Source organism: Xenopus laevis, chromosome 2S (genome assembly GCF_017654675.1).
Source record: "Xenopus laevis strain J_2021 chromosome 2S, Xenopus_laevis_v10.1, whole genome shotgun sequence".
NCBI lineage: Eukaryota > Metazoa > Chordata > Amphibia > Anura > Pipidae > Xenopus > Xenopus laevis.
Genome location: NC_054374.1, coordinates 101,661,967 through 101,730,636, shown reverse-complemented (window position 1 = coordinate 101,730,636; position 68,670 = coordinate 101,661,967). Strand labels below are relative to the sequence as shown.

Here is a 68,670-nt window from a genome sequence, read left to right as displayed (position 1 = left end):
TACCTTATCGTAAAAAAGCAATCATATTTGTCTGACATGACCTATCCTTCATAAAGCCATGCTGATTGCTGCTCATAATGCCATTCACTAGGACAAAAATTTGAATGTGATCCCTTAAAGGAGAAGGAAATTCCCTGGGCGCAAAAACCCTCCCCTGTGTTGCCCCCCCTCCCTCCTGGCCTACCTGTCCCCCCGGGCAAATGCCCCTAACTTGTTACTCACCCCTCTGTGCAGGTCCTGTCCACGGAGCTCACAGGCACCATCTTCTCCCAAGCGGTCTTCTTCCTGCTTTGATTGGCGTTTTTGGCGCAAGGAGCATTTACTGGTACAGATCTACTGCGCATGCATCACAAGTCACAAAGTTTTCAGATTTCACTTCGTGACATTTGGCACATGCACAGTAGATCTGTACCGGTAAATGCTCCTACTGCGCATGCGCCAGAAGATGTCGATTAATCCAGGAAGAAGAAGACCGCTTGGGAGAAGATGGCGCCTGTGAACTCCGTGGACAGGACCTGCGCAGAGAGGTGAGTAACAAGTTAGGGGCATTTGCCCGGGGGGACAGGTAGGCCAGGGTGGAGGAGGGAGGGGGGCAACACAGGGGAGGGATTTTTGCGCCCAGGGGGTTTCCTTCTCCTTTAACAAGCCTTCAAATAATTTGACCACCACAGATGTCAAACTTACTGGCCTATAATTGCCAGGCTGAGATCAGAATCCCTTTTTTAATATTGGAATAACATCAGCTTTTCTCCAATCCATAGGCACCATACCAGATGAAAGCGAATCTGAGAAAATCAGAAATAGGGGCTTCTGTTTCTTAACATATTAGCCTAACCCAAATTAGTAAATATATATTTCTTTATTTTCATATTCTTCCATAGTTTGATAGATTTATACAACAGATTGGAAAACAACCTAGTCATTTGAGACTAGTTGGAACACAATGCTCCATGGAAGCCTGTCATTAAATATCACTGCATGGCAGTATATTACCTACATGATTAATGGGAATGATCTCAGTTTAGACCCTAGGCCTACTGCCACAAAGCCATAATAATAGAGAATCACTTCTATAAATGGTATAGCATAGTGAGCAAGGGTTGACCTGTTGTTTGGCAAAAAGCCCAGAAGCTGGTAAGAATATTAAAGACGTTCAAAGCAATGACAAAATGCTGGGGTTTAACCTGCACCTGACTGCATGTGGATTAGCATAGTTACAGTATTCTGCATCAAAAATTAGATCAAGATCACCAACAATTAGTTTGGTTACTTGTCCGTAGAGATGATCCTATACCAGATCTCAATACAAAATACAGTATTCCCTGAACAGAGATACAATAATTATTTTCTGTTGTATAAAGACCGGTGATCAATCCTCTCTACGGTAATAAACATTGCTTTGAACAAAACTATACGAATATAGTTAAATCACAAGAGTCAATCCACTTTTTATCCACATATAAATATTCCAACCGGGTCACACTCGCTTTAGTAAAACTTAGCATTTATTGAAAACGCAATAAAAGTCATACAAATAGTTCAAAACATTGAACAGCAGACTTATCTGTACAGAGTCAATTATGGTAGCGACGTTTCGGGAACATCTTGTTCCCTTTATCAAGCTCGCCTCTGTCCCAGTGTATCGCTCATTCACTTGTCCATTTCCAGGATCATGTTTGTAAGTAAAGATGGAAGTGACGTATCCGGTCCCCAGTTTTATACGCATCATAAAGAATCACGTACACATATAAAAGGACACACCTACAGGCATCCTAGTAACTATCGAATTTTTACATATCAAGGGTCAAGTTAAATATGCTTAGAAATTAGTATAAGTTTAAACAATACAAATCACATTGATTATACATATAAATTGAGTTACAAAAGCATGGATATATATATATATAACTAGGTAGTAATAAAGCATTTACCTCCATATTTCATTTTAAATGGCCACAGTTTGAGTTTAGATTTAGCAGGGCCATATCTTTAGGTACAGGAGGGCCTGTGCCTAGTACCGTAGCTTTATGGAGAAGGCTCTCTTGTGCCTATATAGTAGATTTTTTTAAAAGTAAAATTAAATCTCTCTACAGCCACCGCCAGAGTCTATCTTTGTAATTCAGGGGATGGAGCTGGCGGGTGAGGGGTATTGTGATGTTTATACAAATTGCCTGTAGATGTCACTGTGCTCAAGACTTATACTGTGCATACTTCCTGGACAGCTTAAAAGTGAAAGTTACTGTTGTGTAATGCCTGCATGAGCCTACTAATAAAGCACTGTTATACTCTCCTCATCCTCGGCTACCCAAAACATAACAGGTATTGTGCACAGCTGTGACGTCACATGTAACAGGAAGTGACATCATATGTACAGGTGTGCTTGACGCCACCTCTGTAACTTTCGGCTGGTGTCTATGGTGGCACTGAACACCGACACCTGACCTTAATACAACACTGCCACTTAAGGAGAAATTGCTATTGTAAATGATTAAAACTGTTTGACAATCCATAATGGGTTGAACAATAAAATATTTAGATGTAATCATGTTATTTTTAAGTGTCCTGATTATCTATTTCCCTCTTTATTTTTAAACTGTAGTCAGTTCTGTAGAGGAAGTGTGAGATGGCTGTTTGACAGATGTTACAAAGGGACGCATCACGTTTTGCATGTTAACCTGAATATTGCCTCTTTTGTTCTACAGGAAGAATATTTCTACCATGTCTGGGCTGACTCAAATTTCTTTGGCACACAGATCTGTAAGAAATTGGATTAGGTTTCTATGAATTGATGCAGCTTCAAGGGAAAAGCAAAGCTGAAGATTAATTTGCAAAGACGACACATACTTAACACACAAGACTTTTCAGACAAACGAGTCTTAAATCATAACACATATTGCATTCCATTCAGGCACTATGGAAGCAGAATTAATATAGTTTGCAGGACATTAATAATGATGTACTGTTAGCAAGTTGTGTATAGGAATTATTATGCAAATTCTTCTCATTGTAAATATAAATTCTTTTTTGTGCTTTTTTCTCTGATTGCAGTTTCTTTCTTTCTTTCTTTCTTTCTTTCTTTCCTACTTTCTTTAATTCTTTTAGTCTAATGGAAGGTCTGACTATATATTTATGCCTCTGTTAATGTACTTTCATTGCATTCATAAACATATTCTATCTGTGCTTACCTTGCATGCAGATGTGCATGTAACAATGTCTTGGGAGTGCAATTTGGTGGGTGGGAATATGGCACAAGGTAATTACTATCATAGCCAGATTATAATGAACTGAAATTGACAGAAGGGGGCATAGCAAAATTTGCCGCAAATTCGCGCCTGGTGAATAAATTCGCCCATCACTAGTCATATAGGTATTCAAACAAAGGGGTATATTTATCGAAGAGTGACGTTAGAGATCACCGCAGTCCACTAGATTGAAATAACTCCTCTCTCTATTCATTTCTATGGGATTTTTAAAGGTGTAATTATCAAAGGATGAAAGTGAAAGTTGACCATTTGATAAATACGCCTTTAAAAATCCCGTAGAAATGAATGGAGAGAGGCAGCATTTCACACTAGCAGACTGTGGTGATCTCTAACACTACTCTTTGATGAAATACACCCAAAGTTGTTATAAATTAGGGACAGGTCTTTTAAGCAATAGAGAACACATTAACGGCATCAATGGCATCAGTGGGGCTAAAGCAAAAGGAATGGCAGCAGGCAAAGCAGATGTGTGGCATTAGTGATGAAGCTGGAGATAAAAAGTGTGTAAGATAGTTTGATGGAGCTGCTGCTGTTCACTGGTACCAGTTGTAGGATCTGTGCAAACAAAAACATTTTATGCATACAAATGTTTACAGAAAATGTGCAAAAGCTATTTCAGTGAACTGATGAATGATTTTATTTGTAAAATGATATTTGTACACTAATATATTCAGCAAGGCAGAAGCAAACTTCCACGTTTAATTTATTCTTTTTTATGTGCCCTTTAACCTCTCAAAACACAATTATTGGTTAATGAAACCAGACATTTTGGACAGAAAACAAAAATTAATTTGCAGATGTCAAACGCTAAATATCCTTACAAGAGAATGACACTGATCCTCTTTTGAACATTTGAATGATGGCCCGCTTAGATTTAAAAGATTGAAAACTTTATTCACACGTATTGTCTATCTCTTTTCATGGAGCTGTAAAGGGCTGGATTAATCCCTTGTATACTGTACACAAAGGAGGTTTCAATGCATCATTGATAATCACAGTGGCCCTTCATTCTGCCTAGGAGTTAGCTGAATTCAAAACCTTTCATAAGTACAAATCCTCGTTTTCATCTTTTCTGCCTTCTCTTACTCTAGTTCAAATTCAAATTCCCATCACTTACGCTGGAACCTGCTCATTGTCTTTATTGAGAAGCAGCATTCCTTTTCTTCACCTTGCTACTTCAGCTACATGGCCCTTAAATATTATGCAACCACAATCCATAATTTACATGCCTGATGCAATACATTAATCCTATAAGTAATAAAAACATAAAAATGCAGATTTGGAAGTAGGCTTGATTAAACGGAATATCTATCTAGTCATACTTTAGAAATGTTAGAAAATGGGTTTATTTAGAGACACCTTGGATGCAAGTGCAAGGGACAAAGTGGCAAGTGCTTAGGGGCAAATTTACTTACCTCTGAAATTGCACCAGCGACGGCTTCGCTGACATTGCAACACTTCGGCAGGCGTAGATTCGCCAGGACAACACTAATTCACGAAAATCTGAATATGCGTCCAGGGTTCCGAGCACTTGCGAAGTTGCACCAGCGATAATACGATAAGCAGTTCGAAGTTATGCTATCGATGCCTAATTAGCATATGGCGTGAAGTTGAAGTACAATGGACGTATATGTTGCAGTAACTACATTACACTACACAAGGCCAGGGAACCTAAATAAAATAAAAAAGAGGTGTTATATTGCCCTACACATGGTGCCATATGTTAGGAAATGTAGGGGGGAAGGAGAGAACCCCAAAAATATGTACAATCTTTTTCAGCCTATCACCCTGTAAAAAGTAAAAGACACTAGCGTTTTCTTAAAAAAATGTTAAACTTTTTTTTGAGGAACTCCTATCGACACTTCGCCTGGTCTGAGGGCAAGTCTGGCGCAAGAGGTAACGTTCAGTAAAATCCGCATCTTAGTGAATTTGCGTAGTTACGTCCATTTGCCAGAGCGAAAATTTTCCTGGCATTAGAGTGTGAAGTAGCACTAGAGTCTATCTCCTTCGCTAGCGAATTTACGGCAGCGCCCGCTAGTAAATCGACGAATTTACGAAACAACATCACGAATTTTAGCCAGCGTTAGTCACTTTGCCCTTTAATAAATTTGTCCCTAATGTTAATTTTAAAAGTGCCAGTGGGAGTAAGAATGCCTTGTACTTACAACCTGCCATATGGCAGGCAGCAATCAAAGGGCCCCTGCAGCCTGAACCACCAGCACTCCCTTACTTGTGCATTTGAATGATGTACAAATTAAGGGATGGAGGAGCTACATGCCCCCTCTGCCTGTCCCGTATAAATACAGCACTGACGAACACAGGCAGTGCTGTATTCGTGGGGTAAATTTAGGGGGTCCATTTACTTAGCTCGAGTGAAGGAATAGAATAAAAAAAACTTTGATTTTTCGAATTTTTTTTAGGCTACTTCGACCTTCAACTAGGTCTTCGACTCAAACGATTCGAACTAAAAATCGTTCGAATATTCGACCATTCGATAATCGAAGTACTGTCTCTTTAAAAAAAAATCGACCCCCTAGTTCGCCACCTTAAACCTACCAAAGTGCCATGTTAGCCTATGGGGAAGATCCCCCCAATTTTTAGGTCAAAGAAAAATCGTTCGATCGGTGGATTAAAATCCTTCGAATCGAACAATTTGAAAGATTTAATGGTTCGATCGAACGTTTTTTCGTTCGATCGTTCGATCATACTATTTGCGGTAAATCCTTCGACTTCGATATTCGAAGTCGAAGGATTTACATTCGGCAGTCGAATATCGAGGGTTAATGTAAATTTGCCCCTAGGTCTCTGTGATTCGTTTTGGAGCACATAGACGTGCAGCAATTTTTCTTTGTACAGGACAGAGTAAAAAGTACAAAACCATGTTGAATTGCACCATTTCATTCATCTCAGTGGACTTCCCTGCCTAAAGCTGGGCATAGAAGCAAAGATCCGATCGTACGAATCAAAATTATACCACATGAGATTAAGGTCAAGGGGATCAATGTTCATGCTCCCACCTACTGTATGTCACACAATGGGCCACAGCAAACAGGATCCTTTGTCTGGCACCATTATCAATGCCGCTATGTATGAAAGTTGGCAAATTAAGTGCATTATATACTTTTTAAATGAGATTCTTTTAAGTTTTGGTCTCAACAAAATGTACCTTAAAATTTTTATTTCCTGTCATAAGTAAATCTCTCTAGTATTAGCAGCAATGGTGAACTCCCCTGAGAGTCACAATTCAGGGAATATATATTACACCTAAAAACATATTTATAGAGTTCTGTTGGGAAATCACAAATATAATCCAGGAGTACAATAATTGGGAGTGCATATAAACAGTACTCCAGCCTATATGGATAGTGCCACCCCAAACTTAGTGTGAGTGGCAGAACGAGTTGGGTGGCTTAGCGGCATTGCTATAAAACTATTATATTACTTAGACGTTTTTCCACTCAAAATATATGATGTAAGTAACAGAAGATTGAGGAAGATCTATGCACTCCAGTGTACTTTGCCTGGTCTGAGCTGGTGAAGGCAAGTCTGTTCAGTAAAATCCACACTTTAGTGAATTTGCAGGGTAACATCCATTCGCCAGAGCGAAAAGTTGCCTGGCGTTAGAGTGCGAATCTCCACTAGCGTCTATCTCCTTTGTTAGCGAAGTGACGCCTGCTCCTGTTAGTAAATCAGCGAAGTCCCTTAAATCTGTAACGCTGGCGAATCGTCACCCAGAAAAAGAAATCCCCGCCCCTCCCAATGCACTCTCTTACTCTCGTCCAATGTGAGTGGACGCGGGTAGCGGGGGAACACAAGCAATCTGGTGAGTAGAGGGAAGGCAGGTGGGGGCTTTATATGTGTCTGTGTGTTGGGCCGCTGCTGCAGCATGTGGAATTTGCTACGAGAGGGCCAAACACGCTGGATCAGGTTTACGCAAACATTTCCAGTGCATACCGAGCAGAGCCCAGTCCACACTTTGGATACTCAGACCACATCTCTGTTATGCTAATTCCAGCATACAGACCACTCGTCAGGCACTCTAAACCAGTTCTGAAGCAGGTGAAAACATGGCCAGCAGGAGCCATGACTGCTCTTCAGAACTGTTTTGAGTGCACTGACTGGAACTTGTTTAGGGAGGCTGCAACCTAGAGCGACTACATCAACTTGGATGAGTATACGTCACCTGTAATCAGCTACATAACAAAGTGCATTGATGATGTCACTGTCTCCAAGTGCATCACTACACGCCTCAACCAGAAGCCGTGGTTCACTTAAGAAGTACATGTGTTACTGAGGGCCCGAGACTCTGCTTTCAGGGAAGGTGACAAAGTCGCCCTGAGAACAGCGAGAGCCAAACTTTCTTGTGCCATTAGAGTAGCTAAGCGCGCATACACTCAAAGAATGCACAGCTTCTTCCAGGAGAATGGTGATACATGGCACATGTGGCAGGGCATCCAGGCTATCACAAACTACAGGTCAACACCATCTGCCTGTGACAGTGACGCCTCTGTTGCAGATGCGCTGACCGACTTCTATGCATGGGAAGACCATCACTCTGCCTAGTGACCAGGCACTGCGTCTGATGGTGGCTGACGTGAGGATGACTCTAGAAAGAGTAAACCCACGGAAGGCTGCAGGACGAGACAATATCCCTGGCAGCGTGCTAAGAGAATGTGCAGATCAGCTGGCAGATATTTTCATTGACATCTTTAACATCTCCCTGATCACCTTCACTGTCCCAAAGTGCTTCAAAACCACAGCCATTGTCCCTGTGCCAAAGAAGTCATCAGTGTCCTGCCTCAACGACTACTGTCCTGTGGCACTCACCCCCATCATCATGAAGTGTTTTGAGAAGCTTGTCAAGAAACACATCAAAACCCTGCTGCCACCAGCACTGGACCCCCTACAGTTCGCATACTGTCAAAATCACTCAACAGATGATGCAATAGCCACCACCCTCCATCTAGCCCTCTCTCATCTGGACAAAAAAGACACCTACATTCGAATGCTGTTCATAGACTTCAGTTCAACATTCAACACTATCATTCCTCAGCATCTGATAGAAAAACTGAGCCTGCTTGGACTGAACACCTCCCTCTGCAGTTGGATTCTGGACTTCCTGACCGACAGACCTCAGTCAGTCAGGATTGGAAACCTCATCTCCAAAACCACCACACTAAGCACTGGAGCCCCTCAAGGCTGTGTGCTTAGTCCTCTACTGTTCACTCTGTTGACGCATTACTGTGCAGCCACGCACAAACCACATCATAAAGTTCGCTGATGACACGACCGTGGAGAGTCTCATCAGGAATAATGACGAGTCACCATACAGAGAGGAGGTGCAGTGGTTAACAGACTGGTGCAGAGCCAACAACCTGTCTCTTAATGTAGACAAAACAAAGGAGATGGTTGTTGACTTTAGGAAGACTAGGAGTGACCACCTGCACTGTACATTGACGGCTCTAATGTGAAGATCGTCAAAAGCACCAAATTCCTTGGTGTCCACCTGGCGGAGAACCTCACCTGGTCCCACAACACCAGCTACTTAGCCAAGAAAGCCCAACAGCGCCTCTACTTCATGCACAAGCTGAGGAAATCCCATCTCCCACCATCCATACTCAAAACCTTCTACAGAGGGACAATCGAGATCATCCTGAGCAGCTGTATCACTGTCTGGGCTGGGAATTGCACTGTCATGGAGTGCAAGACCCTACAGAGGATAGTGAAGACAGCAGAGGAGATCATAGGTGTCTCTCTTCCTTCCATCGCGGACATTTACACCACTCGCTGCACCAGCATTGTGGCTGATCCAACACACCCCTCACACTCACTGTTCACACTCCTGCCATCTGGAAAAAGGTACCGAACAGGGGTGCTTCGCCAATGAGGCGAGTTGAGGCTGTCGCCTCAGGCGGCAGCGCCCCACCAGGTACCAGGGGCAGCAAAAATGCTGCTTCTGGTACTTTAAGAGTGAATTTCCGAGGGGAGGGGGGGCAGCAGCAACTGCTGCTGCCTCAGGCGTCGGAGGGGTCAGGATCACCCCTGGTACCGAAGCATTCGGGCCCTCACTACCAGACTGTGTTACAGTTTCTTCCCCCAAGCCATAAGGCTCCTGAATACTCAAGGACCGGACAGATCTCTCTCACACACACACACTCTATCTCACCTTACTATATACCACAACATTACACAGCCACTGTACGCCATTGTATAAATAAATAGCCATTAGATACAATTGTTCTCTATGATCATTCTTACTACTATCATATCACAATGATACACGCATCATGTCTGACGTTTAGCATTATTTACTTATCATATTACATCTGCAGTGTGCACTGTCTTGTTCTGTCCCTACACTATGCTGTCCTGTCTTGCAGGATTTGCATATTTTTGCACTTGTACTTTTTGTCTGTTGTCCGGTGCATCTATGTTGTGTGTAGCACCATGGTCCTAGAGTAACCTTGTTTCGTTTCACTGTGTACTGTACAAACGTATATGGATGAAATTACAATAAACTCTTGACTATTTTATAAAAGTGTTTCTTTACCAGAAGTAAATAGGACCACCATAAATAGTTTACTTTGACACATTATGGTGGCTTGCCTGTTTTTAAAAAAGTATGCATTTGCATAGATTACTAAATTACTAGTGAAACAGGAGACCAAGGAATGTGTATTGATCAATCCCCTCTCTTTAGCATACTTCTCACAATAGATTAAAATATTCACTTTTGCATCTCCTTTAATATTTCCATAACAAAAATTGAATATGAAGATGAAGATTATAAAGGGAGGTAGTATGTAATATGTTGCACAATAAAAACATTTAAACAAGCATTTTTTGTTCCTTTAAGCCAAACATCCTGCAGCTCTTAAATGCATAATCTATAAATAATGATCTGTCCTTTGAAAAACATGAATCTGGTAATGAAATGCAAAAATAAACCATTTTACAAAACCACCCCAGCATGTCCTGTTTTTCTAATGAGGGTTTTACAGCAGATTTTGAAGTTTAGAAAGGGCATACTTCTATGTGCCTCTAAAACAATCCAACTGTAGGCAATGAGTGATGGAAACCATAACATCTTGGTAACATTCAACAAGCAGAGGTCTTAGTGTTCATCTGGAGGGATAGTGCCTAGTGAGAGTGGTAACTATCTCCTAAGTCTATTATTGCTGTTACTTTGATATATTGGATATTAGCTCACCTGGAGCACCTTGTACCCCCTGGAGGGAATATTGCTGTTTGAAGCTATCCTATTATGCCTGTGAACATCTAAGTACCTGTGAACTACTCCATTGCAACAGTTCTCTGTTAATAAACAAGTTTATGTTACTGCAAAGAAACTTGTCTGGCTGATTATCCTGCTGCATTGATCTACACCAGGTACCGGGAGTTGCAGGGAGTTGTATATATATATATATATATATGTATATATATATGCAGTTCTCTATGCTTTTTCTTCAAGGATATCTGCTTATTTTAGCCTGAGAATTTGCACTTTTAGATGGCATATTTTTTTTTATACTATATATGGATTCACCAAGACTTGCCCCAAGTTATCAAGTAGTAAATTAAACCTATTACACAGCCACCAATACACCAAACATTTACAGCAAAAGGGCAGTGGTGTAACTATAAAGGAAGCAGATCCATTGTCACATGGGGGCCAGGACAGTGGGGTAGGCTTTCTTGTTAGCATTAAAATCCCCCCCCCCCAGGGCTGGAGCAGATATGTGGGTGGATTTGGGGAGGCCCGGCACATTCTTGTTATGGCACTGACAAAAGTCCACAATGTTAATATTGTTAAAAAACAGTGCCAGAAACAACGCCTTACAATTTATTAATATTATACAATAATATTTATATTAATGTATATAAATATTGTATCTAAAAGCAATCTGCGGATTACAATAATCGTGGTTTTCAGTCAATTCAGTTTTTGGATTTCTAATCTGAAAAACTCTCAAATCACATCTTTTCCCGCACCAGATTTTTTTTCAAGTTAATTTATTGATAAATACGGTAAAAATATGGGAGTTTGGTCAAAGTGGTTTTAAGAAAATAGTGAGACATTTTCAGATTTTAGTATATAACCCCCTTCTTAAAGGAACAGGTAAACCAAAAAATGAAAATGTGGGTGTGTTTATGGGTGACCCATTTTCCTACTGCTTTTCTATAAAGACTTTCTCAGCTGCAGTAAGTTTAGTGGCACATGGAGTGTTTTGATAGCTGAAGTGCACTTAGGGAGAACTGTGGCAGTCAAAACACCCTTAATCACCCTTCATCGCTTCCCATATAAAAACATGGGAAACAGTCTGTCTATGGCAGACACTGGCAGTGACGGAAAACACTGCCCATTTTTACTGTGGGCCATAGAGTTCAGCCTTGCCTAGGCTCCCGTTGTCAGGCTAGATGGCCACATACGTTGACGTAATTGAGGGATGTTTGGAGTTGTAACCTTTGGTCAGGCAGGCCCACATTACTGCATAACAAGTTGCAACTATATGATGTATCAGTCAGTCAGCTATTGTTCAAAATATATAGAGCAGCAAATAAATGTTTAATCCCAAATCTGGAAAAACTGACCTTTAGGCTAGACTTTCAGAGTATAGTAAATGTAGAAAGTTGAAATCAGTCGGCTACAAAAGGATCTGAGAGCAGTTGGTAATCTAATCAACAGGCAAACAGATGTTTCTGCTCTTCCTTTCCGTCTTTTTTTACTATCTAATATGAAATCTGAACCTTGAATGTTTCACTAATCCTGGGGTTTGAAATGCTGCTGCATTTGACAAGCTATTAACTCATTGGGCCTACATAGGCCAAAGAAACCATATATATATATATCTATGTGCATATACAGTATAAACACATTTATAGAAATCATTGAAACATATTAATGGATAAAAGTGCATGAAAAGTAACAAGCTTTTACCCTTCCAGCATTATTTGTTGGACAATTTGTTCCAGTAGAAACAACATCTCATCTGTACCACCTATCTTTCTACATGACATGCTTATATATCTGCAGTGATGGGTGTATAAATTCGCCCGTCATGGCTTGGGTGTGAATTTCTGTGTTTCACCGCCTGCAAATTTTCTCGCGAAACTGAGTAAAAAATTCACCGGCAGAAAAACCTGCCACGACAAAAAAATTATTGTGCGTCAAAACTGATGCAAGCATAAAAATGGACTTTAATGCATTTGGACAAAATTGTCATGAGTATAAAAATTGATTGCATCATATATTTCACACGTAAAAATCATTTTGACACCCATTGACTTCAAATTGGAAGAAGACTTTTCATTCTTTATACGAAGTTGGAACTAGTTTCCATCAATCACTGGTTGTGCATGATTGGGACCTTTACTTTACAATAATATGTAATTCTTAATATAGACATATTTTTGATCTGCAGGCTGCTGCAATTTAATTTGGAAGCAGAAGCCATGTGAGTTCTTGATAACTATATATATATATATATATATATATATATATATATATATATATATATGTACACCTCCCTCAATCATACTGATCAAGCTGCTATGCTATCAAATATAACATCAAAATGAAAACTGAAAACAAAAGCTATTGACAATATTTACTTTACTAGAGCCCCCCACACACACACTATTCCCTTGTAAACCATACAAAGTGGGTGTAATATATAGTGAATAAAGTACCCCCTCTTGTAAAATATAAGGATATTATAAGTTACCGAGGAGTTTCATGACCATATAAAAACACGAGCCCGAAGGCCGAGTGTTTTTATACAGGTCATGGAACTCCGAGGTAACTTCTAATATCCTCATATTTTGCAACTGGGGGTACTTTATTAATTATAATACACAAATTTCAATGAGTCATGTGACAGAAATGACATCAGAACTCACCATTTATAACTGATGACATCAGAACTCACCGTTTATAAGGATATAATTTACAGGATATTCATGGCTTTTGTGTATTATACTGTACTGTATACACACACACACACACTTCCATTTAGCGAAAGCCAGCCTTGGACAATAGAAACATAATGTTCATTTTTATAACATGTTTGCAAGAAGCAAGAACAAGTACTAGCAGTGTATAGTATCTAGTAGAATTAAATCAAAGGCAACTGGACATTTAGAGTTTTTCTTGAAAACGTTTCACCACTCATTTGAGTGGCTTCTTCAGTTCAACGTTGAAGGATACTGCATGATTGATATCCTCACATTACAACCCCTCCCTGGCTTCTTAAATGGTAACTTAACCCAAACTTTTTAAGACACACACATTTGATTTGTCACAATGGGTGATTTGATTATTTTATAACATATTATACTATATGCACTTTTTATTTCGTTGTTGATATTTGAAGAGATTGTATCTGGACCGGCAGGAAGAGAAAGACTGAAGGTTTAGCAATACAGGTATAATCATTTTCTCTTTGTGACTCTTTACTGCTGCACTGGAAGTTGCAGTGGTATCACTCCCTCTCCCCAGCAGCCCATCAGCAGAACAATGGGAAGGTAACCAGATAGCAGCTCCCTAATACAAGATAACAGCTCCCTGGTAGATATAAGAACGTCATTCAATAGTAAAATCCATGTCCCACTGCGACACCTCCAGTAACTTTGAGTAGACGAAACAGCAGCCTGCCAGTGCTGACTCTTTCTGAAAACACATGACCAGGCAAAATGACCTGAGATGGCTGCCTACACACCAATATTACAACTAAAAAAATACACTTGTTGGATTAGGAATACAATTTTACATGGTAGAGTGAATTATCTGCAGTGTAAACATTATAATTTAGAAATAAAAACAACACCATAAAAAATCATGACAGAATCCCTTTAAGAACCATGGTGGTTAACGTGAAAGTCAACCCCAAAATAAACATTTGTTTAAAAGAAAACATAATTCTAAGAAAATTTATATTTATTTGTTAATATTAAAATATAACTTTTAAGCAAGCATTTGCATAGTAGATACTTGTTAAACAATGTTGCAAAATCTTAGTTCCCCAATCCCCAGCAAAGACAAGTCTGTTAATCAGCTGCCTTGTCAGCTGACATTCCCTTCAAGGTATGTCATTTCTATGATATATTTAATCAAATTGGATCTCTTTTTTTTTTTAAATCATTTACATAACCAGTTTAGGATAAACAAAATCTTAGCAAACTTTATTCAGTTGCAGACTCTATGCCACCTGCCAGTAAATTATGTGACCAAGGGACTAAATGCCAAAGTATTTTTTCAATGGGCCACTAGATTCTGAAAAGAACACTGATATGGCTAAAATATGCAAGAATTATTATGCTATTCAAAGAATTGTTGTTATGACTACTGCCTTAAAAAATGTGTTTATGTTTTTTCAGTGCAGACATTTAAAATGTGTTTACCTAATGAGAAAATAAATATTTTTTTCAGTCCCTTTGATTATTAAAATTAATATGAATCATCTTCTGGTCATACATGCCGCCCCTTCATGGTTTCCAACAACTGACCAAATGGTTTCATATGTTAGAGTAAAGGCAGCATGGTGACAAAAAGTGACAACATGTAAATAAATTATGACTTTAAAAGGTACAGGGTGAGATCAGGCCCGGATTTGTGGCGAGGCCACCAAGGCCCCGGGCCTAGGGCAGCAAAATTTTAGGGAGCAGCATGCTGCCCAATCACACCCACATTGGTTCAGAAACACTGGGAATGAGCAAATCTCCTGTGTGCCAATGCCTAGGGGTGCCCTCTATGTAAATCCAGCCCTGGGTGAGATATTAAGATCACTGGGTTAAAAGAGTTTATTGCATTTCTCACTTACCCTTTTGCAACCATGAGTAATTTTGTATTTATTAAAAGAAAGGAAATATTAGATTATTGCTAATTATTGCTAATTTCCAAGAACTCGCTTCCCAGACAAAAGGAGGTATAGATTACTCAATTAAGATTAGCTTTAAAGAAGCAAAAGAATAGTAAACCCCCACTCTCCAACCAACAATTCTTAATCTCTACCTACTGACAAAGTGCTCTGTGCCATAAAGGATAAGGTGCTGAATTAATACTACGTCATCAATGGTGTAAATTCATTAATGTTGTAATTAATTGATGGCATTGTTCAATAAAAATCAATTACATAAAGTGCCTGTGCTGATTTAAAGGGCACCTGTTGGGTAAAAATGTTATGCCCAACCAAAGAAGCGGGCTAATAGAGCCCGCATTCACGTTGGGGATAACAGTATTTTTTTTTTTTTTTTTTAAATGCCCCGCCAGCGCTACGCTACCCGCACCGGGAGGAAGATCCCGCCAGCGAGCAGCCATGTCCGGTCACTAGCATGTGCATAATTAAAATCTGCCCCGAATGACTCATTATGCACATGCGCGTGACGTCACATGTGCGTTATGAGCATGTGAGTGATCGGACATGGCTGCTCGCACCGGGAGCTCCCTCTTGGTGCAGATAGCGTAGCCCTGGCTGGGGACATTTTTTTTAAAAAAAACTACTGTTATCCCCAACCGAAATGCAGGCTCTATTAGCCCGCACCTTTGTCTGGGGATAACATTTTTACCCACAGGTGCCCTTTAATTCGTGTTATGTCAATATCAATATTTCTAGGCCCTTGAACCCCACACGGGGAGAAAGTAGGATGCTGGGGACTGTGGTCACTGTTGTTACCTTTCTATCTGATAAGGAGAACTATTTAACCCTATAAGACCACAAATCCCTCAGTGTCATAGAGTGAAACAAGAAATGGAGAAGGTTTAAATGTGGTAAAGGAAAAACTGATAATATCCAGTATCTACAAATGGATTAAAAAATTCTATAAACCAAAAAAAGCAAAGATTCTGCCAACTCGCGTTTCGCTGATGCTTTATCAAGGAAAGTTACTTTGTATTAACACTGAACAATGGTTCAGCTGCTGTCTACATACTGCTAGGGACCTCTAGTGGAAAATGAAAAACTATTTGAGAAGAAAGATTTCAACCATAATTTGTGTAGATTGATGTATGTTGTGAAATACAGCCCCCATCAACAGGTATGATGGAAGTGTTAGCAATGAAAAAAAATAATTTGCCTATTTATCAGCCAGTGATATTTTCGGAGAAATGCAAATTACAAGGATACGGATTGCCATTAGCATGAGATTCATGATTTGACTTTCAAAATAAATTTACAGGTTTGTTAGGCTTTCCTTCAGTTGGCAGAGACTCACTCTCTGGGTTGCATCCTCTGCAATACCCCATATTCCACCTACAGGTCAATAATCCTGATTAGACTATTGATTTATATGCAGCAGCTGGTTTACCCTTTGCAAACTCCATTTCCTAGACAAAACTGAAACCATAAAGTAAAGCCCTAAATTCCCTCATTCTTCTTGACATACAGTATGTTATATGTTTATATATATATCTTTTAGATAGGAAAAAGAGGTCATCCTCTTCATATTTTTGACATTTGTTTTACATGTGATATTATTTATTTCACCCAGCATGGAAACGACTGAGAATAACCCAAATTAAGAGAGACTTTTTCCCCACTTCCCAGTGGGTTGTAAATTACCCTTTTTGTCTGTAAGACTGACTATTAGGCGGAGCATTTTGAACAAGCAGTACATTACATTTTTTTTATGATTATGGAGACTTATGAGGACGATGACTGATAAAAGAGGAATGATAATTCTGTTTTGGAAAGTCTGAGTCCAGGAAACTTTGAAGCGACCTCTGATGATCTAATGGCGGTATAATTTGTTTTCTTTTAGATAAGAAAGACTAAGATAGATGGAATCATTATAGAATGATTAAAATTAATGTGATGTCATAGCCCAAAACATTTTTTTAATTCCCTAGTAGGTCGGTGCAGATGCAAACAGAGGTCAAGGTTAAATCATTATGAACCACTGAACCTTACAATTGTCTTAGGAAACTGCACATAGTACAGAGCAACTACATTGCTGGCATAGTGTTATAGTACCTCTCTGTATAGGCTATGGGAAAACTTGTTGCTGCTAATGCAATGCCTTGACTGTTTGATTACTTGGCATAAACCTTAAGTTTCTAGATTGTGACCTGTCTTACTATGGGATTGCAACATACTAAGAGTTAATAATGAAGGTTGGACAGCCTGAGGTAAGCAACATTACCTGTCCAGGTCAAAAAATCTTCCCATATGGTGGGTCAATCAGATACTGTATGAAAATGGCCCTCTGTCCAGCGATCAGATCAGCATCTAAATCAGTGAAATACCATTGGTCATAGACTGCACAAACAGCTCAATGTGGTCTGTGACAGGACTTTCTTTCTCAACCTGGAGGTAAGAATAATTGTACATTCACCTTTTATTGTTTTGAATAGCCAGCAGCCACATATGAGTAGAATAATGAGTAGATCTTGCTTACCTTACATTCTCTTATGATACAGCCGAATTTTACATGTAAAGTGTGATTGCAGATGGATAAGGAAGGTAAGTCATGGATTGCATAGGGATCTTTGACTTAAGTGGCATAGGGCTGTTGGCACCAGGAAATGTCAAAGTGGCCTTGTGTCATAGAATTACTTAAATCATATTTATCCAAGGCTTTCTTGCCCATTACCTTACCACCTTGTCTTAATTGAAAAGAGGAAATAATGAACTGCCTTTAGGTTAGGGCAATGACACATGTAGCGATCCATCGCGGCGAGTCTCTGTGACTTTTTGAAAACCCACGATCCCAGTGACTGATAGTGGCGACATAGCAGCCGTAGACCATGACAAATTGTGGGCTGATTGCATTAGGATAATCAGCTGCCGCAATTTGTTTCAAAAGTCACCGCGTCTCGTCGTTACAAATCGCTACACCTGTCTTTGCTCTAATAGTGAAAATACAAACAGAACATTGTGCATGAACCAATTGCTCATGATTAATGAGCTATAAGAACATAAAGCAAGCTGGTCTTTGCAAGGAGTTTGGCACACAAATTGCTTTTCACCTTGAGAATAATCACAAGCCCTATGAACATATGTGTGTTGATGATCCAATATACTAATTTGAGAGTTGACTTTATATAAATAGGTCTGTAGATTACTCAAGCCTTAAAATTCCTTGGTGTGCCACAATGGCTTCTGACACTGGCCATAGCTTGCGTGTTTACACTAGTTAGTGTTATAGGGATATTCGATTAAAAGGGCGGTTCCCTTTAAGTTAACTTTTGGTATGTTAAAGAAGCTAATTCTAAGCAACTTCTCAGCTGGTCTTCATTATATATATTTTTCATACTTTTGTGATTATTTGCCTTCTTCTTCTGACCCTTTCCAGCTTTCAAATGGGGGTCACTGACACTGACATCTAAAACACTAATGATCTCTAAGGCTATGAATTTATTGTTATTGCTACTTTTTATTACTGATGTTTTTAGTCAGACCCTTCCATATTCATATTCCTGTCTCTTATTCAAATCAATGAATGGTTGTTGGGGGTCATTTGGAACTTAGCAACCAGACTGCTAATAAAGTGCAAACTCTTAAAGCTGCTGAAGAAAGAGCTAAATAACTAAAAACCACAAATAATAAAAAATGAAAACCAATTGCAAATTGGCTCAGAATATCACCCTCTACATCAGTGATCCCCAACCAGTGGCTCGTGAGCAACATGTTTTTCTCCTTGGATGTTGCTCCCAGTGACCCCAAAGCTGGTGCTTCTTTTTGAATTCTTGACTTAAGGGCAAGCTTTAATTGCATAAAATGTGTACTGCCAAACAGAGTCTCCTGTAGGCTTCAAGTCCACATAGGGGATATCTGTAACCAATCACAGCCTATATTTTGCACCTCCAGGAAATAGTAGCATGTTTATGTTGCTCTTTTTTACATTTGAATGTGGTTCACAGGTAAAAAAAAAAGTTTGGGGACCCCTGCTCTACATCATACTAAAAGTTAACTCAAAGGCAAACAATTTCTAGGTACTAAGCACCTCAATTGAATGAACCCAGATTAGAAAAAAACTAAACAAAGAGACCTTTTGATACATCCATTCACATAGCTGCAACCCAAATTCCAGCTACCCCATACCTTCATAAAACTGAAAGTGACATCAGTGTAAAGCTAAAAATGAAGTTATCTATCTATCTATCTATCGGTAAAGTCTTGCCATCCATGACCAGCTGATCATTCAGCCTATATTCCTATTGCTTTGCCTACCCACAACACACACAATACCCGCAGCAGGATGTATAAAGGTAATTGAATAAAACTATGCTAAAAATGTAAGTGTAATAAAGATATCTACACCTAGAATAAGTGCTTTGGCTAGTTAGATAATATATGGAGAACCACAAGTGCAGGAATCAAAATAATGAAAAAAGGCTTACGCCTTGATTGGAGTTATAAATAATTTAGAAAGCTCCAAAGGAATACACTTCCCATGTAATAAACCACTTGATTTTTTATTGATGCAGATTTTTTTTTACAATCTGTGGTTTCATTGTTACTAAATTTGGCTTCTGTAATGGAAAGCTTGACTCGAGTGTTTCAGTGCATGCTGGGTATGCACTCTCTGTCGCCTATGAATAACTAGCTCTGGTTATTGAATCTTAAATAAGTGTGATGTATGCTGGGATGAAAGAACAGATTGCACACATTTTTCCGAGAAGCAATTTATAGAAAGGAGCAGGTGCCTGTGCCTGGCCATGGAGAGAATATAGTGTATCATCATGTTCTTGGTTCTGCTTCTGTCAGAAGGAGCCGTAAAACTTTTCTCTTCTTTCATACAGGAAAAATGTTTAGCCCCCTCTACCTCTTCAACTGAATGTGCTACCCTTCTGCAGGTTCTAAATGATCTCAAGATAACATATCCCTAACAGGTAGCCTTCATCACCAAGCATCTCACTGAAATGTATTCAGCACTGGCCATGTGCAATTGGTGTCAGTACCCTGGGTGCCCTCAGCAGCTAGAAAAATGGAGAAAATAATATAAACTACAGGGCACTACTTGGTAAGCAGTCATATAAAAACTATTCATGAATATTAAATGGACTTAATTTGGAAAAAAATATACATAAATATGTATAAATACAGGTATAAAATCTAGATTCAAAATGCTTGAGATCTAAGGTTTTCCGGATAAGGGATATTTTTGTTATGTGAATCATTATAACTTAAAGGGTTTGTTCACCTTTGAGTTAACTTTTACTATGATTTAGAGAGTGACATTCTGAGACCCTTTGCAATTGGTTTTAATTTTTTATTATTTGTTGTTTAACTTTTTATCATGTGTGGTTTCTGAGTTGTTTAACTTTTTTATTCAGCAGCTCTCCAGTTTGCAATTTCCGCAATCTGGTTGCTAGGGTCCAAATTACTAAAATGGCCGTGTGAATTTTGTTTGCTTAATTAGCTTAGTTAGGATCAAGTACAAACTCTACTCCGACCAAATCCACATGGGTTATTTGTCCTTATTTATCAAAACATGTTCCCGAAAATTTCCTGTGCAGGAAAAACTCGAAAAAATAGTGCAAATGGTATGAAAATTCGAATAGTACAAATTTTTCGGATTTTCCACCCGAAAATTCAAATTTTTTTGGGGATTTTTGCCCGAAAACCACAAAATCTTCAGATTATTGCATGAAACCCAGCACAGATCAGGATATCTTCAGGACTTCCTCCATTGACTTATATACAACCTTTCAGGTCTGAGATGCCGGATTTCAGATTCAGAGTTTTTCCATCCTCTGGGTATAAGAATAAAAATTCAGATTTCATAGTAAAAAAAAACAGAATGGCAGTTTTCCTGAACCTAGGATTTGTTTTTCCTTCTAGAATGTCATGTGCTTGTTGAGAAAACAATGGCAGACAGACTGACTAAATGGAACCTTTAGAAATCAAAGCAATGTTCAGTGATGAAAATTTAGCAGGGTTTAAAAAAAAAAAAAAAAAAAAAAGCAGTGGATACTGTTTCTATATAAGATGAACATGAAGGACTTACACATCTGAGGGGGCCACAATCTCCCCTGTTACTACTACTATATATTATTGTATCACAATTTTTGGCAGTTACCTCTTTCTGTGGGCAAATGCACTCCTAATTAGCACTAAGTCAGTTGTGCCATCATTAGGGGTGTTGCATATGGTATTTTTATTTATTAGCCAACTCTGTTTTTAGGGCATTTTTAAAAAAAAGTAGTTAATACTGGCATAATACACTCTAAATGTAGCTATATAGATTAAATGGAATACACACTTCAGTAAACCCACACGGAGTTTACCAGATGGTATCGGCTTATTAACACCATTTAGGCACCAATTTGAAGCACCAATATGCCAGTAAATTTCCATACCCACAGAACAGAATATGATCCGCAGTGTAGCAGATACATGTAGCATCTGCTCCTCTGATCAGCAGAACCAGGAAGCTGTTTATTTTCTAACATATAGGGGCAGATTTATCAAGGGTCAAAGTGAATTCGAGGGAATTTTCGAAGTAAAAAAGTTCGAAATTCGAAGTAATTTTTTGGATACTTCGAGCATCGAATAGGATACTACAACTTCGACTTCGAATTTGTTTCAAAGTAAAATCATTCGAATATTCGACCATTTGATAATTGAAGTACCGTCTCTTTAAAAAAACTTCGACTCCAATACTTCGCCAAATTAAACCTGCTGAAATGCTATGTTAGCCTAAGGGGACCTTCTAGAGCATTTTTCTAAGTTTAAGGCGAAGTAAAATCGTTCGTTCGATTGCTGAAATCCTTCGAATCGTAAGAATCGTTTGATTACTTTGACCACAAATGGCCAAATTCGATGTTAAAAAACTTCGACTTTGATATTCGAAGTCGAAGTATTCTAATTCGATGGTCGAATTTCGAAGCTTTTTCTACTTCGAAATTCGACTCTTGATAAATCTGCCCCATAGTGTTATATGTGAAGTGAAAGTGGTTGCATTATTTAGTTTAGTGCAAAAATATAACATATAATAATATATCCAAAACATAATAAAATATAAAAAATATAAATATTTTTATGAATATAGGCTAAAGGTATGTTCAGCACAAGTCTCCTTCCCTGAACTCATGTTTAAAAAAGGCTGTATGCTGCCCTGCTGTATGCTACTACCTTCCTATATTAAAGGGGAACTCCGGCTTCCAAACCCAAATTTGATAAAGAGGCCCACATAACACAGAAACCCCTAATATACCATCACAGTTACCTGTTTTTTCAAATAAATGTCATTTTCTATGCTGCAATCCAGCCTTTTAACAGTTCTTCTCTTTCTGCATCATTTGAAATCCCGGCAGGGAAGGAGGGATTAAAACACTGTCACAATGTTACAAATTGTAACAACTTTTCCACAGTTTACAGACAACATACAGGAACTACATAACCCACAATGCATTGCACTGTGATGTTCCATTCCTTATTGAAATCGCATGTGTAGGCAATTGTGGGGTCTGGACGATGCTTTTGATACAAAGTAACAGTAGTCAGCCAGCTCAGCAAAGTAGTCAGACAGATCAGCTGGAGAGCACGGGGCTAGGCTTCGGGAACTATTCCAAACCATTGAAAATCATGAAAGGTCTGCATATTTTTAAAATGATGTATATTGCAAAGTTGTTTGAAATTATGTTTACTTAAAAGCTTAAGTTATGTTTGTGTGGAGTTCCCCTTTAAATTTTTGGCCTTATAATAACATGAACAGTGGCAACCCTCCTAGAGGTGCAATAAATGTTATCTTGCTGTGGGCATCTGTTTTTGCTCTGTAAGGATCTGGCTTAACTACAATGGATGCTGTACCCTTAAGTGCAATAGTCTATTCTACTGTTGGAGGAGGGCACACTAATAGAGTAGCAGATGCACCTGTGCTTCTGAATGATTGACCCGTACACCTGTCAGGAGATGCTGAATGCGCATGCTCTTGTCAGTGAACGAATAAAAGCAAAATATTTCCCTTACTAATTGTTCCATCCCACCAGGGGTGTAACTACAGAAGAAGCAGACCCTGCGGCTGCTGGGGTCCCAGGAGGTATAGGGGCCCCATGAGGCATTCATTTATAGACAGTTTCAATAACTATTGGTAAAACAGGTCTACACGTATATTACCAATGTAATTTTGTTTAGCAAAGGTGGGCCAATGAATATTCGGGGAATGAAATAGTGACCAAACCACACATTTAGGCAGATAAACTATAGCTGCAATGTCCCTTTGTATCACAAGAGGGCGATCGAAGCACTGAGAATCGATTAGCATTGTCTGGGCTTCTCTTCAGCTAACGAAATGTAGATTCCAGCACCCTATGGCAGCCTCCCCAAAATGTCTGTGTGCTTCTTTCCTAGCAGAACTGCCCTTGCCTGCTTGCTCTGGGTATTCGTCTGCGGCGCATGCCCCCACAACACAGCTATGTTATTGTCAATTCAGTGTCTTTGTCAGTAACCAACGAGGTGGAGGAGGAACTATACAGTTCTTCCACAGAAGATGCACTGCCAGCTGGAGGATACCATCAGCATTTGGAAACAAAGCTACCCAGCCTCTACTTTCAAAGAAGAGGACAGAGAGATGAAGCCCAGGCCTGCGTCAGTCGGATCCAAGCAGATATCTTCTCCCTCCAGAATGTTCTCATACAAGAGAGAAAGTAATGTGGCCACAGAGAGCAGTGGCCCACCATCAGAAAATGGCCAGGGATGCCAGGCTCCTTGCCCACCACAGCAAATGGGGTTTTCCGTTTGCTAGCCACAATGTCCACGCATGAGTCAGTAAGTGTATTTAGGAACCTGTACATGCCCAGGGAAATACACATAGCATTTCAGTTCCAGTTGTGGCTGCTAGGAACTCTACAGTTACTATCTTGAGATTTGGAAGTTCTAGTTTAACTTCATCTCAAGGTAGGTTGGACATCATTTACATATAATTGGTCTGACACCATCTTTTCCTATACTGTGCACCCAGTCCCACCACTGGAGTCTCTTCCAAGAAAAAAATATTCTGGGGATGTTCCATCCAGCTGTTAATTTGCAGAATGACGATGAGTGGGTAGTACCCTAGTTTTAGTAGAATGGAGGTGATTTAATTTCCATCTAAAACTTTGAGGCTGCACAAACTATATATGTTTACCTCCGCAACATGCACAGGCAGTGCTAAGTGCTCTCATTAACTGTTGAATGGTACACATACCCAAAGCAATAACTCACATGCAAACACATTCTTCTAAGGATAGCTTTAAATAAAGTTAACAAAGTTAACATTTTGACATTTTGCCTTTTTAGTACTGGTTTGTGAACAACAATAGGGAGCATATTTATAAAGCTGTTTTAAAATGCAGTTTACATTGTCAGTTTTATGCTATGTGGTTTTGGCCAAGTAATCTTTTTATGTATTCGTTTTGATGAATGCAAATGAAAAACTAGGTGAGAAATGATGAGTAAAACATTACAGCTTTATAATTATGCCCCTTATGTGGGACTCACCTAATGCAAAGTTTAACCACCACAAGCTTTTGCCTTAAGGGTAAAGCCAGACGAGGAGATTTTGTCGCTTGGCAACTTATCGCCACGTCTTTTGCGCGACTATCTCCCCGAACTGCCTCATTGTTTTTTCCCCATAGGCTACAGCACAAAATCGTCTGCGCTAATGCAAAGTTTGGGCAACTATTGAAAACGCCTCACCGCGTGTGCATTAGCGCAGGCGATTTTGCGCTGTAGCCTATGGGGGAAAAACGCGGAGGCAGTTCGGGGAGATAGTCGCGCAAAAGACGTGGCGATAAGTCGCCAGGCGACAAAACCTCCCCGAATCTCCTCGTCTGGCCTTACCCTTAAAGACTGTAATTCTTTGTAGTTAAATGGCACATGTAAAGTTTTGGTCCATTTTTGGTGCCAAGAAACATGAACTATTAATCGCTCAAGTGTTTCTGATGCATTTGTTTGGAATACACTCTATAACTGTTTTGCTATAAGTGTATGTTTACAGTAAAGCCTACTCAGTATGTGTTCTGAAGTATGTTTACAGTATCGTCCACAAACTGAAAATGAACAGATTGAGCAAGCAGCTGTAATGGCTCTTACACAAGAGTGTTCCCCTGCAGGAAGAAATACAGTCCTGTATTTTCCTGTTTGTTTGTCTCTGCCGAGCACAGATGGAACCCAATCTAATGCATTATAATGTGTTCTACCTGCATTTGGCACTTGCCTGCACCCTAGTGAGTACAAACTAATAGAACAGAGTGGGGGGGTAATGTAATAAAAGGCAAATTTGCCCAGGAGCAGTGACTTAGTGCCTTTTATTATATTACTTCTGTATCTTTTCCTATATTTCCCTGTGGTTGTGGTGGAACATATGAAAGATCCACTGCAGGGAAACACATGTAAAAACGCTCATGTTTAAAAGCCCTAAGGACAATGGTGCATGTGGAAATTCTGCCACTTAGAAACTGAGATTTTAAGAGCCTTGGGGTATGGCGTAAAAATCACTCCATTCACAATATGTTGGTCACCCCTGTTCCCCAAGTGAATTTCATTGCTACGTTTGTTCTCTGGCTGGCGCTCCTTTTTGAAAAAATGCATGAGAATAGTAAGTAAGATGGCAGCACTGCTTTCTTTTTTTTCCCCAGGGCTGGTGAAAATTGCCCCATTCCCTAGGGCAGTGATCCCCAACCAGTAGCTCGTGAGTAACATGTTGCTCTCCGACACCTTGAATGTTGCTCCCAGTGGCCTCAAAGCAGGTGATTATTATTGAATTCCAGGCTTGGAGGCAAGTTTTAGTTGTATAAAAACCAGGTACACTGCCAAACAGAGTCTCAATGTAGGTTGACAATCCACATAGGGGCTAATAAATGGCCAATCACAGCACTTATTTGGCACCCCAAGAATATTTTTCATGCTTGTGTTGCTCCCCAACTCCTTTTTCTTCTGAATGTTGCTCACTGGTTCAAAAGGTTGGGGATCCCTGCCCTAGGGTCTGTCAATATGTTATGTACACCCCACAGAATGGGGCTTTCCTTGTCTTTTAAAAAACTTATGCTCATCACCACATTCTTTATAAATGGTGTACAAGTTTAATAGTAGTTTGAAGATAGAATTAATCAACAATTGTCACAGCAGCAATTGTATACAGCAAGTACCTTAGATAGGGCTAGAATGACATGGTTCCAAATCACACATCAAGGGAGTACAAGGGAGTTTCATTTTCAAGCCAGTTGTTTTAAACCCTTAGTAACAATAACACAATTCCAGGCAAAGCATGCTAAAAAGTTAAAAAGACAAGGCAAACAATTTGAATCATGGAACCGTTTTCTCTCAGTGGAAAAGCCAGGCAGCTGGAGCTCGTAGGGATACCATCACTCCACATGTACTGTATGTGGAATTCATAAGGTGTTGCATCATTTAAGTGTGAGCTGCATTTAGAGGCACCAATGTACTGACAAGAGCTTACTAACTGGTCCCTCCCACTGTCTATAACCTGAAAGCAAATGAAGGAATATTATTAGCTATTATTATGTACAGGACAAACTCCCTACATTCTTGCTGTTTATAGGAGAGTGTAACAAGCTAATTAAATTAAATATATATTTAATGCTAAAACAATGATCACTTTATCCTCTTACTGTTTTTGTTTCTTTCCTATCACTGGGAGTATAGCCAGGCCATGAAGAGCAACAGTGCAGGGAGCATTTTGGTTAAAGTACTTGTAGGGCCAATTAAATATTGACACCGATCATAGATTGCTACCTATCGTGTGAAATAAAGAAACTCCTATATGCCATGAGCCAATCTTCTTAACAGTGTCAAAGGTCAATTACTTTTATGAGTAGAAGTATGTATTTGCTGTATTCCCTATAAATACAGTACCTTTCCATCATCTTCTCTGCACCATCCTTAGGCTAAAACAATGAGTGATCACTATTGCCCTATGTTTAATAAGATAGTTTTTATGAAGAAATAAAGCTTCTCTTTAAGAAGGCAATACATTTTTTTTTCAAAGATGATACTGTTTCATTACAATGGTACTTTATGTAAAAAAAAGTTCTAATAATTAACATAAAGCTCATGTTCTGTCTGATGTTCCAGATTATTTACACAACTGATTTTTTTTTTCCTTTGTTTTACCAGATTGCAGACCTACCCTTTGGACATGTTTTACTCACTAGTGATGGCCCAATGGATAATGATACAGGTGACCCATATGTCAGCTGAAAGGCCAGCTTTATCTCTGATAAAGAATCCAGTAGCATCGCTGACATTTGCAGATCTGGATGCTGACTTATGCAAGTATATATAATTCTATTTGGCTGTTTGCCAGAAAAAAATGATACACCAATGTAAAGGAGACCTCTCCCTCCTTGCAACAATAGTCTTTGTTACCCTTCACACTATGCTAAGTCATGGCTGTGCAATTGGAGGCTTGTTTGGCACATGTGACCATCCAAGGGGATTCTAAGCACCCCCAGCCTACTCAAGGCTCCCTAGAATTATCTAAATGACATCATCATTTCAATATACTATATTTAATATACTGTGTTAGGTTAATGTCTGCAGCATATACCATACCCAGTGATTCACAAGAATTTAACTCTATATCAGCTCTATATATAAGCTTAATTGCATTTAGTCAGGTGAGCTTGAGCTCTTTATTTTTCTTTTTTTTACATACAATTACAGTATATAAAACCTGTGTTTGTTGTTCTCTACTCAATGAAGGATCATAGACGAAGAGGATGATTCTCAAACCGCTTCCCTAACCCTCACAGGCCAGATGGTAATTGTGCCACCAGAAGAAGCAGACTTCGCTAAAAAAGCATTGTTTTCCAGGTAATACTGATCCTGCCCCTGTGTATAATCTGCATCTTAACAATGGACAGCGTGGATTTCATGTCACATGTATTCTGTTTGGTTTTAGTCTCTTTTATTGTTATAATTTGTTATAATTGAATGGCCAGTTCACCTTCACAGATAATAAAACATATGATCATTGTTTTCAGTATTTCAAAATAGTTTAGTTTCCTTTTTCCATTCGTATGTCTCTAAGTAGAAAGTCAGTGAGTCAGGTTGCCTGTAGTTTAAACTATTTCAATCGTACATTAGATTATACATTCCTAAACAGCTGCAGGTACTTCAGTCCTTGTCAAAAAAGCATCTATTACAACTGGCACATTTTTGAATACTGCTGTGAAAGATATCTTCTAATGGAGAAAATGTCACAAACAGTTTAGAAGGCAACCTTGCCTACAGAACTTGTGGGAGGGAAATTAACTAATTCATGAACAGGTGGTCAATGAAAAGGGTTTTGGGTTGAACATATGTTTTGCCTGTTTTAATCACAACCTGTGATTTTTATATCTTGAGCTAAACGGGGAAATTTGGAGATTACCCCATGTCTGGTCCACCCTTCGTTGTGATTGTTTTGTTAGCAGGAGTCCATTATACATGGAATTATTTGTGAATTGATAATTTAATTATATACACTGTCAGAACTAAACCTTGAGTAGACTGCAGGGCCGGAACTAGGGGTAGGCAGAGTAGGCACGTGCCTAGGGAGCAAAGCTGGGGGGGTGACAGGCACGTACCTGCTCTGTTGCCTACCCCGTGTCCGGTCCCGTCTCTCCCAGGCTGGTGAGTGAAATTTTTCGGGAAAATGCGCTTCTGCAGTTTCGCGCATGCGCAGTTTCACGCACACTGAGCCGGCGCCGTGGCCCGCCAGGTTGCCTAGGGCGCCTGGCAGGGTTGGCCCGGCTCTGGTAGATTGTCCAGTTTAGTACAATAAATAGCTCTTCCTCAATGATAGGCAAAAATTATGTTTGGCACAAGTCCTGTTCATTGAAATAATGTTGAAAAAAGGGTATACAGCTCTTTTAAGCCACTATTTTATGATGTGTGTCAGTCACCGATTATCTGAGAGGAAATAATGCAGTCTCTAATTGTAATTCTAGTTGTATCTAATAGTAAAGTTTTCATGTAAAGACTTTATTTATATAAAACAGTGTGTAACTTGTGTGCTTTTTATGTGACTTATTTTTATAGATACCTGCAGTGTTCAAGGGTATATACAAAGGACAGGTCTGTGTTCTTCCAATGTACCATGTTTCCCTCCATTCCATGTCTTCTAAGCATTTTCTTAATTAGAGAACAAAGCACCAAACCAGTTATAGGGATTGTTTGACTTTCAGAACAAATAATTCCACCGGCACACAGGTCTTAGTTGCAAGCAGGGACAACCCTTGCTGTATTTTTATTTGCGAGATGCATCACGCAAATAAAAATACAGCAAGGGTTGTCCCTACTTTCAACTAAGACCTGTGTGCCGGTGGAATTATTTGTTCTGGAAGTTTGTGGGTTTCCGAAGACCTCTCGGCCGGGCACCGGGCATTATACGATTTGGAGAGCCAGGGTGTGCAAGCTGGTAACTATATCTGTTTCTATATTGTTTGACTTTCAAACACATTTTTGCAGTTCTGTTGTGTAAGGTTCCGCACCAAAAATATAGACTAAAAATACAGTGACTGCCTCCGACATGTTTGGATGTCATGCTACATCAGACACATCATCTTGAACACTGATGCTGCAAAAAGAAAATGGCTTTCAAAACCTGGTGAGGTTTTGTTTACTGTTGTATTTGCTGCTGTAATGAGGAAATTGTCTCCGAATTCTGGCTGGCTGCTAATGAAAATGAAGACAGATCACATCCATGTAACAGATTGTTATGGCAAGGCTTTCACAATTAAGATGGAAGATTACTACAGAGCTAAGTCTGTATGACATTGTGCTTCTTCGGTATTATAAAGCATGGAGGATATTAATTGCCATGTTTCTTTAAATGTGAGAAATTACCTACAGTATATATAGGAGTTTTTGAATTCAAACAGAAAAGATATGCCACTTAGAAGCATGTTTTACGTTCACTTTATTACCTGTAAATGTTCAGTGAAGTATAAGGAAAGAAAAAGATTATTCTGCATAGGTATCTGTACTTATCTACATATTTGTATTATTTAACCAAGTTGGTGCTGCATACTGCCTCCTCCACCAAGGTATTCTCAGATATAGCTGAATCTAGCTACAGATATATTGTAATTTCAGAATTCATAATTGTATGCAATTATGAGGCAGTATGAATAGACAGTGGCCAGATGTAAGGCCCCTAAAATCCTGCATGTTGCCTCTAAATACATAAGCTGTAGCCTACATTTATGGAAATACATGAAGGCACCTGTTTTCTGAAAGAAAACCTTTGGGATAACAAAGACCACATGTTTTTTTGGCATCATACTTTTCTGTAGTGCTGCCTAGTCTGTCTCAGATCAAATAATACACTCCTGAGTGCATATAGTTGTGAATTACTCAGTTGTATGAATGTGTGCATCATCTGCTTTTTTTTTGCCCAGCAGGTCTAGGATGGCCATATGTCATTTGGCAAAACTATCAGTCAAAAATGGGGCTAATATGGCCATTTCCAGACATTCAGTATATAAGGAATGCATTGCCATTTGCATTTACATGCTATGAAATTTGACGGGCATTAGATTATATGATTACTTTTCCCATCAAGAGTGTGTAGGGAATATTTTTCGTGCCTCCTGGTTATAAAAAGTGGAATGTATTAAACTTGAATTTATTATCTGTTTGATGATAGAGTTCTGAGGTTTGAAAGACAAGGCATTAAATTAACATTAATTGCAAAATACTGGTCTCGTTTCTCACTATTATTATATTAGGTGTGTGGGCAAGAAAGCTTATTTTACAGCGCTCAGTCAACATTGCCATTGTGTACTGTTCAGTTGCCATTATATGTAACCGTTTACAGTAGAGTTGTTGTTAATAAACAGAGGTATAGAAGCCCTACAGCACAAGAAAGTTTTACCATTCATTATGTTCTTGGTGCAATAGTTCTGCTGTACATCTGAACATAAACAATACCCATGTAAGTCATTGTCTGTTTTGTACAGTGCCAATATAAAATTAGGTACATTTTTGTTTTATCTTGTAGATTTTAGTAAAACTTTTGTTTTAAAGTATATGAGATTAATTGATATTGTAACATGCAGGATTGTGCATTAGGACTAGGAAATTTTACTTTACTACATAATCAGTCAGCTGTTTAAAGCATCACTGACTGCATGTTGTGCAAGGTTTAATATCATGTTTTTTTATGATGGGGAGGAAAACCAAGTCAAATTAATCATCTGCATATCTGCATATAGAGGCTGATTTGAGTGATATATAACTGATCATTCACAGATATCATTGCAGTGATTAGATTCTGTCCAATATTCACATGGTTGGTCAAATAGAACTGTTTTCTGTGCTTGGCTGATGGCCTCAAAGTAGAACTGTCCATAGAAACAGATATGTATTCTACTTTTCCAGACTGTCTGCTTCTCTTATCCAATGAATTTCCACTTTTAACTCCAATTCCCATTAAATTAAAATATTTAACATTAACGTATATCAGTAACTACTAACAGGACACAGTCCTCTATATTAAACAGTGGTGCTGTTAGGTTTCCCCCCGGACTCTCAGCCCGCACCCCATGTCCCTGGTAGTTACGCTGTTGCACTACAATAACCAACAATAAAGGGAAACCAAAAGTGAAATCACTGGGGGTGCCTGATATAATATATTACATTATTAAATATAATTAAATATAAAATATAATTAAGCTCTTGCTCTTTTATTGTGCAGTCCAGTTAAGTTTGCTAAGGGCCCCTTAGTTATAAGGAATGCTCATAGTTTAGCCACAAGATGGCAGTGTGCTAAAATATGTATGTGTGAGCCATGCAGTCTCAAGGCCTTTGCCAAAGATTTCCCAAAGAGAAGAGTGTCCAGCAGCACAGGCTCCACAGAGGAGTGTGAGTGGGATTAGAGTGAGGCCATGTTAATCGTTGCCCAGTAGTAGGGAGTAAGTGTTTAGAACTAGGGACTAGAGGAGTACCCTTGGGGCGTACCTCCCAACATTTTGGAAGTAAAAAGAGGGACAACATTTTTTTCCCGCACGTAGCGCAGCAATTTTTTTGACCACACCCCTTTCTGTGGCCACACTCCCTAATTACCATGTTTGTTTTACAAAATTTTGTAACTTTTTGTAACTTATCTAAGTTTTTGTGTCTCAAAATTGTTACAAAGTATCTTATTTGCACCTGTTAGCTGTCCTGGTCTCTCTGCTAAAAGCCAATTAAGTGAGAAACTTTGTTTCTTTTTCTGGCTGTTCAGTGCATAGAAAAGAGGGACTTTCCAGTACAAATGAGGGACTGCGGGTTGAGCTGTCAAAAGAGGGACTGTCCCTCCGAAAAAGGGACAGTTGGGAGGTATGCCTTGGGGTTCCACATAGGATAAGGTCTGAAAGCTGGGAGTGCCCTCTGTATAAGCTGTTTTTGTTCTCTTTTCTTTACCTGCGGGGATACATACTGACCATTGGTGTTGTGAGTTTATATCTGTCCACAAATGTTTCATGTTCTTGCATTATTCTAATAACTCATATGTGGACATTGTTTAATAAATCATTTCTATGTTTATATTAAGAACCACTGCTGCCCATTTTTGTGTACTGTGATAATTGCAGTTGCACAACACCCTGCTTTCACACCATTGCGAGCAGAGTGAATACTGTATACGGTAAAGTGCATAGCATTAGGAGAAAGGTGCCTCTTCAATTTACTTTAGGTACTTTTCAACACAAATCCAGTGTGCTACACATTTATTGCAAAGGCTATGGGGTAGAATCAGTAAAGGGCGAATTGTCGCCAGCGACCACTTTGCGATACTTCTCACAACTTCGCCAGGCGCAATGCACTACGAATACACTAATTCACTAAAATGCGAAGTTTCATCCTGGGTGTCGAATGCTGGCGACTTTTCATTTGTGCCTAGCGAAAATTTGCTAGTGGTCTTGCGCTTAGGTCAATTTGCATACAGTGGGTAGTTTAAAGTTGTATGGAGGTCTTTATTATAAATGGTGCAAATGCTTGAAGTTACCACTTTTTCAAATACATGTCCAGGGAACCTTAAGAAAGACAAGAGAGTTAATATAATGCCCTACACATGAGCCCACTGTAAAATGAATATTCCATATGTTATGAAATGTCTGGAGGAAACCAGTTACCCAAAAAAAAAAGTTTGTCAGGACTTTTGCAGGAAATTCCGCTTCATAAAAGGAAAAGTCGTCAGCATTTTTGGAACTTTAATGCATTTTCGGCACACAGGATATAATGTAAGTGGCAATGTCCCTGCGGGTGGCAACGCTCGCGAAAAGTCGCTAGCGTTAGTTACTTCACCCTTTAGTGAATCTGCCTCTATATGTTTGTTTATGCCTAGGCAGTTGGGGTGAAATAGTAAGCTACAAAAAATGTTTTCTGTCCAAGCTGAGCACTCTTTCCTTGTTCTTGCTGCGAGCTCCAATTTGCATCTGCATTAATAACTCCTCTACTAGAGTTGCCATTCCATACCATTAAAACTGGACATGCATACAATCGACAGACTATTAAGCCATTTATTCCTGGCACCAGAGGCGGGCCAAGTGGGCTGACTGCCCAAGGCAACCAGGCTGGCTATCTTGCCCCTCCCCACACATGATGGAGCGTGCATGCTTTATGAGGACACAGGGCGGTGGGAGAGCGCACAGCTAAGTGATGGTGACCAGTGGCAGTGGAGAGAACACGTGCCTGGAACAGGGGTAGGTATTGTCTCTTACCCCTAGTTCAGAGCATGGCTGGCACAGAACATAACTTTTTTTAGGGCAGTTAAACATAAGGATGAGAGACAAAGTAATATAAACAATTATACCAGATCAGTGTCGGACTGGCCCACCGGGATACCTGGAAAAGTCCCGGTGGGCCAAGGTGGGCCAAGGTGTCAGTGGGCCCTCATGCTGCTAGACATTTAGCCTATTTCACGGCCATTCCCTATTTCTATGAGAACAAGATTATAGTATGTAAAGAAAAGAGACTAGGAGAATAGAGGTTGAGTGAGTAGAGGAAGAATAACAATACTGAGAGTGGGCCCATGGTCTAAGATTTATTGGTGGGCCCCTAGTCAAAGGTTTTTGGGTGGGCCCCTGGTGTCCCAGTCCGACACTGTACCAGATGTCTTTTACTGCTTTATGTGAAGTCATTCTCATTTACAAAGGCGGTGTGTGCATATGTGCAGCACTTTTCTTTTGTTTAACAATTAATAAATGGGTGCATCTTTTGTAAAAAGTGCATTAGCACACTCTGTGGAATAGCAGATGGCCCTGTCTTGTTTTATTGCCTTAAAAAAAGACTGTTCGACCCTGCCTTTTGGCAAACATATTATTAGAATTGTATACCTAATGTAGAGTTTGTATGCTAACCAGAACACACACCATGTAAAACACAACTGTGTAGGATGAACTATTTAGTACTTCATTATTAAATAAGCTTTATGAATCAGGGTCGTGTATGGGCCAACAATCGGACCACAGACCATCATGATCATATCCAAAGCCTAATGTGGTCTTCATCCAACAGGATTTTCACAAATGATATCATACATCTGCCAAGATCCATTAACTTGGCCCATAGCTGCAGCGACAATTGGCATGTGTACGGTCAGCAGAAGGTTGAAGAGAAAATGTAGAGGCTTAAAGAGAGAAGGAAGTAAAGGCCCGAATTTGTAGCAAAGGTCCTGGCCTAGGGCAGCAAAATTTTAGGGGCAGAATGCCACCCAGCCGCATCCTAAGGAGCACTGGGGACTCAAAGCTCCCCAGTGCTCTGGTGTTTGAGAGCTTGCTAGTGTGCACGGGGGAGGGGTTGCATGTGGTAAGCGGTCGGCGCTGTGACCATGCGACCTGGAGGGGTGCAAGTGCACGAACGACCAGCGCTGGGACCATGCGGCCTCAAGGCGCCGTTTTGTGAAATCCAGCCCTGATTGCACACCTGCTGCTGCAAGCACTGTCACATACCTCCTATAGAAGCTTTGACTTCTTTTAAACAAGTGCAGTGTTCCTGGACAGAATAGTTGAACCCATGGGCACAATTTTCTGCAGAAATGACACCTTCACAGTTAGTTAACATAAACTGCTTGACATAGTTATGGAAGATTTTGTAAAAATCAGTTCTGCAACCTATCTACTGAGTTATTTCCATTTTTGCTGCAGGGAAGATCTGTTCCTCCAAAGATACCCCAGTACAGCAGCTCCCCATCTTATTTTCTGCTGATTCACTGCCAGTGTTGAACTGGGCCGGCCTCTTATTGGCCCCAGCCAGCCCAGCCATAAAAAAAGCATTTACGCTGCAGCGCCTCCACGTGGCGCGATGTGCAACGACACTCACCACACCAGTATTCACTGAGCGTGCAGAGGGAAGCGGGAAGGGGCCCCTGGTGAGTGACTGCCTTTATGTGGCAGTCCCGGTGGGCCCCCATTACTTCAGTCCGACCCTGTTCACTGCACATGCTGTGCGCAATTTACTTACTGAGTTTAGGGACCGACGCACAATATACTGAATATATATAATATAAATGTCACAATACAAGGCTGATTAATAATTAATACAGGTAATTAGTGCATGGCAGCACAGAAACAAGTGCAACTAGTATCAGCATATAATAATCAATCTTGTAGCATCATCTTAAATTACAGGCCAATCTCATTTTCTGCGTGATAAATTTTCAGGCGAGGGGGCGGAGCTCTGTTGTTACGCCCCTGGTGACACATTTATAATTATGGATCATTGTTATTGAGAAGCTGAAACTTTAGGCTGGTGCAATAAGTTCTATATATAAAATATACCATTATTTTGGATGGTTAAGTTTGAACCTCCCTCCAGTTTATTCAATCCCCATGTGGCTTTACCGGGACTTAGGGCTGAACTCCACGAGCATTTTCTGTCTGATCATGTCAGAATGACAAAATGCAGGCAACAAACAAATCGGATTTAGTGGCACGCGTCAAAATATAATGGGACTGAATGAAAATCGCAGGTATAAACTACACACGATAAGACTATGGGATGAAGACGTAGCTTGTTGTGTTCATATTTGACAGCCCTGCCGGAATGTAGTTTACCTTTTTTTGTTCAGTTCCATTATATTTTGACGTGTGCCTGGCACCCTGGCCCTGGCCACCAATTATTTTAGATAACTTATTGGGGCCCTGGCCACCAATGAATTTTATTTATAACTTGTAGGGGACCTGGCCAACAATGTTCTTTTTTTGAACTTGTGGGGGGCACTTCATGTTTTAGCACTTGTCTCTACTGTGGCCTTTTAACTGATGTGTGGGCGAGGGGTGACAATAAAATGACTGTGCGGGCTGATGATTTAAGGTATAAGAATTGGCCAAATGCACATTTTCCAAATGTTGCCAAATGAATGTAATCTGAACGTTCATGGCATACAGCCATTAGGTGGGCGCCACCCCAAGCAGAGACACTAATGCTGGAGCTACTGAAGGAAGAGGCTGCGCGTTTAGAAAGAGGAAGGGGAGGAGTCGCTGCTGTAAAGGGAAGTTGAGTTTGAGGGAGGGGGAAGCTATGTACTGGGCACAGAGACTTGGCACTGACAACAACACATACACTATCACAGGGGTACATTCTTCTTGGGACGCCGGGCTACACGCAAGGTACAGAGGTTAAGCTGAGCAAAAGCTACACGGCTGCCAAGTGCCTGTCGCGCGGATATTACTGGCGACGGTGGGCAATGCCGAGAGGCTCCATCTGACGGGACCATATCCAGAGATCATTGTGTGGGGCTGCTTCACCAACCTTTCACTGCTAGTATTAGGGCTGCCAGGGTGGGATGCTCCGATGGCTGTGCCTATACTCGGCGCTGTGCGCTCTGACCCACGGCTCCTCGGCTCGCTCCCTGGAGTGGTTCACTGCTCTGGTGCGCACCGAGTATACCGAGCCGCTGACTAACAGCACAGTGACGGGCAGCACGGAGAGCGGTCGCTATGGGGACAGCTCGCCCAAGGAGAGCGTGCAGGGCTTAGTGGGATACCCTCGGGACCCGTGGCAACTGGAAGGCTGTCACCCGGACACCCAGTATATTGTTCCAGGCATGCCTGCAGCGGCGCCGGACTCGGAGTGGACTCGGCCCTGGATCGCGCTGGTAGCTCGGGGCGGCTGCACCTTTAAGGAGAAAGTGTTTAACGCAGCGAACAGGAGAGCGGCCTCTGTGGTCATCTATAATGAGGCGAAGAGTGGCAATGCCACCGTGTCCATGTCACACCTGGGTAAGTGGCCTTATACTGTACTGTACAGCCAAAGTGGCGTTATACTGCACTCTACAGACACCTGCCATTGTTTTGTGTGAAGTCTAATCTGATCCTAGAATCCCTCCCCTCTTGTCACTGCCACTCAGCTCAGTAATGTTTATATCATCTCACAACCCCACTCCCTCTTATAATTCCTTACATCTCCGATTCACACTTTTTTACTTCTCTATGATATTTCTCATACTGTTCTGCTTGTCACTTCCACATCTCTAACCATTTCCCTGTTTCTCTTGACAAATTCAACAGAAACCACAAAACCAATTGTACACACAAACATATGAACACACACACTTATATATACACCCCCCCTATACATACAGCTGTGGTCCCACAACTGTTGATTCTAGAACCTCTTAACTTTTATCCTCAAACTGCCCTTCTTCTTTCTTTAAACTGCCACATTGCAGAAACCAGCTTAGTTAGCTTTGTTGCCGTCACAGCTGTGATGTCAGATAAAGGTCCTGTCCTGCTCTTGATTTTGTCCTGGATTGTTTATTCTAGAGTTTTTCATACCTATTGGGATTAAGTGCACTTTTTGTGCAACAGTGTTAGCTGGGGCCATACTTAGTTCATCGCAAGGTTATAAATGTGTGAAACTGTGGTTATCCAAAATAACTATTGTTTCAGGATCATTCAAGACAACAGCATGTGTCCCTCATGTTGATCTTACATTTAGCTCTATAGGGTGGCTATCCAGAGAGTTTGGGCACCTGAAACTGTGTTGAATCTAGATACTCTTTACTTCTAATCTCAGAATGTTATTCTTCTACCATATTGCAAATACCAGTGTTTTCAGGTCAGGTGCACTTCAGTTTATGCTGCAGTAAACCATCGAGCACCTGGGGATGGAGGGATCAGGGACTTGCTGGTAACAAGACGTGAGTTTTCAAGTGAATGTCCTGTTCTGTCTATTTACTCCTACTGTAGCCTTTGCCTTTTGCCACATTTCCAAGCATTCACACATTACCTAACCCTTTCCTCACAGTTGCAAAATGGTTTTGACATTTACCTTAATATAATCCATTACTGTCTCTTTAACAGATGTGAACTGGGTAGTATTGCACCAGTGTGCAGACAAGTTAATTTACACTAGGGAATCCAGCTGTTTAAATACAGGTCCCAGCATCCAAAAAAATTCAAGGGATCCTGGAGGCTGTCATATTAGACATTTCTGCATAATTCAGATTACTTGTTTAATCTACTCCATGTAGCATGCTTACTCTGCAGAATATATATAAACATGGTTATGATACAAATGAACACACATCTGTTCTCCCAGTCTTCTGAATGAATTGAATGCCAAAGACAAAAGTGAAGTAAAGCTTCCTTTTTGTATATTTTATGCATACAGGCAAAGTATTGATAGCAATCGTTAGGCAAACATAACTCCAGTAAGTACAACATGTCCATCATCATCCCCTATTATTCAGCACTGTACAATAAACCCATGTGAATTATTAATCATTTGAGTCTTATTATAATGTACTCTCCCCTGTCATCCAGAGTGATGGCTAAATGGTTGCCCCCCTATTACCAGAAAGTACTAAATAAATAAATAACAGTACACCTTGAATTATTGTTAATTAAAGGGGTGGTTCACCTTCAAACAAATAGTTGTTTTCTGATAGATCACCAGAAATAATGACTTTTTCCAATGACTTTCTATTTTCTATGTGTGACCGTTTTTCTAATATTGAAGTGTCACTTTTCACCTTCTGAAGCAGCTCTGGGAGGGGGGGGGGTGGTCGCTGACCCTGTAAACTGTTCTGAATGGATACATTTAGTTGATACATTTATCTTTGTCCCTGCTGAGCAGAATCTCTGGGTTTCATTACAGGCAGCTGTTAGAATTGATACAATAGTTGCTAATACTACAGAGATGCTGCTGAGAAATTTATCAACTAAATGTTGCAAAATTGTAACCGTTTAGAGTCTACACCTGAATTACTGAGCTGCCAGACTCAAACACCAGAGACACAGACATTCATATTTAAACTTATATTTTGGAAAAACAGTAAAATATAAATAATGGAAAGTAATTGAAAAAAGTCTTTATTTCAACAAATAAAAAAAAATAATCAACAAACTGAATTGAAAAAAGTGTTTGGATGGTGAACAACCCCTTTAAGCGTATTGTATTTTCTTTTATTTTTTCCCCCTTTTGTAGGAGAATACAACAGATTATTCCCATATAGAGGTCTAGTGGTGCTTTACTGTTTGTGTTTTCTGTATACCGGTATTGTATCTGCTATTCGGAAACTCGTTATCCAGAAAGCTCAGAATTGCAGATTGGCCTCCCCCATAGACTCCATTTTATCCAAATAATGTTTAAAAATGATTTTCTTTTTCTCTGTAATAATAAACTTTAACCAAACTAATATAATTAATCCTTATAGAAATCGAAAAACACCCTATTGGGTTTATTTAATGTATACTTGATTTTGTAGTAGACATACAGTATGAAAATCCAAATTACAGAAAAATCCAGTATCTGAAAAACACCAGGTCCCCAGCATTCTGGATAACTGTTCCCACCTGTGCTGTGTTTGGGGGATTTTCAGTATTTACATAAGGTGTACAAATCAATTAACGTCTTCCTGCATAAATATCCTTGTCTGTTTACAAAAAGAAAACAAACTTTTAAAATATTAACATTAATAGTTCAAGCTCTTGTAGTGGTATAGTTCCCAGTATTAAAGTAATGCTGGTTGTTGTATGTCGGTGACCGCGGCTTGTACAGTTTATTAGGAATACAGGTGTTATTCTAAAACATCACATCACTAGATTTACTTAATTTGCTGTTTGAGTGGCGTCTGCCCACGAAATTCTAAAGACAACAGCATTATACCATATTTAAAGCACTTACATGTTTTCTACTAACCGTATACCTCAGGAATATGAGAAACCTTTTTTTAGAGTTTAAAAGCAATTCTTTAATTTTGGAGAGAGTGTGATTAGTGGTAATTTCCTGGCTATAGTTTGTCTTGGTAGAAGTTGGCTTTTAAACAAAAAAGATTCTTTCTTGTGTTGCTTATCAGAATTGACAGTTGATCTGACCCCCTGTTCTAGAGGTTCTTGCAGGAGAGTAATAAAATTCATTTGTGAAAAAAAAAAAAATAAAAGCATTTGTGATTTGTTCTGTAATTTTGTGGGGAAAAACACATTATTGCAGTTATTGTTTTATTTTTGCATAGCAAGTATCTTAATAACAGGATTGTTCTTGGTTAAGATCCTACAGGTATTTAGTGGGCTGTTGTCATGTGATCTTGTATCTCTGCTATACAACACTATATAAAAAAATAACTTTTTTTCAGAAATGTGGCTGTGTACACACAGTGATTTTGCCAAACATTGTAAATGTTTCTCCCCTGTGGTCCTATTTATTTTATTTAAAAAAATGCACTGATGTTAAGTGACCTATGTTTTATATTCAGTCATTGGCACAGTGAATTTCTGTCACAGGCCCTTGTCTTTCAGATTAAACATTTTTACTATTAAAAAAATAAGATGCAAATAGTCTCTGTTTTATATATTTGTTTAGAAGTAGCCTATGGGCAATGTCAAACAGGGTGATTAGACGCTGAGAAATCTCCTCCTGTACGGACGACAGAAAGTACCTCTTTTAGGAACAGCGAGTCTGATCGGAATCAAGGAGAAGGTGTTTTTGGGCATTTCGTTGTGTACAGAAAGTGATTTCTTGTGTGACATTATCTTATAAAATTCAGTGGCATAACGAGATATTACTGGGCCCACAGCGAATTATTTTTAGGCCCCCAAAATGTCTAGAGGTTGACCTGTTCTAATTAAGGCCTCATAGGGTCCCTATACCTCTTGCCCCCCCCCTGCAGCTGCAGGGTCTGCTTTCTCTTTAGTTACACCCCTGTGATGTTACCTGCTGTCTGACAAAATTGCAGTGACTAGTCTCCTTGTTGTAACACAAGTCAGCCCACAACATTCCTATTGTTTTGGGGTTTGTTGCCAGGGGCTATAACGAGTGTCCGTTTATCCCTGTCATTACCGCTTGTTTTGGTTTCTTTTGATGCTGTATGCTCTGCCCTGATAAGCAGCAACAAAAACCTGTTACTGGTTGCATACCCAGACCTGTTTTTTGGGGCTGCTGTCTGTTTGATCCTTTGGTGTTGAGCAACATTTTAATCTTACAAGACTGCTTGTATAAACACCCTTGTTTAATATAGCAGATTTGCCTCCAAGATTCCAGATGACAATCATACTGGTTTTTCATCCTCTGTTTTCTGCTCTCTACTTGGTGTGTTTGGCATTGTCATGAGACAACATTCATCTGCAGTGTGGCATTTAGTAGGTGTTTGGCTTGCCTCCAAGAGGCCGTAAACAAAGCATATTATAGGAGAAGACAAAGAAACAAGGAAACATCTGGAATCTGGGAGGCGTCTGACCTAAATTCTTGGATAGTGACGAGGATGTAATTTTTTTTTTAGAGACAATAGGACTCTTTTTTTTTTTTGTCAGAGCTGTCTACTATTCTTGGCTTTCAGATAGATGTGCACCTGTAAAACAGAAATAGCTTTCTTTGTTTCCTTGGTCGCAAGCTGTATATTATACCCATAGAAATACTGCACCATAGCCAGATACTAATAGTAACTACTAATCTCCCACTGTGACATAATGATTTAGTCTTATTATTTTACCATGCTGGAAATATGAGCATATGGGCATTTAATAAATATCTTTCTCTTAATATAGAGATACTTATGTACACAGCAGTGTACAGCCAAACAATAAATTAATAGAACAAACTACCTGGGAATCATCATCTTAAGAGTAGAGGCACACAATGCTATTTGGGGGAGATTAGTCGCCCAGCGACAAATCGGCTCTTCTCCGGGCATCTAATCTGCCCGCAATACCTTCCCGTCTGATAGAATGTAAGTCGCTGGTGGGATGGCACTCGGAGCACTTCGTTTTTTGAAATCACCTGTTGAACAAACTCCCCAGTATTTATTGACAGTGGATTTTGAATAAATTAGCTGTTTAGCTGTTTTTCCTTGGAAACATGTGAGGTCCAAGTAATAATCACCTGAGTATGCTGTGCAAGTTCACGTGTCTAATGAATGTACAGTACTGGCAATTTGGAGCATTTTCCCGCCTGGAGAGCTGTGTATCATATGACCATTAAAACATTCTAAATTGTCCTTTCCACACTGAGCGGATTTGGAAATCATGAAAAAAATTCTTGAAATGGCAAAAAATTCTCGAAACGCATTGAAGTCAATGGGAAAAATTTTGACACAAGCAACAATTTTTATACACGTGACTATTTTGTCCAAATGCATTAAAGTCAAAGGGGGTCTGAATAATTTTGACGTGCGCCAATTTTTTTTTTTTTTTTGTCATGAAAATTTTTTCGTGGTGAATCCATGCCTGCCTAATAAATTCGCCTATCACTAGAGAACACCTAGATACATCAGCTAGTTGATTCCATTATATTATCCCTGCTTGTATTCATGAGCATTAGAGTTGTGATTCTTTGCATTAATGGTTTTTAAATGCAACATGCTGCATTTAATTTTGCTTGTTGCTTGTTTAAAATGCAATAAAATAAAGGGTTTCATTTGGAACTCACAAAAATTCACTTAGTTGCATTTAAAAAATCATATAATTGCTGTAAATGCAATTTCTTCGAGCTTAGCATGCGTTTGTAAGTGCATAAAAATTACCATGGGTGAGAGCCCCTATAGTTATAAAAGAATGTTTTTTTGGTTTTTTTTTTTGGGAAGGCCCACTCATGTTGACATTGCCTGTTATGTAAAGTATCCCTTAAAGGCGAAGTAATGGTTAAAACTAAGTTAGGTCCACCTAAATATATTAGTAAACCCTCAAAGTAATGCTGCTCTAAGTCCTCTTGTTAAAAGAAACACTGCATTTCTTTCCTTCTATTGTGTACACATGGTCTTCTGTCCATGCCTTCAGTATAAACCTCCTTGCCACAGGCGTGAGCATGCTCAGTTTGCTCCCCCCCCTTTCTCTGCTGTAATCAGAGCCCAGAACTATAAGTGAGCAGGGAGAGACACAGGCAGGAAGTGTCACACCAAGCTAATACTGCGGCTGCTATCCTAAACAAACAGAGAGCTTCTTGATTTTGTTTACTCTGCTATGGTAAAACATTCTACAGAATAAATATAGCATTCTAGCTTACACTATTGCATCTATTGGCAATAAAATGCCTCCGTAGCTTTCATTTTTGCATATACTGTCCCTGTGTTTGGTACTCTTTTCTCTGACTGTTGCAGAACATTATGTTACCTCCATCTTTTCCTTTAAAATGAGAGAGCTCATAACAGATGCTACCACAACAGTTTATTTACCCTCATTATTCCGCCCGAAGATTTTCTTTTCTTTTAAGCAAATTAATTCAGTTTTGCAGTTTATTTGATTTATGCCTTTTGTCCTCAAAGAAATGAAAAGAGTAAAAGATTTTAGGGAACAGTTGTGGCTGGTAAACCAATTCGTTTTTGGTTCAATGGATTCAGCAGTCTTTTTGGTATCCCTACTTTCATAATGGAAAAACGCTGTGAAATTCCCTTTTAAATGAATATGGTATTAAATATATCACAAGGGTGATTATTTAAGACAAACATTTGAACATTATTATGAGTATTCATATTATTTCAAAGTAAAATCTGCCCACCCCAACTTTTTTACAACATTTTTCCCTATGAAAGTTGGGGAAAATCACTTTGCTAATAGCACTGATCTATGCCCCCGCCAGCACTAGGCCACCCGCACCAGGAGGGAGCTCCCGGTACGAGGGGCCATGTTGGGGCACATGCATGCACACAATAAGCGAATGCTGCAACTTGCTCATTATACGCATGCGCTATGCATGACATGGCTACTCACACCGGGAGCTCCCTAGCACTGGTGGGGGCAATTAAAAAAACAAAAAACTATTCTTACCCCCCCAACTGGAGTGGGGGCTCTATTAGCCCACTCCTTTGGTGCCCTTTAAAAAGTAGAAATCCTTCAACGGATGCTTCTATTTATTACCCATTACTTCTAGATTCAGCCTCTCTGCTAAGTATGTACACAACTCTACAACAGAAACCAAATCTTCACTTATCAGCCTTTGTAATAATGGGTGTTTTATGAAATCCCTGCTGGAGTGTCTTTTAATTAATTGTTGCAATAACATATCAACTTATAATATATCCAGTAATGGAATTGATTTCCTGCTGGCCTGTTTGTGCTGAAATTGATTGCTTTTATTGTTTATGGTCCTTCTGTCTGAGCACAAACCCTGGGTGCTTGATAATGAACGTTACAGGGCCAATTAATGTGTAACAAGATATAGTCTGTAAATGTCTTCCGAGCTTTCTCATAGTCAGCGAGAGAGAGGTAATATTCATAGCTAACAGCATACTGCTGTAAGCAACATGGAGTGTGGAATATTTTGCTTTTATTGTAAAAACAAATCTAGTTATACCTTTGACTTTACCAGAAATAATCTGGGGAAGATTTCCAAAAAACAAATAAATATGTCCATGGTCATGCTGATAATTACACAAAACGGGCATTTGAACTGGGCCAGTTTGATAGTAGTACTGGCTACAAAATAAAATTATTTGTATAAAAATTGTCAGTGATTTTTTGTGTGTGTTAAACTAGCCAACAACTTCTGGGGTTTTTTTTGTGCCTCATTGAACTGTATGAACTGCTAGGTTGTGTAGCTTATTAAAGATTAAATAAACATTTGCCACAATTTCTCTTCTGAGAAACTTTTGGTTGTGTCTTTGCAAAATATTCCCCCATGTGTACAGTTGAGATGAAAAATCCTCTCTTCCCCCATCTTACTTTTTTTATTTAATTTTTGTTATCATTTTCGATGTGTCGCTTTTGCCCTCAAAAGGCACAAGCAGTGATGCTGACACACTCCTTGTGTCGCTGACATTGTAAGGTCACTGCCCAATTACAGTGATCTCTTTCTAATGCTCATTGTTGATCATGTGATCAAGCTGTTCTGGTTGGATTCTGCTGTAAATAACATTCAGGTCACTTTGACATCTCAGCATTGCAGTTTGCTGTAAAGAGTCATTTTTTGGATTTTTGTACTGCAGTACTCCCTTAGAGGTCCCATATTTGCTTAGGACTACCTTTATTTATTTACAAGGTTATAATGGCATTCAGTCAGTATATTTAGGACAGCAAAGAAATGGTCAAAATCCGACCAAACCTTCAGACTGATCTTTCAGGATTATTCATATTCACCCCAAATCGAACCCATTGTCTCATGGCTGGGTCAATGGAGAATAATTAAAGTTTTGAGTCAGTTGGCATTCGCCAAAATGATTTTCAGAGGCTGTTTTCAGAGATAATTGCAGTAGTAGACCACAATAAACTTAAGAGTTAAAGCTTTAAGATGGATTTACATGGCCATATTTCAATTTAGGGTTGCCACCTGTCTGGTTTTGACCCTGACAGCCCGGTAATTTGAAGGGCTGCCCGGGTCAAAACTGCCTGCCCTGTTTTCCAAATTAGGAAAACGATGCAGGGTTCTCTAAGACTGACACAGTGATCATTCAATCGGCGATTGCTGCATCATAGCTCCACCCCCAGCATCACCAGGCTAAAAGGTGGCAACCCTATTTCAACTACACTACCTGACCAGGGGTATGTTATGAGATCTGCACTTTAAGCTATTGACCGCTTCAAGTGGAACAATTGGGAAGGTCACCATAAATGTGTATGGACACACATTCAGTTTGTGTGTCCATCTGCCCCCCTGGCATATCGAATAAAAATGTGATATGTCATTAATTATTATGAAAGTCATGGATGTAGCGTTTATTATGTAAAATTCTTGGAGTTCAATATTTTAGAAATATGTGTTGGTTTCCTGCCTATGATACTATAAATATGCATCAACCTGTTATCCATTAGTGTAAAATGGAAAGTGAATACTATTTGTGCTGTATCCGTTATCGCGGTGTGCGTCTTAGTGGATCAGACTTAAGCATGCGGAAAGCTTTTATTTGTTTGATGGGCCATTTCACAATATTAAATGGTGGTTTTGAATGACACAGTTAACTTCTGTGCTATTGATATGGGTAGATTTTCCTACAGTAGCTGCACAGACACACAGTGAGCTCTAGTACTTTCTGCACAAACCGGCATTTGATCAAACATTTACATGCTTCTGTGTCTGGTGTGTCTGCTTCTACAATAGTTTATATAAACAAGCTGCTGTGTAGCCATGGGGGCAGGCATTCAAAGCTGAAAAAGGAGAAAAGACACAGGTTACACAACAGATACGTTTTAAAGAATCCCATTGTATACTACTGAGCTTATCTGTTATCTGTTGTGTAACCTGTGCCTTTTCTCCTTTTTCAGCTTTGAATGGCTGCACCCATGGCTACACAGCAGCTTGTTCATAAACTATAGCAGTCTGCAAACTGAAGCAAACACACCCTTTTATCAGTGCAGGGAAACAGTACATTTTACCGTCATTCCTTTAAAGTTTTTTGTCTTACTGTTCCTTTAATTGGCTCTTGATGATGTTGACCCTTCTTTTGTATGTAAGTGATTAATGTACTTCCCACGAAAATTCGGTGACCCACATTTGTAACATGGCAGGCCCACACTGATGATTTGCAATATAGTTTACAGCACTACCATACAGTTTACAGTATATTGTTAGAATTTAATTAATTTATAATGTATAATTTATTGTGGCAGTTGTGCTTAAATTACAGTTGGGTTCCTCCCTATTGTAATGTGAAAAAGATCTGTCCTGAAGAATAAATATGCAACAACCTATTATCCATTAGTGTAAAATGGAAAGTGAAGCAGTGTTCCTGCTAATACTCTTTGTGCTGTATCCGTTATCGTGGTGTGCGTCTTAGTGGATCAGACTTAAGCATGCGGAAAGCTTTTATTTGTTTGATGGGCCATTTCACAATATTAAATGGTGGTTTTGAATGACACAGTTAACTTCTGTGCTATTGATATGGGGTAGAGTTTCCTACAGTAGCTGCACAGACACACAGTGAGCCCTAGTACTTTCTGCTCAAACCGGCATTTGATCAAATATTTACATGCTTCTGTGTCACTCATCAAAAATGCATAGGTAATTTGGCTTGGAAAAAAGACAACTGTCCATCAAGTGCAAGGCTTCCATATGGTCCTCTATTATGTGTGTGTGTGTATCTATCAATTTATCTATCTATATGAACACTCACCAAATTACAAGTATTAGCCAGGATCTGACCAAATAATAGATAAATGCACCACTGAAAGCACTCACAGCCACTGTATGTAGAAAAAATATCACCAATCTTTATTACATCCAAGCTTATATCTACGTGTTTCGATCCACATCCTGACGACGATCCTCAGTGGTTTGAAACGCGTAGATATGAGGTTTATGTAATAAAGGTCAGTGGAATTTTTTCTACATACAGTGGCCGTGAGTGCTTTCAGTGATGCATATATGTATTTTGTATGTAACAGCCTGTAAACACTTCTTACTCTCCTTTTTGCCACAATAGATACAGTATGCTTGTGCCCATACCAGCCTACCCTTTTTGGTTCCAGCAATCCTTTACAATATAAGGAGTAGAGTGGCATTCCAGGCATGTTGGTATAGGTCTAAGTACCCATCATCTGTTGCCTTGTAGGTACTGCTTATAAACTAGCCTCAAGTGGCATAGTTGTTAACCTTTATATGTTGTAGTTAATGCACTAATTTAATACAGAGGTTAACTAAGATATCTCTTTGCAGTCCTGCCTAGCGGGCTTGACGAGATCCGGGTGCTCCCAGTAACAAAGGGTGCGCTGCCTAGTAACAGCTCACATTTTGGTGAGGTACGGGGACTTGGTGTGCAGGGATGCACACATCCACCACTGCCTGATATAAGTCCATTATCACTCTATGAAAAAATGGCTTTATACTTCTGGTAACTAAGGACTTATTACCTAGCAACGGCATGTGTAAGGGCGAGGTATGGAGACTAGGGATGCAGAAATACACACTTACCGCTGTCAGATATAAGTCCTACAAAACCTTTTGGAAATCGTTACTTGGGCGCTTAAGATTGTTTGTTTGCTAAAAGGGTATGGCATTTAAGGGTAGTTTTACCTATGCATTTTGCTTGATGTGTCTTTTGCTTGGTGTGGCATTTTTCTCTTTCTGATATAAGCCTATCATTTCTGTTATTCCTCTTTTCTACTTTTTTTTCAACTACTGTTAGACTTTTAGGGCATACATGGATTATGTCTGCTGCATTATACACACGCATGTCTGCATGAACAGTTGCAACAGGTGACTGCCTGCAATGTAAACTTCCTGTGGTCACTAGGCAACCATTTTTGGCACAAGGAAGTCATGGGGTGGAAAGTAAGGGGGTTTAAATTCTGTCACACTACTTAATTTATCCAACATTTATAAGGTAGTACCCATCATGTTAGTACCCACGTAGTCCGCTTTTTGTAGCAGTGATTGACATGTCTAGTGTGCTATGCACACAATGTTCCCTCTAACGTGCTGCGCACACAAATTTTGAGGCCATCACACACTGTGGTGCGCAAAACAATTTTGATTCAAAGCACTGTTTTGTAGCAATTCTGACCTGAGCACACATTTTAAAAACTGCACACACAAATTTAAAATGTACGCACAAAAGTATTTTTTTTCGCACACAGTCGAGAAGAAATTAGAGGGAACATTCAGACCATCCAGTCCTTGCTGTACTTCTGTTGCCTGCTTGCATCTCATGAGTTGTGATATGGAAGAAATGAGATCTGCCTGTCAGATCCATGAGGTGGATTTCACCAGGAAATGCTACCGCAAACATTTTCTGGCTAAAATCCAACCCATAGTTGCATTGACCAATGGATTTGAATCATTCCTGTCAATGAAACAGCAATAATAAAGTGACGATCAGCTGTAAATATTTTCTACATCTTTAAAGGAACAGTAACACCAAAAACTGAAAGTGTTTTAAAGTAATGAAAATACTATGTAGTGTTGCCCTGCACTGGTAAAACGGATGTGTTTGCTTCAGAAACACTACTATAGTTCATATAAACAAGCTGCTGTGTAGCAATGGCGGAAATTGAAAAACGGCTAAATGGCACAGGATAGATAATGGATAACAGATAACACCATTAGACAGACAGAGCTTATCTGCTGTCTGCTGTGTAACTTGAGCCTTTTCTCCTTTGAATGGCTGCCCCCATGGCTACACAGCAGCTTATTTATATAAACAATAGTAGTGTTTCTGAAGCAAACACAGCAGTTTTACTAGTGCAGGGCAACACTGCATTATATTTTTATTACTTTAAAACAATTTAATTTTTTGATGTTACTGGTCCTTTAAAGGTCAACTAAACTCTTACAAAGGAGTAGACAAGAATTGTGTCATGAATAGTTATTTTGTTTTCGGTAACAACACATGCAATTCTTTACTGTCATATGACTGCCGTTTATCTATTTTGTTTTTAGTTCTCCTTTATAAGAATATAAAGACCCTCCAGTCCACCAACATACATTGTTTTTCCTTTCTGTTTCTTCCATTAGTACAGTAACTCCCCGTCAAGCATGTATCTTACATACATATATGATTTAAATAAAAGCAGGTCTTAGCAACATGAAACCAGTACTTATCTCAGTGAAAGGAATACTGTTTAAATAAGCCAAATCACATTTTTACTGAAATGTTGACAGATTAGAAAGTACAGAAGGTACAAATGCTTGACTGCTGGCAGGCATTAATGAAAAATCATATGCCAGTGTAATCATAATCCTGCAGACAATCATTTCCTCAGTTTTATTTTAAATACATTTATGAAGATTAATTAATTTAAATGGTATCTAGTTTGTCACAAAAATGTCTGGCAGCCAAACAGCAGATTGATTGTGTGTCTATGTTTTCACATTTCTTTACAGGTAGTGAAGGTACAAATTCCTGCATATGCATAGAACATATTATCAGTGGTGAATGAATGGTGAGAGCTGTATTAGCAACATTAGGGTTGTATTAAAGCAACATTGCACAAGAAACCTTTCTCCAGTTCTCAAAGGGCCAGAGGCCCAATAAATGCAAGAGCTTTCTCTGGTGAGAGGCTGACCTGATCTCTGTAAATATAGATCCATGGTCTATGTAACAACAACAACTGGAACTGGATACATTAAATACATATTTGTTTGTACTGGTCAGCTAACCGCATTGTGTCCACCATTCTCACGACTGGTTACAATTTCATATTGGGAAGTCAAAACTTGTCATTAAGTGATGGATCAGTAGTAACCATAAATATCATTCGTGGTGGTGCTCATCTATGTATCATTTAGGGGTTATTTATCAAAGGTCAAATTTTAGAGTAATGTGAATTGTTTTAAACTCTAATAAATTCAATTTTATTCACAATTCGAATGGTATGTTATTTATAAAAAAATGTGAACGTCTAAAATTCGATTGAATAGTTCCGACCTGAAAACTCGAATAGAATTGGAATCAATCAATCAATCAATCAATTCAAAAAGTCTATGGGGTGTCATTTTCAAAGGGACTTCCTTCCACTTCTACATGAACTTAGCCGGTTTTAGGTGGAGAATAGTCAAATTAGAACTGGTTCCAGGGAGTTTTGACCAAAAACAAAAATTCAAGAATTCGAACTTCGACTTCATTTGAACCTTAGTGAATCTGCCCCTTAGTGTTGGTCATCTTGAGATGGGGGACATTTCAATATAAATTTCACATTTTCAAATAACATTTTGCAAAGCACCAAAAGCTTGCATGCAATTACCTGCACAGTTTTGGCAGCATCACTTTCTACCACACAGTTTGTAAGACTGTGGCAAACCAAATTAGTTTCCACCATCTGCAATTTTCCGGGATTTTCAAATAATGACCTAATTTAAAGGGGTAGTTCAGCTTTAAAATGATTCTGTCATGATTTTATGAAGTAGTTTTTATTTCTAAATTACACTGTTTACACTGCAAATAATTCACACTACGATATAAAATTTCATTCCTGAACCAGCAAGTCTATTTTTTAGTTGTAATATTGGCATGTAGGCAGCCATTTTGCCTGGTCATGTGCTTTCAGAAAGAGCCAGCATTTAAGGATAGAACTGCTTTCTGGCAGGCTGCTGTTTCTCCAACTCAATGTAACTGAATGTGTCTCAGTGGTACCTGGATTTTACTATTGAGTGCTGTTCTTACGTGAGAAATAAACTTTTTTATTGTTCAAATTTGTTTTGAATTTCAGTATGTTTCAGCATTTCATAACCAGCTTTATAGTTAAGTTATGTAGTAACATATTTGGGAAAAAGGGTTCTGTCACTATTCCATACTAATCCTTCTAGATCCCTTTGCAGCCTTTGACACAGTTGACCACACACTCCTCCTAGACATTCTACACTCAGCTGGCATTCGTGACACTGCTCTTGCATGGTTTACATCTTATCTGTCTGACTGTTCCTTTAAAGATTCCTTCTCTAACTCTACTTCTACTATGTTCCCTCTCTCTGTTGGAGTTCCTCAAGGCTCTGTTGTAGGCCCTCTGCTGTTTGCGCTCTATACAACTTCGCTAGGAAAACGTATCCAGTCATTTGGACTTCAGTATCACCTTTATGCTGATGACACCCAACTCTACTTGTCGACTTCTGATCTTTCTAATTCTGTCCTTTCCCAAGTCACAGACTGTCTCTCTGCTGTCTCCTCCTGGATGTCAGAGTGCCACCTGAAACTGAACCTTTTAAAAACAGAACTCATTATATTTCCTCCAAGATCTTCCCCTGTCCCTCAGATATCACTCACATTAAACAACACCACCTTTCATTCCACCACACAAGCACGCTGACTAGGAGTTATCCTAGACTCGCATCTGTCTTTTTAACCACACATTCAAACACTTGCAAAATCTTGTTCAACTGCGCAACATTGCCCGAATACGACCATATCTCAGTTCAGAATCAACTAAAACACTGATTCAGTCTCTCATCATCTCCTGCCTTGATTACTGCAACTTACTCCTTGCAGGTATTCTAACAAGTCACGTTTCACAGCTCCAATCTGTTCTAAATGCGGCTGCTAGACTCATTCATCTATCTCGCCGCTCAACATCAACTGCTCCCATATGTATGTCCCTTCACTGGCTCCCAATTTCCTCTAGAATCAAATTCAAATTACTAACACTCGCTTTCGAGGCCCTTAATAATGAAACCCCTCCCTATATTTCATCTCTCATCTCCAAATACACTCCTTCACGCAATCTTCGCTCTGCTTCTGATCTTCACCTTGCTTCTCCTCTCATCACTTCTGCCCATTCTCGTCTACAAGACTTCTCTCAGGCTTCTGCTTTTCTCTGGAGCTCTCTGCCTCGAGCTGTCAGACTTTCTCCTTCTTTCCAAACTTTCAAGTGCTCCTTAAAGACCCACCTGTTTAAAGAAGCTTATTCAATGTACCTTAATTAATCAATCATTGCTGTATCAAAAATCTCAAATTGTTTCTAAAATCCTAATGTCTCAATTGTACCCTAACCTTTACTTTGTAAATTCTAATTTGTAGGGCCCTCTAATCCTATTGTACTCTGTAACCCTTGTTTGTTATCCACCATGTATTCCCTGTTGTTATAACTAAAGTAAAGCACTGCATATCTTGTTGGTGCTATATAAATAAATGATGATGTTTATAATATAGGGCCACGAACATTTGTTGTGAATGTTCCCATACATTCAACCTGCGACTGGCCCTACGTATTTCCGTCAGAGGTCATGGATATTGTCGTGTACTTCCGTCAGAGTTTTCATGGATATCGTCAGATCGTCTGTACACGCAGAGATATGTTCGGCAGCCGACAGAAACTTTCTAACCTGTCCGACCGAACGACCGATCGGCATGACAAATGTCAGTGCACTCCGCATACAGTCCAAAAGTCGTACGAATCCTCGATTCGTACGATCTGATCTTTGCACCTGGCCAGCTTTAGATCTACTGGACAGCTGTTATCTTGTGTTAGGGAGCTGCTCTTGATCTTCCAGTCTCTCATTTAAATTGCTGCATGGTTGTTAGGGCAATTTGGACCCTAGCAACCAGATAGCTGTTGAAACTCCAAACTGGAGAGCTGCTTAACATAAAGCTAAATAATTCAAACACCACAAATAAAAAAATTAAGACCAAATGCACATTGTCACAGAATATCACTCTTTACATAATACTGAATATTAATTTTAAGGTGAACAACACCTTTAACATATGAATGTTTGCAGTACAAAAGTGGAATCCTATTTATTGTTTGTGGTTTTGTCTTATGTTTAATAAGCCTTGTTCTCCCTTGCTTCACATCTTTACCACAGGCAACACACCAAAAACAATTGCTGAGGTTTTTTCTCCCAGTTTCTGCTGGTCAGCAGCCGTTTAAAGCAGGAAAGGCGGTTAGATTGCCTTTGTCTAGTTGGCAGTTTCTAGCCACTGGATTAGAATGAAAATGCTTATAGCTCACAAACTGGAAATTACTAGACACAAATAATCCAATTTCTGCTGGGCTTTGCTTGCTCTTTTTTTTTGGTGCTTGCAGGTAGAATATTTTGGCTGTAGAGTAAAGGTGGCCATACAAGGGCCGATAAAAGCTGCCGACAGACCGAGTTGGCAGCTTATTGGCCCGTGTATGGGGCCCCCCGACGGGCTTCCCCGATCGAGATCTGGCCGAAAGTCGTGCAGATCTCGATCGGATGGGACAAAAAATCCCCTCGGATCGCGGCCGTATCTGTTCGTTGATGCAGTCCTGCGATCCAACCGCCCGTTCCCATTCGTTAGGATAGGCCCAAGATCGGATCAGCCCGATATTGTCCACCTCAAGGTGGGCGACATTGCCAAACGAGCGGATCTCTCTGTGTATGGCCACCTTTAGCCTCTCTTTCAGCCTATACATTTTAAACCTATAACAATAACAAGCTATTGGAGACCACCATAGTATAGGTCTCTCAAACCAGTGGTATGTTTTGCATACTAGAAAGCAATCTTCCACTCTACTATAAGAAACCAAGATATTGTACATGAAGGCAAAGTTTTCTTTCATGAAGGTTAAGCTTACTTTCTTTGCAAATTGTTAGGCCACTTCACTGCAGCACTTCTAAAATGCTTAGATATTTTGTTAGTTCACAGATTAATTATATGAAGTAATGTTTAGAAGAATAAAAAGAGGACCAGGCAACAATTAGGGTATTGCTAACATAGGTATAAGTGAACCTGGAAATTCAAAATAGTATCTTTTATCCCAGCCCACTGCCATTCATTAAAATTCTTTCTGACAGACGGGGTGGTAAGGGAGAATCACAGTCCCTGCTGCACTGTGGGTAAAAACACTATGTATTGGGTGAACTACACATTGAACACTGCACTTGAGTAAGTAAATGACCCTTCATATGTATGAAAGAGGGGGAACAAACTATGGGAGGAACCTAGAAGGAAAGTATATGCTACACAGCTAAAACATATGAGCCATAGGATGTGCAACAGCAACATAAATCATTAGTACAAATCAAGTGACAGCCTATTTCTTCAGGCATTATCTGCCCTTTAAAAAGGACGAGCATGATGTTGTTAAGCTACACTGCTAATAAGAGCTTAAAATAGTTTCATTCCCATGCTTCAGTATCATTCTTGTTTACCCAATAAATGTTTTATTAGACATCTATGCTTTCATTTATCACAACTTAAAGCTTATATTTCTAAGATGTATGAAGAATGGGGTACAACTGTTACTGCTATAGAGTGATTTAATGGCTTTCTCTTTTAACTAGAGATTGTTCATCATCTTTGCCTGACCCAAATCCAAACCCCAAGGTTAGAGTCACCCTGTGCATTTCTACCTCTGGGGAAACACTCTGCCTGCTTCAGTCACTAGAGGTGGACTGGTCATTACCTGAGAATCAGTAGCTGCTGGTCCTATCCCAACTACCCACCAGTTTTGCCCACCTGGATGGCATCTGATTTTAAGATAATTACTATTTGTTTGGTTGCTGCCTTTTTCACTTTGTGTTATTGGGCATAAATGCATGCATTAAAGGAGAAGGCAAGCTACCAAAGCAGTTTATTGCCAATAGATTAGCCACAATAGTGCAAGCTATAACACTGTAATTATTCTGCATGCTTTACCATATCAGCTAAAACAGCTCTCTCTCTCTGTTTGTTTAGGAGTGGTCAACAGTATTAAAGGGGAAGTTCACCTTTAAGTTACCTTTTATGTTATAGAATGGCAAATTCTAAGTAACTTTTCAATCGGTCTTCATTCTTTATTTGTTTTTTTTATAGTTTTTTAATTATTTATAGCTTTCAAATGGGGGGTCACTAGCCCCTTCTAAAACCCATATGCCCTGTAAGGCTACACATTTATTGTTATTGCTTCTTTTTATTACTCGTCTTACTATTCAGGTCTCTCCTATTCATATTCCGATCACTTATTTAGATCAGTACATGGTTGCTAGGGTAATTTGGATTCTAGCAATCAGACTGATGAAACGGCAAACTGGAGAGCTGCCGAATAAAAAGCTAAATAACACAAAAAAATAAATTGTTTCAGAATATGACTCTCTACGTCATATTAAAAGTTAATTTAAAGGCGAACAACCCCTTTAAGTACAGAGGATCTCAACACTGTTTGCATTGCTGGCGTGTTAAAAAAAAAATTAAGAATATAGAATTAGGGTAATGACACTTTTATGTTCATATGAGCAGAAGATGCTTGAAATCTTCCCTCCATTCATTTGAATTGGACTCGCCTGTAACTGCCTGATTTACAGATGAGTATCTTTCAAAAACACTCACTGGTATGTTTTCTTGTGACAGTTGCGTGTCATTAAATGACACTAGGCACTTTCAGACAATATCCATTTAACAGAGTGAAGGTGACTGCCAATCAATCGTATGAAGTTCGTAGATTGCAGTAGTAGCCTATCATGGCTGAAATGGTATTTTAATGGTTCTTGCCTTTTTTTACCCCTTTTTGTTCGTTCCGTTACCTTCTCATTTCTAAATGCAAAGAGGGCCCATCCAGTCAGAGGGCTGCATTAGAATACAAATCACATTCACAAAGAATGTATATATAATGACAGGCCTACCTGTAATGGGATATGTGCTTTTTTAAAAATGTTACTGGATATTGGAATGCCCTTTATACGGGGGACACTTAAAGGGGCTGTTCACCTTTGAATTAACTTTTAGTATGATGTAGAGAGTGATATTCTGAGACAATTTGCATTTGTTTTTAATTTATTATAATTTGTGGTGTTTGAGTTATTTAGCTTTTTATTCAGCAGCTCTCTGGTTGGTACGATCCAAATGACTTTAGCAACCATGCATTGATATGAATATGAGAATAGAATATGAATAGGAGAGGCCTGAATAGAAAGATAAGTAATAAAATGTAGCAATAACAATACATTTGTATCCTTACAGAGCATTTGTATTTTAGATGGGGTCAGTGACCCCCATTTGAAAGCTAGAAAGAGTCAGAAGAAAAAGGTAATTGAAACGTTACGTAACATTGGCCATTCTATAACCTACTAAAAGTTAACCTAAAGATGAACCACTCCTTTAAGTGTCTCACGTAAACGGAAAATTAGCTAAAAATGCTGAAATCTAAAGTGAACTTGTCTGATCTCTTCCTCCAGGAACAGGGAATACAGTGGTGATTATGGTGAGCTATCCAAAAGGAATGGAAATCATGGAACCCTTGAGACGAGATATACCAGTAAAAATGGTTATAACCGTGGGAACCCGCCATGTCCAAGAATTCATCAGTGGACAGTCAGTGGTATTTGTTGCCATTGCATTCATCACTATGATGATTATCTCTTTGGCCTGGCTTATTTTCTACTACATCCAGAGGTTCCTGTACACTGGTCCGCAGTGTGGCAATCAGGTAACTATAAAGGACTGTATGGTTCCTTCTGCAGCAAGGGTGCTTTACAGATTTTTATGCAGCAGAGTGATTATTCCATATATTCCATGTTTGCAAACAGATTATATTAAAATGATGATGTTTTGTAAAGAAGTCTTTAGAGTTATTGTACTGGCTGGGACTATACATTTCTCTTGGTGATGATGGGTGGTACCAGTTGCCCAGAACTGACCTAAATGAGAGTTGAAGCAATCCTGTGTCTGGAATAGGACTACAATATCATGGGAGGGAACCTTAGTCAGGGTTGATCAGTGATGGCAGTGACAGCCCCTAAACATTATTTATACATTTCAGGCTCCTTCAGTCGTTTATTCTTTAATTAACTAGTTAACTAATTTTTGGTAAACTATAATTGCCAAGAAAATCACAAAACAATGCTAAAGGCCCCCATACACGGGCCGATAAAAGCCGGCAACAGACTGAGTCGGTAGCTTATTGCCCTTGTGTGGGGCCATCCGACAGGCTTTCCCGATCTATATCTGGCCAAAAATCAGGCAGATCTTGATCGGGCAGGTTAAAAAATCCCGTCCGAACTCGGCCGCATCTATGCGTGTAAACTTTTACAGCTTAAGGATGGCTTGTTTCACCTGCATGGAGAGCTCCTTTGACCGCATGTTGTCAAAATCTTCCACATACAAGAACCACCCCCCCCCTCAAATCAACGCCAGGGCTTTTATCTGCTTCATTGATAATGACGGTAAAAGTAAAGTTCACTCTGGAGAACCACATTCGATTTAGTGTATTTTATTTAAACACAACATGTTTCGGGCAGAATTGCCCACACCTGCCCATGAAATAGCCTTTGAGTCAATTATCCAATTACTTTTGAGCCCCTGAAATGAAGGTATTTGTGTTAAAAAAGGCTTTAGTTCCAATCTTTTCAGACCAGTCCCTGGATCAACTTGCACTATGACCTATCTTTTATCACCCTGCATTCCCTCACTTGCTTAAAGGGGAACTCCGCACAAACATAAGTTAGGCTTTTTGAAAAGTAAACATAATTTCATGCAACTTTGCAATATACATCTCTTGCTGATCTGTCTGACTACTTTGCTGAGCTGGCTGACTACTGTTACTTTGTATCAGCAACCAGCTGTCCTCAGTCTGCATCCTCCATACCCAACAATTCCCTGCAATAAGAAACAGAACATCACAGTGCAATGCAATGTGGGTTATGTAGTTCCTGCATGTTGTCTGTAAGCTGTGGAGAAGTTGTTACAATTCGTAACATCAGTGTTTAGTCCCTCCTTCCCTGCCAGGATTTCAAATGATAACAAAAGAGAACTGTTTTGCAGCTAAATTTCAGCATAGGTATTTACTCTTACTTTTTGAAGGCACAAATACAGTGATAGGTATATTAGGGGTTTTTGTGTTGTATGGGCCTCTTTATCAAATTTTAGTTTGTAAGTTGGAGTTAAAAGCCATCTGTCCCCTTTTTAAAGTTATTTAAAGGGATACTGTCATGGGAAAACATGTTTTTTTCAAAACGCATCAGTTAATAGTGCTACTCCAGCATCATTCTGCATTGAAATCCAATTCTCAAAAGAGCAAACAGATTTTTTTATATTCAATTTGGAAATCCAACATGGGGCTAGACATATTGTCAGTTTCCCAGCTGCACCAGTCATGTGACTTGTGCCTGCACTTTAGGATGGAACTACTTTCTGGCAGGCTGTTATTTCTCCTACTTAATGTAACTGAATCAGTCTCAGTGGGACTTGGCTTTTACTATTGAGTGTAGTTCTTAGATCTACCAGGGAGCTGTTATCTTGTGTTAGGGAGCTGCTATTTGGTTACCTTTCTATTGTTCTTTTGTTAGGCTGCTGGGGGGGAAAGGGGAGGGGGGTGATATCACTCCAACTTTCAGTACAGCAGTAAAGAATGACTGAAGTTTATCAGAGCACAAGCCACATGACTGGGGGCAGCCGGGAAACTGACAATATGTCTAGCCCCATGTCAAATTTCAAAAGTGAACATAATAAAATCTTTTTGCTCTTTTTAAAAATGGATTTCAGTGCAGAATTCTGCTGGAGCAGCCCTATTAACTGATGCGTTTTCCCATGACAGTATCCCTTTAATGTATCAGCCATCATGACTGAAAATTCTATAAAACACGCCCCATCAAATGACAAAAATAATGTGACGCCCATACATTTTGACAAATTTTTGGCGTTTTGCGAATTTTTGATAAAACGGGTCAGATTCATTCATCACTAATCACGACTGATTTAGGGAGAAAACTACACATCTTCATTGCTCTCACTGGAAAAAGTCCCTTCCGAATATTTAGCCAAAACCTCTTTTCTTCTAATGTAATTCCTAAAGCTTTTGTAGTTAAAACCCTGTATAAACAAACACGCAAACAAACAAACTTCGTAGTATAACAGGAAGTATATAGTCAGAGTTAACTTTCAGTTTTAGATTGAGCTCTGTGCACTACAGGGAATACATTTCCAAAGGAAAAAAAAAAGCATGTTCAGAACAAGCCCATATCATTGAACCAGCGTAAGAAGGAAGAGGTACAGTTGGTGTCCTTTTTACGTGAACAGGATTGTTCACCTTCCAAACACTTTTTTCAGTTGAGTTGTTTTCAGATTGTTCACCTGAAACAGAATTTTTTTCAATTGCTTTCCATCTTTTATTTTTTTACAGTTTTCCCAAAATTTTAGTTTAATGTTCATGTCTCTGGTGTTTGTCTGGAAGCTCAGTGATCCAGGTGCAGATTCTGAACTGTTACAATTTGCTACATTTAACTGATACAATTATTTGATATATTTCTCAGCAGTGGAATATTAGCAATTATTGTATCAATTCTACCAGCTGCTTTTAATGAGATGGAATTCAGCTCAGCAAGGCCAAAGAAAAGTATCAAATAATGTATCAGTTTAGAACAGTTTACAGAGTCGGCGACCCCTTCCTAACTGCTTAAAAAAACATAAGAAGGTCAAAAAGAAACTTTCCCGTTCAATATTAGAAAAACGATCATAAATAGAAAATAGTAAGTAATAGGAAAAAGTCTTTATTTTATCTGAAACCAACTGATAAAAGTGTTTGAAGGTGAACAACCCCTTTGAACTCCACTCAGAAATTTATATTTGCGATAAAACTATTCTTAAAAGTGATGCACGCTGAAATTAATTTGTATTTTCTCCTCTTTGTTAAAGAGCAACAGAAAAGAGACAAAAAAAGCCATCAGCCAATTGCAGCTTCACAGGGTGAAGAAAGGAGAAAAGGTAACACATTTTTATTATTTACTTGCTCATCTTTGTTTTAATATCTCATCAAATTGGTACCTTTTGCAATTGAACCCCTTGCAGTTCAGCCTAACCCACTACAAGGGTCATACATATTTAGGTAATTTAAAAATAGCTTTGTATTGGTGCTAGCTGTACCATTTCTGTCTGGGAGGTTTTGGTGCATTTATCAAAGCAAATGCATGTGTGTGCCTGTTTGTCAGAATATGTTCTGGGGGGGGCTCCAAATAGTTGATCCCCAATGTAAATGAATGGATGATCTAACATTTAAGACAAATTATTTGTTCCAGCACCATGGGGGCAGCCATTCAAAGCTGAAAAAAGGAGAAAAGGCACAGGATACACAGCAAATAACAAATAAGCTCCGTTTTATACATTGAGATTTTTCAGAAAGTGTCTTATCTATTGTGTAGCCTCTGCCTGAATGACTGCCCCCATGACTACACAGCGGCTTGTTTATATTAACTATAGCTGTTTTTCCATAGCAAACATCCCCGTTTTTACCAGTGCAGGACAACATTATATTATATTATATTGTCATTCCTTTAAAACACTTTCAGTGTTACTATTGTTAAGGTATGGAGATCCAAATTAGGGAAAGATCTCTTTTCCGTAAAACCTCAGGTCCCAAGCATTCTGGATAACGGGTCCCATACCTGTAGCAAAATGCATTGAAAAGTCACTTAAATACACAAAATTGCCAAAATTCTGAGGAATTGTCTGTGGTGTAGCCTGTGTGCTAACTCTGCTATATATAACATTTTCTAGTATAATAAATAGCATTCATTTAAAAGTTGTGATATCACACATTTTTGTCTACAATATTGGTTCGAAGTCTATATGAGTGATTGGTAAAACATGATGTATAAGTTAAACCGTAATGAGATAAACCTCTTAACTGATATTTGGTATTTGGCTCCCTTTAAATCCTACAATGTGCCTATTCGGTGAAGCGAATCAATAACACAATTTAGAAATTGGCATAGAAATGTACTAGCAAATGATAGTTCCAAAGCCAGGCAAGCTGCATTAGTTGGTTATTGACTCATTCTGACTGACAACAGTACAATTGATTTAACCCTGTAAGTACCAGTAAGCCTGCAGTGGATATAGATAAAGGCAATCCAGGTGAAACTCCACTTTTACAAGGTCAGGTCGGTTGTTTTGCTGACAGTGGGAACTAACTGAAGAACCAGAGGGAGGCATCAATATACATAATTATTTTCAATAATGTTCACAGAGAGAGACATAATCACATACCATAGTAGGATCAGATTCATGAGGAGCCAATTAATTTGCCTGTAGGTGTGGTAGGTAATATGCTATGTGTAATATATACATATATTTTGGTAGGGTTTTACTGTATAAAGGGCAACAATTATTATGGCCTTATGAATGCATTTGCACATCCTATTAATCACAATACCCACATAAAATTAAATTTTCCCCGTCCTACTCCCACATCTGATCGGATTCCCAAAAGTCACTTATATTTTTATGTGCTGGAAGTTAAAACAACCAATAAACAATTTAACCTTAAATTTGGCTTTGTGATGTGAGAATAAGAGTTTGGTGCTGACTCAGTAGAGTGTGACATCTCGGGATTGCTCACATTCCAGCAGGAATCATTCCTTGTCTTCTTATGGAATTGGCAGCTAAATGGCACAGGATGTGACTCATCTCGTCAGTATGGCTGAAATGATAGTGATGATGCAACCTATACTGACATGCTGTTCTTCTTTTCTTCCTTTATCCAAGGGTATTGACATTGATGCTGAGAACTGTGCCGTTTGCATTGAAAATTACAAAACCAAAGACCTTGTTCGCATTTTGCCATGCAAGTAAGTAGCTTTAGATTTACAGTTTATACTCCCTTTACTAGGGATGCACCAAATTCACTATTTTGGATTCGGCCGAACCCCGAATCCTTCGCAAAAGATTCGGCTGAATACCGAATCCTAATTTGCATATGCAAATTGGGGTTTGGAAGGGGAAAACATTTTTTACTTCCTTCTTTGGTGACAAACAGTCACGTGATTTCCCTCCCCTAATTTGCATATGCAAATTAGGATTCAGTTCAGCCGGGCAAATATAATAAATCACCCAGATATATGCTCATTTGTGTTTAATATGAACAGAGTCGGACTGTGGGTTTGCAGCCCAGGGGCTCTCCAGGACCCCCATTCAGCCCCCCAATACCCCCCCCCCGCACCACAGTTACCTTTGCGTCTAACGATCAGGAATGCAGGGAGCGGGTCTAGGCCAATGGGGCCCAAATGAGCCGGAGTGCATGCAGGATTCCAGGTTGTCTGCCTCCAGGCTCATTTTATGATGCCATCGCGAATTAACTAGACCAAGGGCCTAGGGGCTCACCAAGGCTGGGGCCCACCAGGTTTTTTCCCGGGTTCCTGGCAGGCCAGTCCGAGCCTGAATATGAATAATCTAACCAAGAATGTGGTTGCAAAACTGCTTGTAAGGAATTCTCTTTAGCCCCACAGCATGAGGCTACCACCACTACTTCACTGTAGATATGGGTCAATTTATGCTACTTACATAATGCAGCCAATCCGCTTTTAGCAAATACTGTCCATGGGGCTCATTTATCAACACTGGGCAAATTTGCCCATGGGCTGTTACCTATAGCAACCAATCAGATTGCTGCATTCATTGTTCTTCTTGCAGCTGGCTTTAAAAAGCTGATCACTGATTGGATGCTATAGGTAACAGCCCATGGGCAAATTTGCCCAGTGTTGATAGATGAGCCCCCATCTGTTTAAAAAAAAAAAAAAAAATGCTGCGCCTGGGCAAATGTTGTGACGTTATTACATATAAGGGATTGCTTTTTTTGTTCTTTTTTTCAAATAAAAATATTACACAGAACAAAATTTTAGGTTAGGATTTTTCATTCTGCGAAATATGGAAATTGGCCAAGGGTTTAAAATGCTTTTATGAACTACTAAATTAATTATATTTCTTGTTTTTCTTCCTAGGCATATTTTCCATAGGCTTTGTATAGATCCATGGCTCATTGAACACAGAACATGTCCTATGTGTAAACTAGATGTCATCAAAGCTCTTGGGTTCTGGGTAAGGGAATACAATGATAAAATTATTACACAACGCTGACCATAGACAGTGTGCATAAGGACTATTTTTTTGTTCTATTAAAGGGATACTGTCATGGGAAAAAAAAATAATTCAAAATGAATCCATTAATAGTGCTGCTCCAGCAGAATTCTGCACTGAAATCCATTTCTCAAAAGAGCAAACAGATTTTTTTATATTCAATTTTGAAATCTGACATGGGGCTAGACATTTTGTCAATTTCCCAGCTGCCCCTGGTCATGTGACTTGTGCCTGCACTTTAGGAGAGAAATGCTTTCTGGCAGGCTGCTGTTTTTCCTTCTCAATGTAACTGAATGTGTCTCAGTGAGACATGGGTTTTTTACGATTGAGTGCTGTTCTTAGATCTACCAGGCAGCTGTTATCTTGTGTTAGGGAGCTGTTATCTGGTTACCTTCCCATTGTTCTTTTGTTTGGCTGCTGGGGGGTGGGGGGGAAAGGGAGGGGGGTGATATCACTCCAACTTGCAGTAAAGAGTGATTGAAGTTTATCAGAGCACAAGTCACATGACTTGGGGGAGCTGGGAAATTGACAATATGTCTAGCTCCATGTCAGATTTCAAAATTGAATATAAAAAAATCTGTTGCTCTTTAGAGAAATGGATTACACCGCAGAATTCTGCTGGAGCAGCACTATTAACCGATTCATTTTGAAAAAAATGTTTTTTTCCATGACAGTATCCCTTTAAGAATTCTATTGCTTCATTATACATTTTACAAAGTGACTAAGTTTTACCTGCAACTTACTAACTGCTTTCAAAGTAAAACTCCCAAACTTGGCTGCCCTTTTATTAGACCCCAGTGGGATCACCTGACTATAGCTGGGAAGGGGAGGGAGCTACAACATGGAGCTGGTCACTGCTCCTGTATAACTATAACAAACAAGGGAAAGTTGTGCTCACCACTAATTTTTAAAACCATTAGGCGGGGGTGCAATGAGGGTGTGACCACAAAATACATATAGACAAATACAAGAGGTCCTCTTGTAATGTCTCTGTCTAATGAATCAGATGAAAATTGAGCATAGGACTGGCCAGATATGGGATGACTTTGACGTAGTTGGCCAGCTTAAATATATTGCAATATATGGACAAACAATCCCTGTTTTGTTTAAAGGGTAAGGCATTTTTCAGTAGCAGTATGCACAAAATGTCTCTGTCTTAAATATATTGATAATGGGTTGAGTGCAGAGGACCTCTTGTATTTGTCTATATATACTGTGTATATATATGTATATATAATGTATATATGTATGTGTATATATATATATATATATGTATGTGTATATATAATGTATATGTATGTATATATATATGTATATGTATATGTATATATATATATATATGTATATATATATATATATGTATATATATATATATATATATATGTATATATATATATATGTATATGTGTATATATATATATATATATATATATATATATATATATATATATATATATATATATGTATATATATATATATATATATGTGTGTAAAATAAAGGAAAATTATAATAAATAGGATGTAACATTGAGGTTCCACTGTATGTATGTATGTATGTATGTAATACCAATTAACCCAAACATTAATTGGTAACTAATTAAAAGCATGTCTTACTTTTGGTCTAATTATCATTCATGATGTCACTCCATGCACTTTCCCGCCATTTGTTGTTTAGTAGACACACAGCAGTAAATGTTTTTCAATTTGATAAAGGCTAGAGTGCTAGCCGAAACGTCAGTTCTTTTCAATAAATAACCTTTTCACTTCTTAAGACCTAAGAATGTGGACATTATTGTTTGATTATTCTATATTTTGACTGCACCAGGCACTTTGATTTTTTCGTAACATGACTGCTGGCTAATTTTGCCCTGAGCCTATGTCAAACAAACTGTGATCAATGTTGGACGAGTTTCATGCTGTAAATAGTGCTTAGTCATAGGCTCATGAGTTCCAGCATGAAACTTCCAATGCTGAGTTTATCCCTGTGCTTCTGCAAAATTATTTTGAATTACAAGCCTGGACTGGAGTATTTCCTTTTAAGTGCTTGCCAACAATTTTGTCACAGCTGATTAGCACACTCTAATGGGACTTACTTTGCATAGATAATATACTTGTCCCTACTTGACTTCATTTTCATTTCCTGTACCTTCACCATCATTTTTATTTAAGAAAGTCATTTAGGAGAAGCAGTATATATCTTGTGTAGTGCTACCTTCTTTGCAGTGACATACAGAAAGTGTGATGAAAATGGGGAAAAATGCATAGTATAGTGTATAGTGCTGTAACTATACGCACTCTAGTTACACCACTGACTAGTACTTCTATAGTAAAGTAAGTCCAAGAAACACACACTGCAGCACTCCAAATCCTGTGGAAGTGGTTTATTGTGCCAAAAAACGAGGCGCCTAGTTTGTTGGCACAATAAACCACTTCCACAGGATTTGGAGTGCTGCAGCATGTGTTTCTTGGAGTAATAAGTCGGTCCCTGGCAGCGGGACCAGCGGCTTGCAACCAACAAGCGGTGAGTTATAGTTGAGCATCGCCCGCATTTGGGTGTCTATCGTAAAGTAAGGATCTCCTGTAGCAGGGATGCCTATGATTTGTCCCTATACCGAGGGGTGATTTGCATGTTTATAAAAAAAAATTGCACCCTTGAATAAAAATCAGTGTAGTTTAGCCAAATCCATGTAGGCACCACTACCATAGGTGAGGGTTCCAGGGAAAAAAACTAATTGGTAACAAGAATAGGGTTATAAAGCAGAAAAACTGCTCAAAATGTGGAGAATAAACACTTTTTGAGTATTTTTTTTGCCTTATTAGGGCGTATTACTGTTAATTGTAAATTGATTCCATTTATTTCATGAGACTGACTTGCTAGATTTTCCATCTAATAGAGAACATGTCATAGCTTAGCCATTAGCATGTACTGAATGACACCATTTGATGAAGTCAATATTCTTTTCTCCAATTTATCTTTAAAGGTGGAGCCTGAAGAGACTCCGGATATCCACGTGCCTGTCTCCATTGCTGGCAGCAGCCTTTCCATTGGGACTGTGAGCATTACCCAGGAGGAGAACAGGAGTGAAGGAAACAACCTGCCTTCCTCTTCAACAGGAGCCTCCCTACAACAAAGTAACAGTGTCAAGGAAGATGCCGGGGAAATGACAGCATTGCTAGGTGAGCGCACACTCAAGGCCAAAGCTCTGCAGGGGTTTCATAGACTCTCAATGCTCATAGATAGGAACTATTCACTGATGAAGGGATTTTTTTGGGGGGTAGGGGTTAATATATTTTTCTGTAGAATTTATTTTGAATTACCATAAGTTGCTTATCTGTGTCTTTTTCTTCCTGCAGATGATCCAGGCAATGACAGTGCAGCAGGAACACACACACAAGACTCTCATTAGCTTGCTCTTGGGAGGACACACCAACTGACTGTTGGAACTTTTTTATGTCAGAGGTTTATTTATACCATTAGGTCTTAATTTAAAATTGAGGAGAGCCTAGTCAAGAATAAGGCCCTTTTCTTGTGAAGAAGTGGAACTTTGGCCTTTGATAGGAAAGTGGTCAACACAAGTTCTGATTGGGTCATGTGACGTTTCAGGACCAAACGCCGACGTAAATGGATCGTAGTGAATATCTTTACGTTTTGTTCTCCACTTCATCTCTGTAAAGCAACCTCTCGTTTGTTGTTCCTTCCATTATTCATTATGGATTTGAACTTCTCTCACTTTACTCTGAGACACGTGGGCACTTATTAGAGAAGGGGTACAGATAATGAAAAAGGGAGATGTTTGAGACATCATCACTGGATTTTGCTTTACAGGGATATAGTACATATTGTTTTCTATGACTGGAAATTCTGTCTCAGGTATCTGTACGGCAGCACTTGACCTTCACTTGTATCCAGCTCAGGAATCAGTAGGACAGCAGTGATGAACAAGTTGAACCTTCGTCAATCTGGCTCAGGAACCTGTACGTGAGCAGTGATGAACAAGTTCTTCTCTCTGGGATCTGGCTCAGGAATCTATGTAACAGCACATTCTATTTACTAGGCTAAAAGTCAGCAGAAATTGCACGATTTCACAGCTGAGGATATGCATAACTAAGTGCAATGGGTTCAGTGTTTACTTATTCATTTTACCAAAAGCTGCTGAATCTTTTTTTTTTTTCCCATTTACAGTTAAAGCACGTATTCAGTCTGAGCATTGAGCAAAGATAATAATACACAGGATAAAGCACAAAGCTCAAGCAAATGTAATGGTTCCTTTCAATATCCTTCTGTTTATCTCGCTATGTTTCAAAGAAAACGTCTCATTGTTTTGACCTTTAACGGTCAGCTTCATACAGGGGAAAAAATCACCTTCATACTTTATATTGCCACACTGAACATCTAGGGGGTTATTTATTAAAGTCCAAATGCTAAATTCGGGATTTATTATACCCCGAAGATGGAAAAATTCTGAATCCGAAAATCCAGCATCTCAGACCTGCCAAGGTTAAATACAAGTCAATAGTAGAAGTCCCGAAGATATGCTGATCTGAGCTGGGTTTCCTGCAATAATTTAAAAAAAAGTTTTCAGGCCGATAATACAAAAAATTCGTACAGTCCGATTTTTTTTCACAATTTTTTTGGAGTTTTTTCCCCACATACAAATTTTCAGAAAAATGTCTTGATAAATTAGGGGGAAAAAATCCACGCAGATTTGGTCAGAGTACATTTCAGAAAAAAACTATTTTGATAAATAACCCCCATAATGTTCAACTGTAATGCCATATCGTATAACTTATACAGGTATGGGACCTGTTATCCAGAATGCTCGGGACTTGGAGTTTTCCCGTATAACGGATCTTTCCATAATTTGGATCTTCATACCTTAAGTCTACTAGACAATCATGTAAACGTTAAATAACC

General features: G+C 39.2%; 2 protein-coding genes across 2 annotated transcripts; both read left to right on the top strand.

Moving 5' to 3' along the window:
• Positions 1 to 23,513: 23,513 nt before the first annotated feature.
• LOC108708954 (protein CREG2-like) lies at positions 23,514 to 28,750 on the top strand. Its single transcript, XM_041584744.1, has 4 exons — positions 23,514 to 23,939; positions 27,320 to 27,394; positions 27,510 to 27,613; positions 27,908 to 28,750. The coding sequence occupies exons 1-4, from the start codon at positions 23,694 to 23,696 to the stop codon at positions 28,020 to 28,022; spliced, it is 540 nt and encodes a 179-aa protein (XP_041440678.1). The 5' UTR covers positions 23,514 to 23,693; the 3' UTR covers positions 28,023 to 28,750.
• A 7,855-nt stretch (positions 28,751 to 36,605) lies between these two features.
• rnf149.S (ring finger protein 149 S homeolog) lies at positions 36,606 to 68,159 on the top strand. The gene is made up of 7 exons (XM_018249769.2): positions 36,606 to 37,392; positions 57,086 to 57,336; positions 60,540 to 60,608; positions 62,388 to 62,470; positions 63,620 to 63,716; positions 66,737 to 66,932; positions 67,110 to 68,159. Exons 1-7 carry the CDS (start codon positions 36,957 to 36,959, stop codon positions 67,160 to 67,162), a joined length of 1,185 nt encoding a protein of 394 aa, XP_018105258.1. The 5' UTR covers positions 36,606 to 36,956; the 3' UTR covers positions 67,163 to 68,159.
• The last annotated feature ends 511 nt before the right edge of the window (positions 68,160 to 68,670 follow it).

Coding starts and splice junctions, on each gene's coding strand:
- rnf149.S (XM_018249769.2), top strand. CDS start 36,957: ATGCTCCGATGGCTGTGCCTATACTCGGCGCTGTGCGCTCTGACCCAC. Junction 37,393..57,085: donor CGTGTCCATGTCACACCTGG/GTAAGTGGCCTT, acceptor CTCTTCCTCCAG/GAACAGGGAATACAGTGGTG. Junction 57,337..60,539: donor GTCCGCAGTGTGGCAATCAG/GTAACTATAAAG, acceptor TCTTTGTTAAAG/AGCAACAGAAAAGAGACAAA.
- LOC108708954 (XM_041584744.1), top strand. CDS start 23,694: ATGCACTGCCAGCTGGAGGATACCATCAGCATTTGGAAACAAAGCTAC. Junction 23,940..27,319: donor CACAGCAAATGGGGTTTTCC/GTTTGCTAGCCA, acceptor TTGTTTTACCAG/ATTGCAGACCTACCCTTTGG. Junction 27,614..27,907: donor GGCTGTGCAATTGGAGGCTT/GTTTGGCACATG, acceptor TACTCAATGAAG/GATCATAGACGAAGAGGATG.